The sequence below is a fragment of the Apodemus sylvaticus genome, chromosome 6 (genome assembly GCF_947179515.1).
Source record: "Apodemus sylvaticus chromosome 6, mApoSyl1.1, whole genome shotgun sequence".
Taxonomy (NCBI): Eukaryota; Metazoa; Chordata; class Mammalia; order Rodentia; family Muridae; genus Apodemus; species Apodemus sylvaticus.
This window is the reverse complement of record NC_067477.1, coordinates 40696511-40768599: the sequence shown is the minus strand read 5'-3', so window position 1 is coordinate 40768599 and position 72089 is coordinate 40696511. Positions and strand designations below refer to the sequence as shown.

Sequence of the window (72089 nt, the reverse complement as noted above, 5' to 3'; positions counted from 1 at the left end):
CTCTGGTGCCAGAAAAGGAGGAAATTCACTGAAGGCCAGGAACTTAAAGAGAGTTTAAGGAACTTCAAACATAGGAGACAAACTTTCCTTTCAAGCACACAGGCCACTAGGCAGAGAGCAAGCACCCAGGCTGCACACAGTCATAGGTACTTATGCAGAGAAGCACACAGGCTACATGGAGCCAGACACACTTGCTTACAGACAGACATATGTCTAACAGATGAAAAGACCCTTGCCTCCCACCTCAAGGCCTGGGTATGAGCTATTTTGTGCTCATTTGGAACCTCTTGAAGTCCAGCATGAGCAATCTTGGCCCATACCAAGTCATGTCAGTGTCATGTTTCTGAAACACAAACTGTTCCTTATAGCCCTTTTCTCCCATAAAGAAGGACGTGGAGTGTTTGGTAGTTGGCTTGTTCCCAAATGCAAGGTACTGTAGCAGTTTGGCTATGGATTGAGGAACTACCAAAGTAGGAGTTCAGTGTAGTGGCAGTGGGGCCTTAGAGATGAAGAAATACAGAGGCTCTGGCTTTTGTGGTAGGACATTGTCACACATTATTTTAAGATTTCTTTGACTACAATTGTTCTTATGAGACTGATGAGCAGTCACATGGGCTACACTGAGCAGAGACACGGGAAGAGGTTGCCCAAGCCCTTGGTAGTTCATGCCCGGAATGCTGTATGTGTAAAGCCAACATTTACTGTTTGATATGTTGGGTTTGGTTTAGCTTTGCTTCAGTCTGAACCTATGTCTCTGTGCCCACCAGTTAATCTGCCATGAGGCTGTTTACCCTGTGCCACTGTGTCTTGTACCATGCACCTTATTTATTCATTCATTTGTATGTTTGCTTACTTGTTTGTTTGAACAGAGGTTCAAAGGTGACATTGCTTTGAGTCTGAAGGAAGGCTTTGAATTTGGATTTTTCAGGAATATTGGAAGAGTTATATGAGTTCGTGGACTCTTGGAGACAAACTAAATGCAATTCGAATTCTGAAATTAAAATAACCCTTTGAGATCCAGGCACAAAATATTATGGTTTGGATCTTAAATATATCAGATGGCATATGCTAAAGGCTTGATTGCCAGCCTGTGGTGCTACAGAATCCTTGGAAAGTGAGACTACATGGAAAGAAGTTAATTTACTGAGGATGTACCCTTGAAGGCAATATTGGGAACTCAGCTGCTTTTCCGCTCACATTGCCCCAGCCACCATGAAGTACTTTTCTCTCTAAATTGTTAATAATTGCTAATAATTTATCCTTGATGATACAAATAGTCTTTTAAATGTTTCAGGTTATTTAATCTGTAATTATACCCATTCATTTTTCTGCAGAATTGGGGAGATGATAACGAAGAGAAACTTTCAGGAATTTGATGGAATTGATATTTTTCAATCAAATAATGAGTAACAACCAACATATAACATATTTTTCAACCATCTGATTAGTAACAACCAACATTCAATCAATTGATTAGTAACAACAATATATATGTAGGCACCTATATGTAATCCTAGAGCTTGGAAGATGGAGGCAGTATCATCAGGAGTTCAGAGTTTAAGTCATTCGTGGCTACTTGAGATCCTAACTCAGAGCAAAAGTAAAGACAGAACAAAGCAATACACAAATTAAAGAAGAAATATAAACAAAATGAGAACAACAAAAGAAACAACATAAACAGAAGATAAACTAGTCTGGAGCATAGACAAGCTGAAGTATTTTGGAAAAAAAAAAAACGACACTTTCATGTGGAAACTAAAAACTAGGACTGCTACTTACTGTTAAAAAGAAGGGCTGTTGTGCAAAGCTCTGAAGCACTCCTCCTGTTCTAACAATACTGTTTCTATGGAGACATTTTACCACCCAGCTGTGGGAGTGAACAAGAAGGCAAGTGTCTTTCATCACCACACCTTCTAGAGTACAATGACTTGTTAGAATGAAAGGGTGTGGTGAACACAACTCTTCCTTCTGATAGACAACAATGTTTGGGGAAATGGGGCAACCTGTGAATGGCAACATTTTGAAAAAAACTCCCTCTCCCTTACCCATCATTAATTGACAATAGTTTTAAGCTAGATGTTGGCCTTGCTACCCAGCACGCGCACACACATACACACACGTTATGCTGGAATACTGACTGGGTCTGTGCAAATCTGGTATAGGCAAACAGAGCTGCTGTGAGTTAGTGATTGCAAGAGTTCTGTCATGTTCAGAAGATGCTATTTCCCAAGAGTCCTCATCAGCCATTGTCTTCTCTCACTGTTGCTAGAGTCTTGGAAAGTAGAAATCTTGGCATCTGTGAAAAGCTTACCCATTTTGATTGGGACCTGACTTTCTGATACCCATTCTGCAGAATACCCATGATACAACTCACAGACCCATATGAAGTATAACAAGAAGGAAGGCCCAAGTAAGGGTGCTACAATCCCACTTAGAAAGAAGAACAAAATAATCGTAGGAGAGGGAAGAGGGAGGGGAAAGCAGGCAGGATTACATATAGAGGGAGACATGAGAGAATCCAAGAGAGTCAGGAGAATGAATGGAAATATGGGGCTAGGGTAGAGGATTGTGGGATAGTAGACCATGCCAGGAGATGTGGTGAGGTAGAGGGAGGGGGTCTGAGTCCTCATGTACCCACCTGAGATGGACAGTAGGTGCCTCCCTGCTCCCTATTAGATTCCTAGACCAGAACACCATGATTCCACACTCCCCACTTCAGTCATGAAGCCCAGACTGAGTTCTCCATGCTAATGAGGTACCTAGAGGCCCTGAGGATTTAGGTAATAAGCTTCCCTTCCCAGACATTCCTCCCTGCAAAAGGTATTTAATCTCTGGTCCACCCTGAGTACTTGGTATACATCTGTTTTCCACAATGAACAGTCAATAAACAGTATGGATAAACAACAACAACAAAACAATCTTTTCAAGTTGTTTTTCTCCTGTATCTTGTTACAGCCTCAGAAATCTGAATAACCCACTTATGAATCGAATAAACCAAGTTAGGTTCATCATACAGTGGGGGAATTACCACAAGATAACTAGCATAGAAGGTCCCAATAGAAACAACTGTGCTAAAGCAGAAGGGACCTCAGAGCCAGTGACCTTTAGCAGTGTATTTAAAGGCACTGGGCCATACCAAAAGCCAGCTGAGCATAACACAGATTCTTTGATTTAAAACTACACCTGCTTGCAAAATGTGAGTCTCTGGCTTCTACAGCCTCTGAGCTGCTAATTCTACTCTCTGCATATGCATTCTTTCCTCTTCTAGAGAGAATGAATGGCTTGTGTTTACACGAAAAGACTCTCAGCCTGATTAATGCCTGTATGTATTTGGGGCTTCAAATCATCTTTTAGGTTCTTTTTAAAACTGCTTCTTTTGGCCTAACATATTTTCCTTTGAAATTATGCCTTATTTGTTTCAGATGAGAACATTTTATTATGAATATCACATTATTTTAGTGACTTTCAGTGTTACATCACAGAAACAAGATTTCCTTGTTAGTTTTCTAGCCCCTGAGATAGAGTAGTGTTTTACATGCATATAAATATGTAAATACAGCTTGTTGAGTCCTCTTTGTTGTGATCATAAAAAAAGAAATAGGCAAGAGAAAATGTTCTACGGTGGTGTTGGGGGAAGGGAGTGCCTCAGTGGGCCCATACTGAGGCACCCCTTCCCCCTGAGGGACCAGACACACAATAGTATAGTATAGAATAGAGTTTATTCAGGCCATGGGGAAGGGAGTTAAGAGGGTAGTAGAGGCAGAGAGAAGGAGAGAGTAGAGAAGCAGAAGCCGGCCAAGACCACTTGGAGAGAGGGGAGGAGGAGAGATAAGAACCCAAGAGGGCAAGAGAGAAGCTGAGAGAGAGAGAGAGAGAGAGAGAGAGAGAGAGAGAGAGAGAGAGAGAGAGAATAAGAGAGAGAGGAGGAGCCTAGTATCCCCTTTTATAGTGGGCCAGGCCTACCTGACTGTTGCCAGGTAACGGTGGGGAGGGGCATACCTGGCTGATGCCAAGTAGCTGTGGGGTGGAGCTTAGAATCCTAACACTCCATTATACGGGTTTCTAGCTTATTCATGTTCCTCTGCATTTCTTTAAGAGATTCATTCATGTCCTTTTTGTGTTCTTCTAGCAGCATCATGAACAGTGATTTTAAATCCAAATCTTGTTTCTCTGGTGTGTTGGCATAACCAGGACTTGCTGATGTTGGAGAGTTTGGTTCAGATGCTGCCATATTGCCTAGATTTCTGTTAGTAGCGTTCCTGCGTTTGCCCTTTGCCATCTTGTTCTCTGGAGCTAATTGGTCTTGTCTCTGGCTGGTGTTTCAGCCTCCTGAGAGGCTCTAGGGCTATTTCTGCACCACTGGAGGGCAGGGGTACAGAGTTAAACAAAGAATTCTCACCTGAAGAACTTCGGATGGCGGAGAAGCATCTTAAAAAATGCTCAACTTCATTAGTCATTAGGGAAATGCAAATCAAAACAACCCTGAGATTTCACCTTACACCAGTCAGAATGGCTAAGATTAAAAATTCAGGAGACAGCAGGTGTTGGAGAGGATGTGGAGAAAGAGGAACACTCCTCCACTGCTGGTGGGGTTGCAAATTGGTACAACCACTCTGGAAATCAGTCTGGCAATTCCTCCGAAAACTGGGCACCTCACTCCCAGAAGATCCTGCTATACCACTCCTGGGCATATACCCAGAGGATTCCCCACCATGTAATAAGGATACATGCTCTACTATGTTCATAGCAGCCCTATTTATAATTGCCAGATGCTGGAAAGAACCCAGGTATCCCTCAACAGAAGAGTGGATGCAAAAAATGTGGTATATCTACACAATGGAGTACTATTCAGCCATTAGAAACAATGAATTCATGAAATTCTTAGGCAAATGGATGGAGCTAGAAAACATCATACTAAGTGAGGTAACCCAGACTCAAAATTTTGGTGACTCATGGTATGCACTCACTAATAAGTGGTATTAACCTAGAAAACTGGAATACCCCAAACATAATCCATACATCAAATGAGGTACAAGAAGAAAGGAGGAGTGGCCCCTTGTTCTAGAAAGACTCAGTGAAGAAGTATAGGGCAAAACCAGAACGTGGAAGTGGGAAGGGGTGGGTGGGAGGACAGGGGGAGAAAAGGGGGCTTATGTGACTTTCGGGGAGTGGGGGGCTAGAAAAGGGGAAATCATTTGAAATGTAAATAAAAAATATATCGAATAAAAAAAATATCAAAAAAAAAGAATCCTAACACTCTTAGTGTTACATGTATATACATGTTTTTAAAGGCTGACCCCTTGGTATTGAATATCCAACTAGTGGCCTCATCTCTGGGGAAAACTGATTTTCTCTCTTAGTAGTTACTAACTGTAGTTCTTCATCTAGAAACAGAGCCTTGTGAGATTTCCCCAAAAAACATTGGCATGTCAGCTGGCATTGCCATTGTTCAGATATTGTTTGGACAACTATGTTTTTGAGATTTCATGGATATAACTTCCCTCTCATGTCTAGAGGACACTATCTGGTCCTCTGGGTCTTACAATCTCTCTGCTCCTTCTTCCACAATGTTCCCTGAACCTTAGGTATCAGGCTTGTATTACGCTTGTAGACGTGTTAATTGGTATGGACACCTCATGGTTAGTTATTTTCTGCATTTTGACCAGTTGTAACTTTCCATCTGCTGTAAGAAACTTCTGTGATGATGGGGGAGAACTACACTTACCTGTGTGTCTAAAGATATGTGTTTAGAATGTAGTTGGAAATTATACTGGTTTAGAAAATTGGTCTCACCATCCATGGGTAGTTGGCTAGATTTATAATACCAGACTTGAATTCCCTCCAGTTAAGTGGATCTTAGGTCTAATCAGCCTGTCTTGCCGAGCAGATCACTGCTATTGAATAGCCAACTAGTGGCCTCATCTCTGGGGAAAACTGCTATGTCTCAGAGGCATCTCAGCTGGGCAGGATAACAGATTCCTTCCTTGGATTTGAAGGCAAGGCTCTGTTGCTGAAGATACCACATGCTTTGGACACAGAACATGAAGGAGTCAAACTGGAACTGACCTGGAAGCCTCATCCCTGCACTAAAACCCAAAGCACTGACTTGCCTGCCCTGGAACTCCCTCTGTAGACCAAGCTGGCCTCAAACTCAGAGAGATCCACCTGCCTCTGCCTCCCAAGTGCAGGGATTAAAGGAATGCATCACCACTGCTTGGCTCACTTTAATGTCTTATCAACCCTCTAACCATGGTCCCAAGAAAACTATGTTAATTCTGAGTAAGGGTAACACTATCAATGACTTAAGTAATTTTCTCTTAGCTCTACCTCTTAGTGGCTGGACCACCTCAGCAGTACTAGGAACACACCAAAGACCAAGCCTCCAACACACAAACCTTTGGAAATAAACCACATCCAAAGCATAAATGACTCACAGCTTGAAAGAAGACAGAATTCTTTGGCGTGACTCTTTTTTTAATTAGATATATTCTTTATTTACATTTCAAATGATTTCCCCGTTCCTGGTTCGCCCCTCCCTGAAAGTCCCATCAGCCCTCTCCCCTCCCCCTGTTCCCCAATCAACCCCTTCCCGCTTCCCTGTCCTGGTATTCTCCTACACTGCTGAATCGAGCCCTTCCAGGACCAGGGGCCTCTCTTTCCTTCTTCTTGGGCATCATTTGATATTACATGACTTTTGAGTGGTTATTAGAAATAGCATTGGTTTTAGTATCTTTAATCCATTTTCTCTTCAGCACTGGGTAAAGCAAGGTATGACAGTGTCAATACACAGTGTGGTGAGAAGAGATGTGAAATATGAATTCTACAATCTTTATGTTGAAAGAAGGTATCATGTTGTCCTATTTTAGTACATGTGTCATGCTCTGCACTTGTCCCCTAGCTGACAACTCACTAATGACTTTGGAGGAAGTGTCAAGGCACTCCAGCTTTTAGTCTGGAGGATATTGCCACCAACTTTCAGTCATGTTTCCACTGAAGGTTACGAGAGAGCAGAAAAGAAAGCATGGAAATATAAGAAAAATTCACAGGCTGAGGAAGACCCGATTTATGAAGAGAATAGCATCATTAAAAAGATGTCAAGTGCTTTGCACCTGGGGAAAAAAATTCCTTAAAGGCACCTCAGGAGCTGTGTGGACTTAACTCATCCTAAGTTCTGAATGGTATAAACCAATTAAAAGACTCTCTTTCCCTCCTCCCTCCCCGCTCCATTTTAGGTTATATTTCTTCTTTACTTTCCTCCTTCTAATGCCTCCCATATACCCTTCCCAACTAGTCTTCACCTAGCTGATATCATCATCTTTAAGAATTTTTCTTAAGACAGTTCTGGGAAACCCTACTCATACGGACCAAGGAAGTCATTTCCTCAGGGTCCATTCACTGTGATCACCTGCCTACTTAGAGGTCACCCCAACCATGGTTTTAGAAAGCTTAAAAGCTTAAGAAGCTACTCTTGAGTTGGCAACAGGTCACAGTGTCATCCTAAGATGCTAGTTTCTCATGCACACAGAATACTATAGTTGTAGATGTCATAGAGGCTTTGACCTAGATTTTTTTTTCTTTAATTTAAAAATTACATTAATAGTATGCACACAAGTAGCATATGTCTGCACACACATGGGCCGCGGCACTCATGTAGAAGTCTGAGGTCATGCCCATCCTCCTTTTTCCTTGTGTAGGTCCTGGGCCCTAAACAGGTTGTCAGACTTGGTGGTATGAGCTCAGTTATCTTGCTGGCCCACACTCAGATTTTACAGGCACATCTCAGAGACCAATGTGTAGCAGGGTCAAGTGACCCTCTGAGAATGGTGTGTGTAAATCTGTAAGAGTGAACTGAAACTGTGATGGAGATCCTAAGATTTTAGAGATGCTGGGGGTGTGAGACAGCCTGCTGAGGAAAGCCACAGGTATTGGACAAATCCATCCTAGGAGTGAGGCCATGACTACTACTTCCTTTGTGCTTCTCAAACAGACTGAGTCTACCTAACTTCACCAAGAATCCAGCAAACTAACTCTTTAAACTGACAGTTTCCATTTACCTGTAGAACAAAAAATAGTGCCTTTCTCTGTAGACCAGGCTGGCCTCAAACTCACAGAGATCTGCCCACTTCTGCCTCCTGAGTGCTGGGATCAAAGATGTGTGCCTTAAAATTGCTTTTTAAAATAAGTTATATGATGGCAAATGGCTACCATTTGAAAAAGTATATGACTGGATAACTATCTTATTCCTTATAGCAAGATAAACTCAGAATATTCAAAAGAGCAGAAGCCAGTATAATCTCAGGAACCACTCATTAATTCTTTTTCGTTTTTATGGGTTTCTATACTTTGCCCTTCCTTTTCCCAGTCCTTCACTGAACATTCACATCTCAGGGTTATATCTTGAATTCTTGGGGGGGTTTCTTGTTGTTGTTGTTTTTCATGACAGGGTTTCTCTGTATAGCCCTGGCTGTCCTGGAACTCACTCTGTAGACCAGACTGGCCTTGAACTCAGAAATTTGCCTGCCTCTGCCTCCCAGAGTGCTGGGATTACAGGCGTGCGCCACTACCGCCCAGCTTATATCTTGAATTCTTAACACTTGAATCATGTTTTGTGTTTTGGATTTTTTTTCTTTTTGTGTGATAAGCCCATGGTCAACTGAATCCATTGATTATTTCAAAGTACTATCAAGCATACAAACAAAAGTCAACAATTATAAAATAGCATTAGATTAATACATCTTAATTGATTTTAAATACTTATACAATAAATACTTTTTGGAAAATCAACAAATGAGAGTGTCCACCTTTGGTTTCCACATGAAATCATGCACTTGAAGCAACAAAGTCTTTGTCTCATGTATCATCAGTAGCCAAGGTTAACCAGATTATACTTTTGCTTCACTTTTCGGTTTCTGTGGTTTCAATAATACACCTTTCTGGATGGTACATGATCGGCCCTGGTCCTCATCTTCTACTGGGATGCAGAAAACTACTAAGACATCACCATAAAGTAATGAGGAAGCACACATGAAATATTGAGCACTTTGGCAATTATTTTCCAAAGACTGAATCACCTTGGAGAATAGAATGGAGTTTCCAAGGGTGAAGGCAAAGCATAAGCTACTAAATATTTTGGAGTGCCAGCTCCACATGTGGACAGCTGTGCAAGGATGGCACAGCCAAATGTACACTGAAAATAATAGTACCACAGTAGGAAGCCAGCATAGTGCATTGGACATCAGAAAGGTCAGGCGACTCAATGTTATTCAGATGCTATCTTGAGATATGATGGGTATCAGATAAGACCTTTGTTTTCAAGAGATGGGCTCTTTAAAATTCTAAGAATCGACTAAGGATGGGACAAGATGGGCGCAAAACACCAGCCAGGTACCTCTAGTATATGCTACAGCATTTTAAATGAATGTGCGTATTGACAATTGAAGTTTGAACAAAAACTCTAGTAGTAGTATTCGGAAAAGAGGGGAGAGTGACATCTCCAAGCTAAATAAATAGGCATCCTTTCTTTCCTGTTAGTATTTTATGCAATTAATGTACCGCTTCATTAAAATGTGTGTTTGAATTAGGCAGTGTGCCAGAAAAGATAATGAATAAAACATATAAAAACAATCCTGTTACATGGGATTTATATAGGCTCTCGAAAAGACTCCAAGAGCATTCCTAAACTGTCAGATAATGGCAAAGAAAATAGACAAAGTAGGCCATCAGACATGTGGGAAACATGGTCATCAGTGTTTAATTAAAGGAACAACAATAAACAGAAATCAGCTTCTCACTTTTGTTTACTAAATAAATTCAAGCAGTTGGGTGGCACAGATATCATTTCTCAGTTAAATTTTATTTTCTGCTTAAGAGAATAAGCAACAGCCAAGAACAGGTAATTAAAAATTACCTGTGCCTGATGACAATATTTCTGATACAGATGAAGGGGAGGTTACTTTCATCTTTCTATAAACTCTCATAAATTTGCCCAGATTCATACATACAATAATATTGTTGTTGTCAAACTTAATGCATGGGCTATTAAGCTATATGTCTTCTTAACCTGGTGAAGAAGTCTTAGTCTCTTTGGGTCCAGAAGGTATTTTACAATATATTCTATAAAGCCCAACTATGAACAGACAAGTTAGAACAGATAAAACAGTCGTGGTTATTGACAAGACAGAGACAGTGACTCTTCTCGTTGGAGGTGTTGGACCACTGTCAACACTACCTCCATCCCCTCTGTGCAGGCAGAAAGGAAGGGACCATCCATCGTCACAGTGACAGTGATGCTTGTTATTACAGATCCCCTTCCTATTACAAGTCTCAGGAAGGCAAGCATTTGAAAGGACAGACAGACTGACACACTTCTTGTGTATGCAGATCTTTCCTATTCCACAGGTGGTGCCATCTTTCACTTCACCAACATCAGGTACACCCATCCCCAAACAATGACCAGTACTCCAGCAGGTGATACCATTGGCATAAATGTTCTGCAAAACATAATGAGCCTGGGGGTGGTGAATGTCTTCCACATTTTCACACTGGACTTTACCACAAAACACATCTGGCATTCTACATTTTAGGAATACTGTGCCATTTGTGCCACAATGGCCAAACCTGTTTCCTTGTGAGTTGATTTCTTTATAGCAATTATGAGATGCGCTTCTTGCACCTTTGCCAAAAATCTCCCTGCACTGTTGGTCATGGTTATTACACTGCTTCTGATAGCAGTAGGCACTGGCACCACAGGGGACCCCATCCTGTACATATCCATCTTCTGGGCACTGGGGAGATGTTCCATTGCACCATTCTGGAAGGTCACATTCATTGATCTTTGGTCTACAGAGTTCCCCTGATAGCATGAATTTGCAGTCTTTGCAACAGAGCCCAAAAGCACAAGCAGCCCCAGGCCTCAGTGTACAGTTTAAAAAACAACAGGGATCTTGTTCACATTCCCGTACAGATCCACAGTCACACTCTTCTTCACTTTCAACTATTCCATTCCCACAGCGCTTCACCAGAAAGCCTGTCCCTGGTCTTGGATGATTGTACAAACAAGTTCCTTGGTTTAAAGTGGTATGCATAAAATTGCTATAGCTGCAATTGGTGAATCTCTCTGCTGGCACTCTGAAAGTACTCATGACACAACCCATTTCCCCACAAGAACAGGACTCTTCATCATGCTTCATTCCAAAAGTATGACCTAACTCATGGGCCACCGTATTGGCAAAAAGAGACCAGGAGTCCCCCTGGAAATTTTCAACTCCACAATCAAGAGGAGGACGACATATTCCTGCAACGTAGGCTATACCAAGTACATTTATAAGTGAGCTTCTAATGAAAATATGGGCTGCATCATGATGTACCTGAGAAAGACTGATTTGCTTCCAATTAGAAAAATCTTCTAAGACCTGTTCTATGTCTTCCATTGGGAGAACATTTCCTCGGTTCCAAATCTCAATGCCAACCAAAGTCACATAAGTATCCAGCTGCTTGTACATGGAATCTACCATGTTAACGACCAGAACCACTTCTCCTCGCACCTTTGACAAGTTTTGCTGAGAGTTAGTGAAGAAATCATAGTCTACCACTACAGCCAGCTCTAGATACCATGTGTGAGGCCACAGTTTTCCATAAGTTTGCTTCATAGCTGACTTCTCAGTCTCTTCAAGTCCAAAGGGTCGGTACGGTGGTCTCTTCTCTGTTAAACTACATATCACAGGTGGAAACTGTGTCTTGTTATTATTTAATGTATAGATTAGGTGTTCAAATGTGCTAGAGTGCTTGAGAGGTTCAATTTCATAAGAGAAGCCATTCATTTGTAACACTCCCTGAAAGCCCCCACTGCAGGCACTGAACGCAACTAAAGACTCAGGGGCTCCCTCTACATAACCATGATAGTAACAGTCACTAGGGACAAAGGGGTAATCACTGACAGGTGTGTGTTCCTCTGTGTAGGTGAGCACAGGGAAGTGAGGAGAAACCAACAGCTTCTTGACTTGCATATGGACAACATGTCTGCGGCCCCCAAACACAAGGCTGTAGGAAAGCCACTCTGAATTCTTTGCACCCCTGGCCATGCTGGTTACCTTCAGAGGGATGACCACTTCTGGAGAACTGAGGTATTGAGTGGACCCAGTCTGTGAGAGGTCAACAGGGGATGGAAGCACCTTAAGCCAGAGCAGCAAAAGAGTGATTTTCATGAGTGCTCCAGCATCTGCACCTAACATTATGAAGCCAGCCATCCAGAACTGGAAAAGACAGGGGATGAGACACTCCTGTTCTGCGTGACACTCCTCTTCCCCTGGAGCAAGCCAGGTAATAGTGCGGCCATGTCAATATTGCGTCCTGGCAGAGTTGGAGCATCAAAGTTGTGGTGCTAAAAGTGAAAAACAAGATAGAGCTCGGATAAGGTGAGGAAGTCAAGTGAGAAAATACAGACTGACTGACACATCAACGTGATGGTTTGGGATTTGGTTTCAATGAATGGGATGAAGAGTTCTGGGGTGAGGGTAGACAAGATAGTATTGGCCATATGTTGGGAACTGTCAAAGATAAGTACTTACACAAATAGCTTAATCCTTACTGGTGGTAATGAGAACATTCAGAATAAAGGGAATTAAAGGAAACTTAGGAGTAGAGTGTGACTATATCTTGATTTTTCTAGCATAATATTAATCTACATTTGAGTGTCTGCATAATTATTGATAGTGTCCCAATGACAGTTAAAATTGAAGACATGAAAAATAGTCACAACAATCTGTATATACATTTGTATCAGTCTTAGGATTTACATGGATTGTTCTTTATGTGCTGTCTCCTCCATTAATTCCCCTGGGAGAAATGGATGTATACATACATATGTATGTGTGTGTGTGTGTGTGTATATATATATATATATATATACACACATATAACATATATACATATATATATATATGAACATATATGTGTATAGCATTGCACAGTCCTTACCTACAGGGTTTCAAACTTTCATCTTAACGTCCCCTATAATACCTAGTATATTTCTATGGATTGTGGAAAAGTAGGGGGAACCACCACAGATTTGGTGGAACACCTTAGATTATAAATGAATGTTACTTAAAATGAATTAAACTTTAATAATAATTTCAGAAGAGGGAAAATTTATAAAACTCTAAGGGTATGGCAGGAACATGTTCTCATTAGTTACCTATAGAAAATAGCAATGTCAAAAGAAAATGTCTTCTGAAGAAATATAAGAAAATACACAGTTTAAATCCCCAAGCACTAGCTATATGGTATTTTAGGACTGCTATGGAAGAATCCCAATTTTTTCAAAAGATATGGTTTTGAAAATGGAAAACTTCTGCATCTGACATATGGTCTCACTGGCAACACATCCATTTCTTATTCATTAAAAAAGGATTTATATATTTAGAGAATCCAAAACACAGAATAAGATGCCAGATGTTAGGGGGAAACCAAAACATAGAGATTAATATATAGCATCAATTCAGTAACAAAGTTTATAATAAGAACACAAGCTTTGTAAGGTCTCTAGGATTATATGCAGGGTTTTATCTTGAATAAATTAAAGTGATTTTTTTTTTCTTCTTAGTCTGAGAAAAGAGTTTCAAGATTGCATCAGAGCTTCAACTAACACAACCGAGACTAACACAACCAAGACTAACACAACCAAGCCTATGTGAAAACAAGAGGAAACATGTTTATAATGTCCACTGATAAAAATCCAGACTTATCTGAGGCTAACAGAGTTCATGCTTCAGGGATTCTCCTTGCAGACCTCCAGAAGGACCCTCAAAGGGGAGCCAAAATGCACTTACGTCACCAAATACACCTCAGAAGCAAATAAAAGGGTTTTTTGAAATTTGACAATATATATGGATAATATATATGTATATATAATATATATATTATATATACTTTTATCTCAGCATCAATATGTTCCTGAGAAGAGTTTTTTCTAAACTATCAGGAACACAGAATAAATATTTACCATAGTAGAATGAGATAATGACTTTTAGCTCCCCCACTAGAAAGTACAATGAAGTAATTTTCATAAAGAAAGACTAGAGAATCAATAATTAAACCTATTAATAGTTCCAACACTTGTAGATGGAGCCTAAGGAGGGACATTTGTAAGTTGGAAGCCAGTCTAGGTGACACCGTGAGATCCTATCTAAAACAAGTAAATAGACATGAGAGAATACATATTGTAAAGGTGTGTCTGATCAATATAAACACTGAGGAGGATCAAACTCCCTGGTTCTTACAGTGCTGTTGACTTTTCAGATTTATAATCTGTACTAAATAAGTGTTCACTTTCATCCTTACTTTTGTATTTATAATTTTGTGTCTGCTTTCTTAAACTAGGCACTTCATCTTAAACATGATTCGAGATAAAAACTTTTATTTCACCTCTAGTTTTGATAAATGAACCAACAGAAGTTCCTTATAAGGATATAATTGTGTGTGTGTGTGTGTGTGCATACATGCCTGCCTGTCTGTGTTTTCATGTGTACAAGCAGATGCATATCATATCTATGTTAGGTATTGTGGTTTGAATATGCTTGTCCCATAGGGAGTGGCACTGTTAGGAGGTGTGGCCTTGTTGAAGAAGTGTGTTACTATGGGGGTGGACTTTGGAGGTCTCCTCCTATGCTCTGGCTCTGCCCAGTGCAGAAGAGAATCTCCTGGCTACCTGTAGAACGTTGACCCTTCCGCTGCCTTCAGATCAAGATGTAGAACGCTCAGCTCCTTCTCCAACACCATGATTCCTGTCATAATGATAATAGACTGAATCTCTGAAACTATAAGCCAGCCCCAATCAAATGGTGTCTTTTATAAGAGTTGCCTTGGTCATGGTGTCCATTTGCAGCAATGGGACCCCTAAGACAGATGTTTTCTTTTTTATTCTTTTTTTTTTTTTTTACACTGGGTAAAAAAGTTTTTATTGTTTCCTCATCAAAATTTTTTTATTGATATATTTTTATTTACATTTCAAATGATTTTCCCCTTTTCTGGGTCCCCACTCCCCGCAAGTCCCATAAGCCCTCTTCTGTCCCCCTGTTCCCCCATCCACCCCTTCCCATTTCCCTGTTCTGGAATTCCCCTATACTCTTGCACTGAGTCCAGGGGCCACTTCTCCATTCTTTTTGGACATCATTTAATTTGTGGATTATTTCTTGGATATTCAAAGTTTCTAGGCTAATATCCACTTAACAGTGAGTGCATACCATGATTGATATTTTGAGACTGGGTTACCTCAGTTAGTATGATGTTCTCCAGCTCCATCCATTTGTCTAAGGATTTCATGAATTCATTGTTTCTAATCGCCGAATAGTACTCCATTGTGTAAATATACCACATTTTTTGTATCCATTCCTCTGTTGAGGGACACCTGGGTTCTTTCCAGCTTCTGGCTACTACAAATAGGGCTGCTATGAACATAGTGGAACATGTGTCCTTATTGCATGCTGAAGAATCCTCTGGATATATGCCCAGGAATTTCTCTGATAGGGTTTTACTCTTTGAAAATCTGGAGCTCACTGATTCTTCTAGATTGGCTAATCAGCAAGTCCTTGCCTGTCTTTTCCTCCTTCGCACTGAAATTACATGTACATGCCACCATGCCTGGATTTCACATGGGTAGTGAGGGAATAATAAAGCTAGAAGACTATGCTTGAGTGGCAAGCACTTAACTGACCAAGCCATCTCCCCAGCCCCAGGATATAGTTCCTCATAGCATTTTGGTCTGGGGTTTTTGATACACATGCTTGTTACATAACCAAAGGTGGCCTCAAATTTTCTATGTAGCCCAGGTTAAATTCACCTAGCAGCCTCTACTAGCCTCCCGAGTGATGGGGTTACAGGTTTGCACTAGTATGCCCAGCTTTTTATTGTATTTTTAATCATGCTGATGTGATGAGCCTTGCCTAAGGAGATGTGGGAAATAAAAATGCCTAACCAAATAACAATCCCCTCCTGAATTCCAGATCCATCCTACTTAATGAAAGCATCCTGATTTAATTTTTCCTTGAACCCCCATACATTCTTTTATGTTTCCTTTTGATGACAGAGAAAGAAAATAAGGAAAGGAAAAAGGGAAGGAGAAAAGGAGGTAGGGAGGACTGAAGGGGGTTGGGGAGAAGGAGAGAGACAGAGAAACATATTCCGTTCTCACCTTTAAGGAAGCCCCTCCACCTGCATAATTCAACTTGAACTTTAAAAGACGTCACTGCTACATGAGTTCCTGTGCATCTGACTCTATCCTCAGAAGCTTCACAACCATATGGTTCTGAGTCAAGGCTCCCGGTTTCCAGTCCACAGTCAATACCAGAACATTCATTCTACATCTGACTGCACTAATTTTGACATTTCTCATCACTCTTGCACAAAGTTCAAAGACATGAGCTCCAGACAGATAAAGTTATTTCTCACCAAAAATTTTACCCTTATAATTTAGAGATTTATAGTTAACCTCATCAAAATATCCCCAAACCAAAAGAGCTTTCAATTACTCAAGTCATAGCTATAATCCCTCTGCCTGTGTCTGTGTGTCTGTGTGTCTGTCTCTCTCTCTCTCTCTCTCTCTCTCTCTCTCACACACACACACACACATACACACACACAGAGAGACACACACACTTCTCATATCCTAAAGAATTTGCATTTCAAATCCCTCCAACTCTCCCCTCCTCTGACTCTGATACCCACCCCTCACGCTCAGGACGACCCTGAGTTCTCCCTTCCCCTTTCGTTTAATGTGCTTTCTCTCAGTCTTTGGCTTTGTCCCCTGTTGCATTTGAGCCTAGGCTGCCATTTCCAGTACTCCGACTGCTACATATCAAAGTCTTTCATGTCCTACCTCTACAGTTTCTACATTGAACATGTCCATAAGTTTGGGTCTAAAGTCCTGATTATGTGGATGTGGCATTGGGAGACACTGTGAACCTCCTGAAGGGGGTACCAAGAGGGAGGTCTCTGGCTCATTGGAACCCTGGCTTGTCTTCTTCCTCTCAGCATCCACTCCCCTGCTTGTGATGACTATGGATTGGTTCTGCTTTTCATTTCTTATCATTCTCATCTGGGCTGACTGTCAGAGACTGCTCACCTGATCATGAACTAGAGCCTAGAAAACACTGACCTAAAATAACCCTTTTCTCCATGTAAGTTTTATTATTTGGGTATTATGTTATAGTGCCAGAAATGTAACTAATATACTCATTTTAAATACATAACATAGGGGGAGACTACATAGATCCTGTCAAATTCATTATTATTTCATTGGATCTATCATAAAAATAACCCCCAAACAACATGATTATCAAAAGTTTTAAAAAGAAATGTAAAATCTGAACTGTAATATCCTGGCTGCCCAAGAACAAGGAATAGAGACATTTATTCAACATATATCCAAATTCACTGATGCCTTGTTTAGTTTCATTTTCCTAGATACTATATTCACACCTCCTTAAAGTCCTAAGTCGTTTTCATGTAGTGCATATGGAGATAATCCGTTCTCATCTCATTGATATCACAGTAAAATTAAATCATTAACCAAGTACACTTTGTCTAAGTGCAAAATATTTCAGGTTTCGTCTGCTCTATGTTTGGTACATAAACACTGCTTCGTCTTGGCCTGAAAGTGCACTTACTATTGATGTTCCTAAAAGATGCTGCATTCATTTGACTAGGATCTTTGAAAGGTTGGAGAGTTACTCAACAAGACACACAAGCAGCACACAAGACAACTACAAATTTTTGTTGTTTTGAGACAGGGTTTCTCTGTCTAATTCTGGCTGTTCTCAGACTTATGCTATAGACCAGACTGGCCTCGAACTCAGGAATATGTCTCTGCCTCCTGAGTGCTGAAATTAAAGACATGCACACCAGCTCTGACATTAAAAAAACAAACAAAACCCCCCCCCAAATACCAAGACTTTATAAAACTCACAAGCTCAGAAGCTCTCTGGATTAACATCCAATCATCACTTCTGGATTCATTTTCTTTATTTCTCTTACCAGATACCCCCTTTTTATCGAGTGGGAGTTGTTGATGAGAGTGGGATGAGAACACGTAGAGTTGGAAGAGAAAACCAAAGACAAAATGCTATGGAAAAGTTGAGGAGCAACCTGAACCTACATCCCACCAATCCTTCTCCTGGAGCTTGGCTTTAGAACAGGCAGCAAGAAGAAAATAAGTTCAAATCCCACTACAGAAGACTCCCTGCAGTATAGCCTCGGATATCACTGTACTATGAAAGTTCAGTCACAGCTGTCTATATTTCTCAACATTGTTAGAAGCATCTTCCTTCACTTGTTGTGTAACTTTTCCACTATTCCAAATTCCTCGAGGCAGGTATATGCTTCGCCTTTCTCTAGCATCCCAGCCTGCCATGTTCTAGCTAACTTCAGATGGGCACCGGTAGGAAAGCCTGATGACATACCTGGGAGAGTTGTGACATTTTAATGGGTCATGATGTACATTTTTTTAAAAAAGAAAATAGAACTCCCAGAGGGCATCCCTGAAAGGTCCCTATTGATTTTCACACATCCTGTGTCAAATAGGCGTAGGCAAGCTGAGTGTGTGATTCTTAAGTTAAAAAAAAAAAATCAAGGAGAAATGGCTTTCAGGATGTTCATTTTATAAGCCTATTGGAACCCACATAGTACTCACCTCTTTCCTACCTCTCCATAGCAGTGTCAGGGGAGAAGTGAGTCACCCCTAGATTAATTTTTAACTTTATTATTATGGGAGTCTGTGAACCCAGCAGGAATATGGAGGTCAGAAGGCAGCTTCATGGAGTGGATTATCTCCGTCCCCCTTTCCATGTGATCTGGGAGCTATCTGTGGTTGTCAGGCTTGTGTCCAAGTGCCTTTGTCTGCTCAACCATCTCACTAGCCCTTCATCTCAATTCAGGTAGTAGCTGTTCCATGTTGCATTTCTGACCTACCTCAGGACTCGATCTATCAATTTTCATTACTTCTACTATATCTTCATCTTCTATGTTGCCTGCTCTTTAACTGGCAATTAGGATAGTCAACCAATTCACCTAGATTTGCTCAGAACTATCCTGGTTTTAAACCCTAGAGTCCTCCATTCCAGCTACGTTCTTAGTTCCAGGCAAACTACAATCATCCCACCCTCTACATCCTATCTATAATTAGGAAACTCATATTTAAAAGGAGAGAAAAGCAAAAATTAAGAATTTTCACATTACCCAATAGACCGTTCTAGATAAGAACTTACACAGAGAGTCAAACTGGATGAAGGACATAGCAGCAGAAAATAGTTGTCCTTTTGTCAGTTGGCCCCTTTTGTCAGGTTTGCATGGATCCTTATCCGTAAACAGAAGTTTGCAGTTGGAGATATACAGAACAAAGAAATCAAGCCCCTCCCTTACCCCCTTTGTCTAGCTCATGGCTAAATTCTAGATTTAGCTGCTTAGCAACAAGGATCTTTCGCTTCTATATAAATAGCAACTCTAGAGATTTAGCTCAATGGCAAAGTATTTGCCTAGCAAGACCAATGTTCTGGGTTTGGTCAACAGTGTCAGCAACAACAACAAAAAACCATAAAATTATTTTAAAAGTCAAGAGTATAAGGAACACCCAACTCTAGACCATCTTCTTCTGGCCTCACTCTTCCTGTACAACTCTGTTTCAGAACACTGTGACTGAAGTTGGGCTGCCCTCCCACTAACCGCATTTGCCTCTTAGACTTGTTTTAAGAAAAAGCATATTCAAAATAATTAGTCAAGAAATATTGACAGAATATTTGGTATGGTGTGTAATCTATAAGATTGGTTTAAATGTTTAATACCTCTAATTCTGGGATGGTTTTCTTTCATAAGAGATTCTTATTCGTGAAAACTTCCCACTGATAAGTAGCAGACCCATAACCCACGAGATAACCATAAATTAGAATCATTATAAATCAATTCTCTATTTCTTCTCAGGAAAAGACTCTAGTCCTCATTCTGGTTTCCTTGGAAACCTCTGGAACTGTTTCAGCCATCTAGACAGAACTAACACTTGGGTGGCTGAGACTGGAGGATCACAAACCTTAACCTAGGCCACATAGGACGTTCAAGGTTGGTCTTCACTATACATTGAGATCCTGTCTCAAGAAAGTTTTAAGATCAGGACTCCTTCCTAGTTTTAAAAGACATATAAAAGGCCTAGAGACAGGGCTCAGTTGGTAAAGGGCATATACACTCATGCCGTACAAGCATGAGGACCAGGGTTTGATACCCAATGCCCATGTAAAATCACAGGCTTGTTACCTCAGCACTGGAGGGGTGGGAGAGGGAGAAATGAGTGCTAGTTGGAGCTTACTGGCTAGCTAGTCCCTCTCAATTGGTGAGTTTTAGGTTTAGTGAGAGATTGCTTCCTAAAACTAGGTATATGGGCTAGAGTGGTGGCTCAGCTGTTAAAAACACTGGTTACTCTTCCAGAAGAGACAGGTTTGATTCCCGGCACCAACATGACAGCTCATAACTATAAGTAACTCCAGTTATAGAAGATTCAATGCCCTCTTTCGGTCTTCATGGGCATCATATATGCATGTGATGTACAGACATACATACAGGCAAAACACCCCTACATATAAAATAAGTGTTTAGAAATCAAAACAGAGTGTAATAGAAAATACCTGATATTGACCTCTAGGACCTGCATGTACACCAATACATACACACGTGAGCATGTATACTAATACATACACATACATATATATATACACATGTGTGAGGATGTACACCAATAAATACACACATATACGTGAGCATGTACACCAGTACATACATATACACACATGAGCATGTACACACAAAAATAAATTTAACAAGACATAAATAAAAAAGAACTTCCTTAAGATGATAAATGGGTTCCATAAAAATTGAACAGGGGCTGATTCTGCTGCCTGTCTTTGGATCCCTTACCCTAACAATCCTATTCCTCAGTAGACGATATACTGCAGTTTGATATGCCATGGAGTTTTAAATCCTCTTCTCGAGGAGAAAGGGAGGGTGGCATGAGGGGAGGGAAGGGAAGAGGGAGGAACTGGGAGGAGAAGGAGGAGGGGGAGCTTTGATTGGGATGTAAAGTAAATAAAGTAATAAAAATAGATATGCTGAAATAAATTTATTATACATGATAAAGATGTATACTAAATGTTCTCTGGTAATGTCCAAAGAACATAGCATTACCAGTGTAGGGGGAGGGCTGACAGCAGGAGTGCTAAAAGATCCAGTGTTGACCCCAAAAACCAGGGCTGAGGGCAGAAGAGGATGCTGGGAAACCTGTCTCACAAAAGCAGTGGTGATAATTTGAATCTGATGCATAGAGGCTAAAAAGCAACAAATGCTTAACCATCCCTGGGGTGGGGCATGAGAGCACAGCTATCACTAGACTGCCAAGGGCAGCTGCGAGTTAAAACCAGGTTAATAGAAGGACTTTGGAATCCTTAGGGGTGAAATAAATGGGGTGCCAAGGATCATTGTTTCATGTCTGTTCAATAGTCAAAAGAATAAATTACAGATGGCTGAGAAATAGAAGGTTTTCCTAAAAGGCTAATACATGTGCCCAATTTTAGAACTGAACTTGTTTGAGATATGAAATCTACTGTGTGAAGAAGTAATCAGAGCCCTAGGAAAAATGATCCTGCATCACCACGACAAATACAAACAGGCTCTTTACTTGAGCTACTTACCCTGATAACTATGCAGGGAAAAGGGGCTATTCACACATTCCTATTACATTTGGACACCAGATTAAGTTGATATTGCTGATCAAGAAGTCAAAGTGGCCTTTCTATTAGGATAGAAGCACATGAAGGCCAGGTGACAAATGTAGTCTCAGCTATAGTCTAGTATGTGTGGGCTACAGATCTCAGGGACCCAAAGTCCTGATGATTCCCCTACCCTTTGCCATAATATAGACTGTCTAGATATCCCATACACCTTTAATCTAGCAATTGATGAGATCATATTAATCAACACAGAAATGCAAGAGACAGTAATGACATTGGAAGTCTTGCTAAGACATAGGAACTCAGAGGGTGAGTGATGCTGAAGGTAGAAAAGGATGCTCAACAATTTGTGTTGAGGACCACAGTGTATATCTCTGCGGTTCTATAAGAGGTATATTCTTGATAGAAAAATTAAAGGCAAGATATAATACATCTTTTTAAAAAGCGGGTGTTATACAAATTGGCTATCTGATTATATAGACATCAAGTGACTACATTATCATACAAAGTACCCAAGTGGCATGAAGCCAGACTTGTCAACCACAAGCTAGATTTCATTAATTCCAAGCCCTCAGATTTGAGTCTGCAATAGTTGATAAGAAGTGGCAAATATAGGCTCAACTGTAAACAGGATCAATATCAAAACAAAGTATTTAAGCAAACACCCCAGTTCTATGGCATTGGGCATTCTCCCTCAGTTCATGTTTCTTGCTTTAGGAACAATCCTATTTACTAGTTGAAGTATTTTTTAAAATCTAACCTGGGATTATGTAAGGATCAGCATTTTATGTGTAAACACGTCAGAAATACCCTAAGGCTTGCTTACATTGCCTTTCTCAGTAGTGGACCTGGATAGAGAAGTAGAAATATAGAATAGAAATGTAAGAGAAAATACTCATAATGGGCTGAGCTTCATGCATATGAATGTCAGGCCATATGCATGGACAACCATTTTGTAGAGAAAGGAATATGGTCCAAGGACAATATGTACAGACTTGTGGGAAATAGTAAATGATCTGGCTAGTTGTAGAGGATCTACCAGAATAGGGACTGGCAGAAGGAAGAATAAGGTGGAGACAGATACATGGTGCTGACAGTTTTACTCCTTAGACAAGTGACAGAAGAAGGCCACCCCCTAGTCCCTGGTCAAACACCGGTATGAGAATGCCCCTTTCTCAGATGTCTCACTACCCTCAAGCAACCTTGATGCCAGACCCAAGTGGGGAGCATCCTGAGACCCATCCATCAAGGCTTTCAGTGGACCTTCTCCAGAGCCCCTAAGGTACCAGGGTTGTCTAAGAGGCCAATCAGCTCTACAATCCTAGCCTCAATTCCTAAACAATGAGAACCACCCAAACGATGCTCTGCCCTTCACAACTCCAGGTCCCAAAGCAAGACTTGTAAGAAAGGGGTCTAGCTTACCACAGCCCAACCACTCCCCTTTTCTGCAGCAGACAGCTCCTCTGGAAAATGCTACCACGATGTACTTCAGTGTTGTTTAGCTTCCACACCTTTTCAACTCCTTCCTTCAGTACTTTCTCTTGGTGTAATTTCTCTTTTATGAATGAATCTTGATGGATAGAAGACCTGGTTCCTTCCAGCAGTGATTCTAATACAAACATAATGCAAGTCTGAGTTGTTTTAAACATGTTGATGACCTTAAAACAGTCCCATCAGTTGTCAGAACAGATCAAGAACTTCTGGCCTTCTGGACTTGTTTTAGCCTCAGTGTCACCTTGACCTAGTTTGAAGCCAGTATGTGATACATGAGGCATTGTTTCAAAACCAAAACCAAAAGCTAACCCCCCCCCCCCAAAAAAAAAACCAAAAACCAAAAAACAAAACAAAACCCAACCAACCAATATGGAAAGAGAACAAAGTACTGCTTGAGGCAGGTACTAAAACTGAGAGCTATCAGTATGAACTGATGGGAGCTTTTATTTTGGTTTTGTTTTGGTTTTTTTTGGGGGGGGGGATTTTTTTTTTTGCTTGTTTGTTTTGTTTTGAGACACATTTCTCTGTATAGTCCTGGCTGTCCGGGAACTCACTCTGTAGACCAGGCCAGCCTCGAACTCAGAAATCCGCCTGCCTCTGCCTCCCAAGTGCTAGGATTAAAGGTGTGGGCCATCACCACCCAGCTTGATGAGAGCTTTTAATCTACACTGAATAGACAGATATATGTGGAAATGTGCATAAAGTGTTTCATATATGTGTATGTGTCATGTATGTCACCTGTCAATTGAGACCCAAAAGCAGTGACACCCCAATAGCAATAAACAAACATCATGGTTTCCAAATGTTATTTTCAAAATGGAACATTTATATACACACACACACACACACACACACACATACAGAGAGTATATATATATATATATATATATATATATATATATATATATATATATATATATATGTACATACACACACACATACACTTAGAGAGATGGCTGTTCTCAGGGTCAGGATAAATCTAAAATAAACATCTTACTGTGCTAAACAGCAAAGAATGAGTACGCAGAAAAACATTTCAGATATTGGCTGCCAGTGGCTAAACTGACTTCAACAGCAATGTAAATATGGGCTCCAAGAACTCCCCAATGATACAAACAGCATAGAGATGAAGAGGCTACTTATAGCAGAAAGCCAACTAAAAAAGAACAGAATTTAGTTTTGTTTTTGTTTTGTTTTGTTTTTTTCCGAGACAGGTTTTTTTTTTTTTCCTCTGTATAACCCTGGCTGTCCTGGAACTCACTCTGTAGACCAGGCTGGCCTTGAACTCAGAAATCCACCTGCCTCTGCCTAAATGGGGTACAGAGTTAAACAAAGAATTCTCACCTGAAGAACTTCGGATGGCGGAGAAACATCTTAAAAAATGCTCAACTTCATTAGTCATTAGGGAAATGCAAATCAAAACAACCCTGAGATTTCACCTTACACCAGTCAGAATGGCTAGGATTAAAAATTCAGGAGACAGCAGGTGTTGGCCAGGATGTGGAGAAAGAAGAACACTCCTCCACTGCTGGTGGGGTTGCAAATTGGTACAACCACTCTGGAAATCAGTCTGGCAATTCCTCCGAAAACTGGGCACCTCACTTCCAGAAGATCCTGCTATACCACTCCTGGGCATATATATACCCAAAAGATTCCCCAGCATGTAATAAGGATACATGTTCCACTATGTTCATAGCAGCCCTATTTATAATTGCCAGAAGTTGGAAAGAACCCAGGTATCCCTCAACAGAAGAGTGGATGCAAAAAATGTGGTATATCTACACAATGGAGTACTATTCAGCCATTAGAAACAATTCATGAAATTCTTAGGCAAATGGATGGAGCTGGAGAACATCATACTAAGTGAGGTAACCCAGACTCAAAAAATGAATCATGGTATGCACTCACTAATAAGTGGATATTAACCTAGAAAACTGGAATACCCAAAACATAATCCACACATCAAAAGAGGTACAAGAAGAACGGAGGAGTGGCCCCTTGTTCTGGAAAGACTCAGTGAAGCAGTATAGGGCAAAATCAGAACAGGGAAGTGGGAAGGAATGGGTGGGAAAACAGGGGGAGGGAAGGGGACTGATGGGACTTTCGGGGAGTGGGGGTCCAGAAAAGGGGAAATCATTTGAAATGTAAATAAATATATCAATAAATTAAAAAAAGAAAAACAAAACAAAAGAACAGAATTACAATATCACTTAGGTTACTATCCCAGCAACACATGTAAGAACTACCATTTGAGGCTCACTAATGGCTACATGTTTATGGAATAACAAGAATTCTTTACAAAATCTCCTAATATAACTTAAAAGGGCTAGAAGGATAGCTCTGTGAATAAGAGTACTTGCTTAGCAAGCATGAAGGCCTGAGTTCAAAGCCCCAGAATGCACTTAAATCAGGTAAGCTGGACATGCATGCCTGTAACACCAGCACTGTGGGAGAGGGGTAGTTCCCGGAGCTGAGGGTCAGCCAGTCTAGCCAAAACAGCCAGCAAGCTTCCAGTTCAGCAAGAGACCTTACCTCAAGGGAATGACGAAGAGCGATAGAGAAGACCACATGGGCGCACTTATGTACACAAATGTGCACACATGCATACACCAACATACAATACAGTATTTCTCATTGTACACTTATATGATGAATTTGAGTCAACACCATTGGAGAAAAACACTCTGATAATATGAGGATGCGGAGACTGAAGTGACTCAACCCTATGGACCATGCACATGGCACTATATACAAACACAGTCAATATAGCCCTGTCTAAAATATAGCAAATGGAGAAAATTCCAAAATAGCTCAGAAAGTAGTTAAGAACCTGAGCTAAAGATCTCAGGAATTATATTCCACACATGCAAACACTGACAAGTGCTCACAATAGACTAACAAGACAAGAATCTATAGCATGATAATTATATGAACAAGTGAATTTTCCTTTACCTTTCAATTATTCAATAAATGCATTATTGTAATATAGAGGAATAGCAAAATAGTACAAGACATGCTTAGTTATTCCATTAACATTTCTCAGAGACAAGGAAAAGGCATGATGAATAATATATACAAATAACTTTATTGTTTTAAAGATATACACTGGCATATCTGTGAGTTAGGTGCACTGCCCAAGTCCAGTAGAGGAAAGATTACAAAAGATACTTAAGAAATATTCACATAGAAAGCATGGTAGGGAGAATGTCCTTTTGTAAAGAACAAGTGCATTCCGTACAATGGTGGGCTGCGATAGTGTTTCCAGGCTCGGGAGCCTCTGACGGGCTGAGGTATAGTGACTGACAAGGAGCTGGCCAGCTTCTTTCTGTCCAGCACTCACTGAAGTCTCATTCGTTTCTCAGGGGGACCTTTAGTGCTCACAGTCTGCTGAACGGTCTTCGAGCTCTCCTTCTCCTCGGATTTTACAGTTTCTGGCAGAGGCTCTGCCTCTTTCTTTGCCTGATCCACTAGATGTCAAAAGAAGGTATTTTGTCATGACAAATGAAGGTAGAAGAAAGACAATTTTAAACACTGGTTAACATTAAAGGTTTATTCTTTCAAATTCATTTTTAATTGCTAATGAAGTTGTTTCCCCAGGCAAACATATTTTAAAATTCACTTATAAACCTAAAAAAAAAAAATCAAGGAAATTTATAATGCTAGGCAAACACATGCTTGTACTAAAACAAGACTTCATGTGTGGACAAGTCACGAAAACTGGCAACATCACAGGCAGCTCAACCAACACCTGTTCACAGTGGTGGCACCTAACATCATGTCACTTTGGCTTCCTTGTTCTTCCCAGACTCTCCACCCAAACTCCACCTATAAATGCTTTTATCACTACCATAAAACCACTAGCTGCTTGCAATTCTACAGAAGTCAAAGGTTAGGAGTGACAAACTATACTGAGACCGCCTAACAGGACGAAATGGCCGCAGCTCATCTCATCTCGTGCCATTGCTGTCAGGATATTACACCAGCTGCTTGATCTTACTTAAGTTTAATAAGAACAGCAGATGAAGCGTACCTGGGACAGGCTTTTCTCCAGACTTTTGCTAGGATTTGAAAAACAGGAAATGGGGAGAAGAGGGAAAAGTCAAGTTAATAAAGTTTCTTCTGGGCTTAATAGTCTTAAATAGCACACGTATGCAACTGCATTATAAATGACAATTACCTTTCAAGCACCATAAAAGTTTCTCAGTTTCTACTTCTTACACTTCATTTCAGAAAGATATGAATCTAAAACCAGAAGTCAGCCATAAAAACACTGTTTATCTAAAAACCTGTGTCACCCCCTACACATACACAGGCGACAATAAAAGTAGCCACATAGAATCTAAAGAGAAGAAATAACTGAGTGTCCAAACCTTCTGATACTTACCTGCTTAGAGGATATGAACTATAAGAAAGGAGAATGACCCCAGGATTGGTTTAATCATAGCACTTGGGAGGCAGAGGCAGAGGCCTCTGTGACTTTTGAGGCCAGCCTGGCCTGCTCAGCAAGTTCCATAGATAACCCCTTTGATTTTAAATATAGCAGGAACGGGAACTAAGAAAATAAAATGTTTTCCGCCTAAAGATTTATTTTTATCTGTATGGGTATTTTGTCTGCATGTACGGCTGTGTACCATGTGCATGCCTGGTGCCCATGGAAACCAGAAGAAGTCAAATCCCTTGAAACTAGAGTTCCAGAAGGCTGTGAGCTGGAAACAAAACCCAGATCCTCTAAAAAGCAGCAAGTGCTGCTTGTACTTGCTCTTACTTGCTGCACCACCTCTTCAGCCCAGCTGGTTCAGTGGATTAGGACCATGTACTGCTCTTGCAGAAGATGAATTTGGTTTGGGACACCCACACTGGGCAGCTTACAACCCCCTGGACCACCAGCTCCAGGATCAGGCGCCCGCTTTTGGCCCCTGAGGAGAGCACTGCATTCGCATGCACACACATATACACAGACACACCATAAACAATTAAAAATTAATTTTAAAAAAATGATAAGAGGTATAGTATTAAAAATAAAACTTCAGGGGCTGGAAGTTAGACCAGCAGATAAAGGCACTTGCCACCAAAGCCTGGCTACCGGCCCCCACCTACCTGAGTTTGATTCCCAGAAACTACAAGTTGACGCGCATGGTCCTTGTTTATTTGATAGACTTTATTTTTCTGTCCTAGTACTCATATTAAATCCTCCAAAACACCTTCTTCTCTCTTGAGGCTCACAGCCAACTTCTTACTCTCAACAGTGACACTGCATGCTAAAGTAAGACACACTGACAAAACGGGCACTAATACCACATCCACCATACTTTCTGACCTACCTTGACAGACGTCTGTAAACAAACATACAAGTATCCATGCACATCTGTTATCTCAGAAGAAAAGGTAATCTCTTTACCTTGCACTACAATTACATATTTATTTAAACTTTTTTATGTACACATAAAAATTTTATTCAATTTTTTATGTGCAGTGTTTTGTTGGCTTGTATGTCTGTTACAACACGCATGCATGCTGCCCAACAGAGCCAACAGAGGGGCTCATATCCCCTGGAACTAGAGTTACAGACTGTTCTGAACCACAGGGTGAGTGTGGGGATTGAACCAAGGTCCTCTGTAAAAGCAGCCAGTGGCTCTTAAGCACAGAGCCACCTTTCTCCCCACTGTCATGTGTTTTCTAAATGTCTTTCTGAACAGAGATGATCCCCTCAAGCCTTCTTACATACCCGCTTTATAAGAGACCACACATTTCTCTGGAATCACCTGCTCCACATTCATATTGTCAACTATCAACTTGCATCCTCGAACTGCAAGGACTGTGAACATTTACACTTAACCAGACCAAACAGGACTTATTATTCACCATGCAGAGAACGTTAACCATGGTAGGCCTGACATTGCCCCCCTTAGAAAAGCTTCTTGCAGTGGTTGTGGTGATGAGGAGCTGTGATCCCAGATACTCACAAGGCTGAGGAAGGAGGAGCACATGTTCTCATAACCTACTTATGCTACTTGAGCTTCAAGGCCAGCTCAGGCAACTTAGTGAGACCCTGTTACCAAAAGAGAGAGGGGGGGGGGGGGCGAGGAGAGAGGAGAGAAAAAAGAAAAGAGAGGAAAGAAGAAAAGAGAAAAAGAGGGCCTATAACTATAAGTTACCCTGTAACATCCATATGTCCTGTTCCCAGAGAACCACCCCACCAGTAAGTTACAATAAGTTAATGTTATCATGTTATTTATTTATTTGTTTATTTATTTATTTATTTATGGAATAAAAGGGGGTTGTTGAAGATATACCTCCTCCAAGGCCATGAGTTTAACCCCCAACACTGAAAAACATTAAAAACAATAAAAGGGCCTATTTCCAAGGCTGGCCCTTGGCTGGTATATACGAACTTGAATTATGGGGGTTCCCACCATTCTGGACCTGAGAACACTGGTTCACTGTCTCTATGCTGCACAAATAATATGGTTTATGCCAAAGATCTGCGTTCCTTCAGGGACTCCGGGCCTTTCTTAAGTATGTGAGAGAGGCATCAATATATGATAAAATAAAAAAACCTGGTTCTGAGTTTCTAACAAGTTTCCAAGGCAGAAATATTCACATATTGCTGTTTTTATTGTTGAGGTAAAAATGTATACTCTCTAGCCTGTATAAGAAAGAGAAAAGGACAAAGAAACCTGTACTGTATACAAACCACAGACTCCTCCAGTTCTATTGTTTTTTCCCCATACAGTCTGACTACACAGTCTTTTGGTTTTTATGTATAGGAGTGTTTTGCCTGTATATATGTCTATACTAGGTATGTATATGTATACATATGTATACATACACTGTATGTATATGCATACATACTCTATATGACCTACAGAGGCCAAAAGAGGTCATTGGAGTCCGTGAAACTAGAGTTACAGACAGCTGCAAGCTGCCATGTGGGTACTAGGAATCCAACCTGGGGACTCTGTGAGAACAGCTACTGCTCTTAACCATTGAGTTGTCTCTCCAGCATTTGGCTATATGTTACTATATCCCACAGAAATAAATCTCTATGGATAAAACAACTACATACAAATCTTTATAACAAATTACCAAATATGAGGGTGGTTACAGACAACCCACAACACAGCTGCATATCATGAACATATCAAGACTTAAATATATCTAAGATTGGAGGAGCAAATATTTAATAGAAGAAGAAACATACAGAGTAAAATTGAAAGGAATGAAAATTTTGAGATTTTTGTACTTGCAGCTCTGAACCAGTACCTGAACGGCCACCTTCCGAACCATCCCACACTGACTAGTCTTTCCCAGTGGACACTGCTGACCAACCGCAGAATGTGCTGGGAGATGTGCAAACAGAGCAGGAATGCCTTTAGTCAAGCTGAATCACACAGGTCAAGGGAAACCCGCCTGGAGTCACATCCTACAGTATCCCAGCAGTTTCCAGCTGAAAACCAAAGCCACTCAAAAGAACTTCTTCATAAAGACATAACTCAAGCCGGGCAGTGGTGGCGCACACCTGTAATCCCAGCACTTGGGAGGCAGAGGCAGGCGGATTGAGTTCGAGGCCAGTCTGGTCTACAGAGTGAGTTCCAGGACAGCCAGGGCTACACAGAGAAACCCTGTCTCAAAAAAACAAACCAAAAAACAAACAAACAAACAAACAAACAAACATAAAGACATAACTCCCCATTCTCACAGTAGTATCTATGTAATATCCAGCAGTAACAAGAAGTAAAACATGGAAGAGGCTTTAAAGATACAAGAAGACTTCTTAAATATTCTCCTGTGCATCACTAGAGAAGAAACATACTTAGGCACAGAAGCCCAACTGTTCAATACCATGTATAAGCAGGAGTATCCCCTGAGCTCCAACTGGCTAGGGAACTCTGGGTAGCATTTGCTTCTCTAAGCCTGAGAAGGAAAAATCCTGGCAGCTCCAGAAAAGTCATCTTTTCCTGCATCTATTACAGAGCTACATGTAATCTCTTCACTATTTCACTTTTGGCCCTTGAACAGCTAAAAACAAACACTGGGTTTAAAACCCAAATGTGTGTGTTGCTACCTTTCAAAGAAAACCCTCACAATGACATGAAGGGTAGAGTCGGCTTGATCACACAATGGGGAGGGAAGGTAGACGATACAAAAGATGAGCACTGGAGTCATGGGCTCTGCTTAAATGATTCCCTCTACTCTAGCTTTTTAATTGTCATAACTTTCTAAAAGGTAAAGCTTTCAGCCACATGGTGGCTCACTATGATCTGTAATGGGATCCGAATGAATGGGTGTGTCTGAAGACAGCAACAGTGTACTCACATAAAATAGACCTTAAAAAAAAAGTTTAGGCTGTCTTTAAGCTTCTACAGTTAGCCCCTCTCACTAGATGGCTCAGCAGCTCTGAGCCACCTGGTTTCATTCCCAGCCCCCACACAGTAGCTTACAATGGTCTGTTCCAAGACATCCAATGTCCTTTTCTGCCCTCCAAGGGCATCATGCATACATGCAGTACACAGACATATAAGCAGATAGAATCATACACAGTAAATAAATCTTTTTTTTTTTTTTTTTTTTTTTTTTTTTTTTTTTTAAGACAGGGTTTCTCTGTATAGCCCTGGTTATCCTGGAACCAACTCTGTAGACCAGGCTGGCCTTGAACTCAGAAATCTGCCTACCTCTGCCTCCCAAGTGCTGGGATTAAAGGCGTGCGCCACCACCGCCCAGCAAATATTTCATAAAAAAAAACTTATAATTAATATTTTAAAAATCATCTTACTTTTTTGGTATAAGGTTTTTTTTCTTAAATTTATGTGTATGTTTTGTTTACATGTATGTCTGTGCACCACATGCATGTATGCTACTTGCAGAAGCCAGAAGAGGGTACTGAATGTTTGTGAGCTCCCACGTGGTTGCTAGGAATCAATCCCAGGCGCTTTGTTAGAGCAACCAGTGCTCTTAACTGGTAAGTCATCTCTCTCGCCTTAATTAATGTTTTTGTTTTAAGATTTACTTTTATTTATGTATATGTGTACATGTTCAAACCACACATGTGGGTGGGTACTCATGGAGGCCACATGATAGCATCTGAACCCCTGGAACTGGAGCTGTAGGCAGTTATGAGCACTGGGAACCAAACTTGGGTAATGTGAAAGAGCAGCAGTGAGTCTTTAACAAGGGAGCATCACTTCAACCCCTGTGCAAATGTTAAGATCGAGTATGTATGGTACACTTAGGTCACAACTCAACCTGAATGAGCTACATTCACCATGCTCAAGAGTCACATGTCTAGTGGTTAAAGTGCCAGACAGCACAGAGCTAGACGTTATTCTCTTGGTCTACACAGCAGAGATGGTATACCCACTGAACGGCTGACCAAGCTCATCTCAAACAGCCCAGAGCAGTTCCCAAGCACACAGCTCTAACTCCTTTCCCCTTGCTCACCCCTCCAGGAACAGTTCATGACATTTCTCTACGCTGGCTTTCTGAGGCTATGTTCCAACCTGTGTCACATGCTTTCTTCACTACCACATGACCATTATAGTAACATCCCTTGCTATTTTACAGTCAGACAGGGGAGAGGCCTGTTCTAATGTCATTTAATGGTGTTAAAAAAAAAATTAGCTTAAAAGTACTTTAAAAATCCTCAGATCTCTCTTAACAATAATAAACATGCCTATGAGAGTGCACGTGTCTGTAAAGGGTTAAAATGACCACACTAACCAGAACACTAATGTGGCCACACGCTCCATCTCTCACCAGACTCACTTGGAAAGCCTATGTTGGCAGAATGGCAGGTAGGTCGACCGCTGCTGCTGGTCTCCTCCTAAACCACCAGGTGGCATTACAAACCTGTAACGCTTTTTATTTTTTATTATTTTAAATTCAACTCTTTTATTTGATGACTCTCTAGCATCCCCACAAAATGATACGCTGGCTTGCAAAAATTGTGACTAGTACCTCCCAAGTTCTAAGGTAGTGGTTTATCTTTGCACAGCTGTCATTTATGCAAAGCCATATACAACGTGGAGCCAGCCCTTGTTTTTGTTTTTTTTTTCCAGGAATATGGCCCCGTCTATTTGCCTACTCGCTGGGATGCTTTCTTTAATCCTGATTGCCTTATCAACTTTTGTATTAGCATTATTACCTTGAAGCAAGGCAAACTCTGACAAGATGGTCTCTTGTAATTACAGGAAACTGAATAGTTTTCTTTTACCCTTTCTTCTGATACCAAAGTTTAAACAAAGTAACCTTCAGTTTTCAATTCAGATTGTAATCTTTCCCCATCCAGCTTGGCTTCAGAAGTCTTGGGAAGATTCATGCTGCCACCTGCAGGTTTATTCAGTCTGTGTGTATCATTTTATTTACTTGTTAATTTCTTTTTCTTTTGTTGAAATGAAGGTTCTTTATTTTGTAGTGGAGATTTTCCACCCCTACCACTCCTACCTGAGCCACCTCGGTAATAACATTAGTGAATTGCAAGTACTTTGATGGTCCATAAGCAAACAATTTTGTGTCCTTTATTATTCATTGGATGCCTAAAGGGAACTTAGAATAGAATTGTTACAAGAGACTGCTATTTCTACCTCTGCTTCCTTTCTTGAGCAGGCCACGCCCTCTACCTCTTTCTATTCCTTTTGGTAAAGTCTTAACCCATTAGCCACTTAAGAACCTACATAACTTAAGTATCAGGTTTGGAATGCAGCAGGCAGAGTAGAAAGCATGAGCTTCATAGTCTAGGTTTCTAATAACCTAGTATGCTCTCAGCAACCTTATGATAAGAATGTTATCCTAACACAGACTTCAATGTTCACACAGATTCCATATGGGCATCAAACAATGCTGAATCCATTTCCTGTATTCATTACCTCCACTAAGTCTTTTAAGAACCTCTTTTCTCATTCAAAAGTAGATTTTTAGCTAATAAGGAAAAGTAGTATTTTTAAGTCATACCTAAAATTCTTTCCAATTAAAAATGTGTTAAAAAATTTCAAATGAAAATTCACAACACATTCTTGTTACCTGAACAAATCTGGGTGGAAATTTTTGTCTGAGGTCTATGAGTAAAGCATCCACACGCTGTCTTTGAAAAATAGAGCTTGGTTCTTCTTTCCTTTTGGCTTTAGGTTTGACTTTATCTATTAAAATAGAAAATGCAAATCAACAGCCTGGACATACTCAAATCATTATTTTTAATGTTAACTTTATTAGGACAACTCTTCAAATAAAACATAGTAAATGCATAAAAGAAGTTCCTAGCTCTCCTTTGCAAACATTTCAAAAGCTGATAGTTCAATTTCAGTGTGTAGCACTGATAAACAAACAGTTCTTAGACTAACATTTCTCATAATTACCTAAATCAATCCGTATTATTGGCTTGAAATTATTTTTGAGTATTTTAAGTACAATTCAATGGTCCTTTTCCACAGAATCTACTAAGCACACATAGAAAAGACAGGTTTTGCAAACTAGTCATTATTTTCAATTATAAAGACAGTAATTAAACCAGGCAAGAGAATCAGGAGATCAAGGTCATCCTTGGCCATATAGCAAGATCAGATTAACCTGCCTGGACCACACAAACTCTAAAGTCTGCAATTAGCCAGGAATGGTGTTGCATTTCTCTGTTCATTTAGCACATGGGAGGATGAGGGCAGGGCATTGTGGGATCAAGGCCAGCCTGAGCTCCACTAGAGACATTTTCTAAAGCACATTGATTTACTCATTCTCATTCTGAGAAAAAAGTTAACCACTCTATCAAGGGGGAAAATTGCAAAACAGATCATGAAGGAAAGATTTTAAAGGACCACAAAAAAAGAAATTCTGAAGTTGCTCACATATGTGATTTGCTCAGGAGGACAGGCATCACAAGGTGGAGTAACTGCCCTGGTCAGCATCACTCCGCTAAGGCCCACTTCCCTTTTTCTTTTTTTTTTTCTTTTTCAAAGATTTATTTTATTTTTATGAGTACACTGTAGCTGTCTTCAGACACACCAGAAGAAGCCATCAGATCCCATTACAGATGGTTGTGAGCCACCATGTGGTTGCTGGAATTGAACTCAGGACCTCTGGAAGAGCAGTCAGTGTTCTTAACCTCTGAGGCATCTCTCCAGCCCCCACTTTCCTACATTAAACCATTGCCTGCACTCAATAGTAAGAATCAAATAATCATATCTGAAAGGCCACTGAATGGCTCTGAATTCTACATAAAGGCCATCTTTCCCACACTTCATTATTCTCCAAAAAGAAAATACACTGATATAGACACATTTCTGGAGATAGGTTTTTGGTAAAACTAAAAGAACAGCCATAGATTACCAGCCATGGAAACTAAAGGACCCAGTATCATGACAGGTGGTAATATCAGAGAATCAGAAAGTGACCTGGTACAGTGGACAAAGATACTGGCTATGCAAGCCTCGATACCTGAGCTCAATCTCCAGAACACACATTTAAGGTAGATGGAAGAATCAACTGCAGTTATCCTCTGACATCCACAAATGTGCTGTGGCGTGCGCGCGCGCGCGCGCGCGCGCGCACACACACACACACACACACACACACACACAGGGCGGATGGGAGAGAGGAGAGGAAAGAGAGGGAGGGAGAGGGGAAAGATGGCCGGGTAATGTCACAAGCCCTTGAGCTTCATCCTCACAGAACCACACTGTTTTGGGAGGGCCTGGGCACTCTACTTACCTTGCTCTTCGTGATCTTTAAAGTGCCACCAATACCCTTTGGAAGGATGGTATCGACAGTATGACATAGCTTCATCAAAAGCTGACTGAATTCCATGCACTGCAGTAAGCTTGTAAAACAAAACAAAAACCAACACATTCAAAACCTCTCATGAGGTCAACTAAAGTGACCTCAGCAAATACAAAATATTACCTATGCAAATACCATAATTTCCTGTTTTCAGAATCTAGATTACCATTTGACAGTTGTAGTCACCCTTCAGTATCTGCAATGGATTAGTTTCATATTCGCATGCCTTATATAAAATAATTAGCATTTCAGTGTAACCTATAAATTCTATTAATTTTTAAATCATCTCTAGATTACATATAAGGCAAAACATAACATAATATAAATACTATATAAATAGCTATTACAATGTATTATTTAGGGAATAAAATGGACAACAAGATAGTACAGGTGCAGTTCTTTTTCTAAGTGTTTTATGCAAGTTACTAATGTAGACTATAGCTCTTCAGGCAGTCTCAATATATTAGCACTGACTTGATCAACAGAAACAATGCTCACAACCCTCCAACAGTCCGCATTTTATACCAGCTGACACAAAGTGGAAGACCTTCTACTTGATTCTCAGAACAGGGGATCTCAATTAGAAGCCTGCTTTAATGTTCAAAGATGAAAAATGTAAAAATGTGAAAAAAAGCTATGTATGCTAGCATGCATCTGCCATCTCAGCACTGAGAAGATGGAAGCAGGAGGATCAGGGGTTCAAGGCCAGCTTCTGACACGTGGTGAGTCCAAGGCTTCTATGTCAAAGACAGAAGGGAGGGAGGGAGGGAAAGAAAGCAGGCAGGCAGGCGAAGACACATACCACTCTGGAGTTTATAACTGATCCCAAGTCTGGTGCCTGATAGATGACTCCAGCGATGATATAGTAATCAGCCAGTGGAATAACTAAAGAAGCAAGGAAAATAATGCTTATGAGCACACCTTGAACACAAACTGCTAAAAAGATCATTTTTCAAAAGGCGAACAATCAAACTTTGACACTTCCCTGAATGCAACTTTAAGGGAAGATCTGGCAATTTCTCTCTTTATAAGCAAGCAATATAGGAAACCAGCCACACTGTTCATTTATAGTGTTACCTAGAGTTGTTAACACTTGAGTACCTAACACTTGAGTACTTCTCTGCCATTCTGTCTATATAGCCTGAAGAGTTCCTCAAGTCTTAACCTCTTGCAGTGCTTTTCAAACCACAGGCACATCTCAATCAAGTTTAATCAGCTCAATATGCACCTTAATCTTGTTAAAATGAGGTTCTACTAGGTACATGTGTAGGTACACATGGCACACTTCAGTGTTCTGTGTATGCTGTGTATCGCTGTCAGCCAACTAGAGTGATGATATCTGGAACACTATAGTTACCTCTGAGTCCCAGGCCTGAGCCCGAAGCCATCTCATGCCATTTCTATATCCTGAATATTCCCAAGTGACCCTGCTTATTACCTAAGGTTCTTTTTTCTCTGTAGAGACTCTAAACCTTTCATTCTGAAACAAGATTTGGATTCTAAACTGTAACTTCTTTGACAAGTTATTCTCTGATACCAAACCAGGCTAAAAGATGCCCCCAAGTATCTTGATGTAGACCATATACTTGGGAGATGTATCTTGGCAATACCATCCAGCGTTTCTACTTTGAATCATCTCTTCAGTGAGACTGCAAAGTCTTGGCTTGATCTCAAGGTGTTTTCAAGGCTGGTGTTCACTAAAATATAAGCTGTAGCTCTCTCATTCAAAACCAGATCTGGATTCATATATTCCTTATTATTGTTTCTTATGTTAATATTCATTTGGTAATAAACGAAGGTTTTACTGATTGGATGTGCCATTTGAGGATATTTAGTCTATCCTCTATGAATTTAATAAAACTATATAGGTCATGTATTTTATAAAGTTATCAACTCAGAGACTGAGGTTCTCAAGAGACTCAGGGTCCAAGGACTCAACAACTGTGCTCTAGTGCTACAAGAGTTTTTGATATACTTCTTCAGTGTAGCTATACCTGCCTGCCCAGCCAATGTAAAATAAGAATATGGTGGATGTACTCACATTAAAAAAAAAAAAAAATGTGAGTACAGGGCCAAAGTAATCTCTGTTTCCCAGCAACTGATGGTCGTGTCTGACTATACTCGATCAAGAGGACAATACTGTACTCCAGTGGAGCAGCTCCAATGTGTTTTCTTTGTAAAAATTACCCATAATAATAAATAGTAAATGTTAAAAAAAAAAAAAGAATATGGTGGATGCCCAATTTGCTACTGGGAATATGCGAATCTAGTGGGCAGAAAATGCCATGCCTATATGACCAGTGCTTTAAAAAACAAACAAACAAACAAACAAACAAAAACAAAACAAAACAAAGACAAAAAAACAAAAAGCAAATCTCAGGCTGAGAGTTTCAAATGACTTTCTGGAGAGAAATAAATAAATATGGTTTTGTGCGTGTGTGTCTGTGTCCGTGTATGTGTCTGTGTATGCATAGTTTTATCCTATGCTGAAGAGCTGAACAGAACGCATACTTGGTCTGTATGCTCAGAAGATGTAGATTCCTACAATGTCTTTTTGCATATATCCTTCCTGGGTAGCCTTAATGAATTCTGGTCATGAGCACAATGGATGCTGAGCCTGGTGAATACACTCCTAACAGGTATTAGACATGTATGTAGTTTATAGGACCTACATACACAGAACTCAATGCAAATGAAAAACAAAAACAAACAAAAATATAATATATAAGTCATTTGCAAAATGGTATACCAAAAATAAATCCCTTATTTAAAAACAAAATAAAGCACAGGTCAGAAAGTAAATAAATTATGGTGTTTTGTACATTTTACCTTGAGCAGGGGACTGCCGCTGTTGCTTTCGTATGATGAAAAGAATGGGCTCTTGAGCATGTAGAAGGATGTATTCAATTCCAACCATCTGACTGCAAGAAACATACAGAGATCTCAAATGATTCCAAACTCTCTGTAGGACACTTAAATTACCAGATAAATTGTAACAGTATTGTAAAAGGACGGCTAAAATTGCTAATGATCAATATTTAAAGTTAGCAATCAAATAAAACTACCCATTTTCCTATACAGGTGATATACAAATTAAAATGTGGCCTTAAAACAATATAAAACCACATAAATTTAGTTTCATGAGATTATAATTAAATCTATATTTATAGATTTAGTTTCATTAAGATTATATTTAAAACTACAGTAAGTTACCTTTATTGGCTACATTTACCTCATAGTAAAAGCTATTTAAAACATAGGAACTTTTTTTTCAGAATATGAAAATTATTAGTTTCCATTATCACATTTTATGATCTTGGTCTTTCCTTTTTGCCTTTGTAGAGAGCCAAAAGAGACACGCTGGCTCCTTTAACAACCTTAAAGCAGACTCCAGGAACATCACCTACAGCATGACCTTCTTTTTCCCTTTGCATGAGAGGCACTCCCAAACGGATTGGCCTTCAGGGCTGTGCCCAAGTGGGCTTTCTTGTACTGTGTATCATGCCACTTATGGTCCTGTCAGTGACTGCGGAGCTTCTGGGCAGTACGGAGACCATGGCCTATCTTGGCTGCTCCACAGGCCTGAGAGAAAGAGGAACTAAACTTTATAAACCCTTCCCCATGCCCAATATTTACATGATTTATTTCAGAAACTTGTGCAAATGGAACATCCTCTATCTAAAGGATCCTGTTCATGTTTGGATAAAAATTTTTCATTTGTCAAAGAAGGGCTTATGGTACAGTAGACTATATTAATAATATTAGATTTAAAGAGAGAATAATCATAATTGAAAACGGTCCCAGTGATTAACTTATTTATTGAGCAGCAGCTTCAGTCCTACCTTAGACAGACATTGTGAAGAAATTCAAGTTACAAATGTATGTCAAATTTGTACAAACCCAAACAAAATGTTTTATTATTTTAAATGATATATGTTTACATGTGTGTGTATGTGTGTGTAGGGTCAGAGGACAATCTTTTGTTGTTTATTTTTGAGACTGCAATTTAATGAAAACACTTCTCCTTCCCTTTCCTCCAAGTCTCCCACCTACACCTTCCCACTCTCCTTCAATTCACAGCCCCCTTTTCATCAACAGTTATTACGTACTTATATGTACTTCTATTTATACATATCATATACCTATATATATGTATTATAGTATATTATATACTTATATATACTACATATTATACACTTTTATATGACGTTACTTGTGTGTGTGTTTTCAGGGCTGACTGTTTGGCACTAGACAACCAGCTACTTTATGCTTTGCTGGGAGACCTCTTCCCAATCCAGCTATACTCAGCTGCCTATAATTCTTTGTGTAGGGTTGAGGCTACATGTATCCCCACCAAGTCTCCGAGAACACAACTTTCGAGAGCGAATTCTCTCCTCTCACCATCAGATTATCAAGCATGTGCACAGGAACTTTTACCCACCAAGTTATCTCCTCAGCCTAAAACTTTGTTTTCCTTCCAAAGGTTCTACTGTGCCTGTTACCAGGCACCATGCACAAGCCAAAATGACTATTCATTGCAAAATCTCTAAAACAACTTACTTCAAGTGCTCTAATGTCAGCCTCTGCATTTTGACCACTTCATTATTACATGTCCTGTCATAAAAAGGATTGCTTCTTTCTGAAAAGTAATCCAGGACACTACCACTGTTCAAAATGGGGATCCAAGAGCTGTCAACCCAAGAGATTCCCAGCAGATTATCTATAAGAAAAAATAAAAGAATTAGAAAAGATAATCTAATTTAACAAATACCTATTATGTGCTCTGAATTAAAGAATGACTTATTCTGCCCTATGTACTCTGACAGTCTAATAGAAGTCAGATATGAAAAAGAAAGTAAAGTTAGGGATAAATTTAAAGGCACAAAGGGGGGAAACAAAATACTTTAAAGGGGAAATGGAAATTATTTTTCCTGGGGCAAGTGGTGGATTTTGCACTGTGTTAAAGAAGAAAGACTCACCATGAAGAAAAGAAGTATAAACTACGTCCAGGGAGATACTCAGGGTGGCCCCTACCTTCTTAGAGAAGTGGCAGAGAATGGGGGAAGGGGTGTTGGTGGAGGGGGTAGTGAGTGAGATATAAAATGAATAAGTAAAAAAATTAAATTAAATTTAAAAATCAAATATTTCCTAGCATACAAAATTCATTTACAAAGGTATAAAAAGAGATAGGTGGTGGTGGTGCACACCTTTAGTCCCAGCACTGGGATACAGAGGTAGATGAATCACTGAATTCCAGGCCAGACTGGTCTACAAAGCAAGTTCTAGGACAGCTAGGGCTACAGAGAAAACCCTGTCTCAAAAAAAAAAAAAAAAAAAAAAAATCCTAGAAATCCTGACTTCTTCTGTTAAAAACTGACTCAAAAAAATTTCAAAGCTGGGCTGTGGTGGCGCACGCCTGTAATCCCAGCACTCTGGGAGGCAGAGGCAGGTGGATTTCTGAGTTCGAGGCCAGCCTGGTCTACAGAGTGAGTTCCAGGACAGCCAGGGCTATACAGAGAAACCTTGTCACAAAAAACCCAAATCCAAAAAACCAAAAAATAAAATAAAATAAAATAAAATAAAATAAAATAAAATTAAATTAAATTCAAACATAGCTACAACCACTTTACAGGTCCTTCCACTGGTGGGCTGGGACTATTAGGGAGCCTTTCATTACAGATGAGAAGTTGTAATGTAGTGCTGTAAAAGTTAAGGGGCGGATGGTAAAACACACTTATTACAGCCATACTGCTTCAGATTCTGAGGAGAATTAAACCTCAAATTTTAAAAAGATATGGTAGATCCAGGAACAGTGATGAAGATCTACAGGTCATAGTATTCTGGAAGGCTGGGACAGGAGGATAAAAAGATTGAGGCCAGCTTGGACTACATGTGATCCTGTCTTAAAAGATACGGTGAATTAGTTTCCTATGATGAGTTTAATTGAGCACTGGCTATGATGATGTTTCAAATCAGTGCATACTAAACATCATTACAGTTAAGTAATCAATATCCTAACATATAATGCTGGATGAAAAACTTCAGCTCTTCTATACAGCTACTTTTACCATTTCTGAAGAAGTCCCAGCTAGGTCAAGGTGACAAGCAATCCCATGAAAAACGAATCAAATGAAAAAAAGTTGTTACATGTAAAAAATGTTTTTAAAAAATCATGTTTTGCTGGGCAGTGGTAGCACACGCCTTTAATCCCAGTACTTGGGAGACAGAGGCAGATTTCTGAGTTCGAGGCCAGCCTGGTCTACAGAGTGAGTTCCAGGACAGCCAGGGCTACACAGAAAGGGAGCCTGTCTCGAAAAACCTAAATCCAAAAAAAAAAAAAAAAAATCATGTTTTGTGTGTTTTGAAAGAAGAAACAAATGAAGTTTATTAACAAAAATAATCTATACCAACCATTCATATATGCGTGTGTGTGTGTGTGTGTGTGTGTGTGTGTGTGTGTACACATATCCATAAATATATGAGAATTAAGTCACAATATACAAAACCAGGAAATAACATTCTTAGAAAACGACATCTTTACTAATGAAAAGTAACACAGGGAAAACCACAACTATGATTTTAAATTTCCTACTCCTACTAAGAATTTTATTTACCATAAAATGTACATTTCTTTTAGCTGCTTTAGGATACTAACTTTTTCCTTAGAAATGTTTTATCTTTCTATCATTACCAGGCATAATCATATCATGCCCATTAACTAACTATTGGTAGGTAGGTAAGATCTATAATTATACATATAATATTATGTAAAATGCTTGGCACACTGTAACTCAATAACTGTTAGAGTAGTAATGGTGGCATTTCCTCTGTTCTCATGGAAAATTTAATATTACTAATTTTTATACCATACCCAGAAACACAGATAATGTGCTCCCATTAAATTTCGAGTTTTTATTCATCAGGGATGGGCATAACAATCACTAAATACTTCCAATTCATGACTGAAAGTCAAGGCAAGTATGACTTACTCTATTATTCACAGATCTTAATCAATTTAAACAGCCTCCTATATCCAAGAACATTCATCTACAAAAACTGAAATGAAAAGTCTGAAAAACAAATTATTCGCCCCACTTCAAGGTGAGTTGTGATCACTTCATAAATAGAATACACCAAAACTCAAGCAGATTTAACCTTCTCACTAATGCTGTTATCACCCTTCCAAGTTACCTCAAATTTCTGTCCATTCCAGAAAAGTCCTGGTTTGGTTTGGTTTTCGTTTTGTTGTTGTTGTTTTTAATTCTACCCTTGTCTTTTACACTATTCTCAGCAGCTAAAATGATCTAATAAATAAATGCATAAACACACACAAACACAATCAAAACATGCCATCCCTGACGATCAAAACTCTGCAGTGGCTTTCTTGTCTTAGAGGAAATGAACCGTACCCTAGACTACAATTGTCTCATTTATCTTCCCAGATCTTCTCACTTCCACATTTCCTCCCTCCAGCTTCTCTGCCATTCCTCTAAACACCAGAAACATTACAATTACACTAGCAAATCTGAGTAATAAGCAATACATTATATACACGTATGAAATCGTCAAGAGGAAAAATGAAATATACACGAACAAACCAAACATGCTACTTGACCAAGAAGCAATTAAGAGTTGCGTCCGCATTTATTTATTTATTTTTACTCAATGAAAATACCTCTACTGCTCAGCCTGCCGAAGATAATCACTGAATGAATAAGTGAAAGGTATTATAGACTAAAAATTAAAACAGTAATATGAAGACGGAGGGATTTCCGTCAGTGAGATCAGTCCTTATTTCATCCCACTCCTCTCTTCCGAAAAACCATCCCTTCGCCCCGATATAACGCCCAGCACTGCGAGAGAAAACTCCAAACTGTTTCTAATTTTTCCGCTTCTACCCTTTCAAAGAGACTCGTCAGAACACGGAAAAGCCCGACCCCTTTTCGTTAAATTAGAGCCTTAGGCTGTCCAGGAGCCACTCAGAAGAACTTGAGAGACCTCACAAAAGAGTGTGACGTGCTTCGGCAACCCATAAACCCCCAGTAAACCACAATCGGGTCAAGGGAGCATAACATTAACTACCTCGGATATCCACCGCCGCCATAATTCCAAAAGCGCTCTAAGAGCCTCCTTCCGGCGCACAGTAAAGGTGATGACTACCGCGACGGAAGCGGCGGCTGACTGTCCTACGGTTAGCAAGGAGGTCAAAAGTAGTCACGCGAAGCGCAGCGGCAAGGGGGAAAAAAAAAATGTTTCAGGGCGGGGATGAAGCGAAAAGTGGGTGGAGCCGGGTTGAGTTTGTCGTTGGACCACGAGCAGAAAAGAAAAAGGCGTGTCACAGGGTGGCGGCAGGGAGGAAAGAGGATTGGGATCCGCTGCAGGTTGAAGCAGGGAGGGGCGGGGCGGGGAAGTAGACCTGTGGAGTGAGTAACTGAGGGAGGGCCGCTTCGCATGGATGCCAAGCTGCCATTGGCAGAGCTTGGAGGTACAGAGCCAGAACAAAACAAACAAAAATTAAGGAAAGCGTCAGGGCCAAACAGTGGGGAAAGTAATTTTATTTACAAGTAAAGAGGTTAAACAGAGCGCTGCCTCATGCTTACTACTGACTAAAATTCTCTAAACCAAGGCTCTCACTTGTAATCCCATCTCTCAGGAGGCAGAGCCAAGTGTATAACAAATTTGGGGCTAGCCTGGGCTACGTAGAGAGACCGTATTTTAAAAATAATAAAAACACCTCATGAGTGTAAAAACAAGCTGCTAGATTTAGGAGTTCTGTTTTTCACCTTGTCTCAAGCAGAGGAATCAAGAGACTTTGGCATTCCTGTTATTGAACCAATTAAAAACCTAAACCAGTTTAAAAAAAAAAAAACCTGTAGCAATTTATGACTAAATTGTGTGAAGTAGGAAGTACTTCTGGGGTGAATTATTAACAAGATTAAACAGAAAAGGAATTCCTTGAGTAGTGTCTAAACACCCGAGGGCAGGGAAGAATTCTGTGATGTGGGGAAGCCATAGAAGCCACAACAGAACTTTTGGTCTCTAGTGTGGCTTTCTAAAAGCAAAATGACAGAGATATCGACTAACAAGATACAGAAACTGAGAGGAGAACCCCAAAACCTGAGGGAAGGAGCCTAGACTCATAAAACTAAGGACTACCAAGGCTCCCCCAGCATTTAACCATAACACACACACACACACACACACACACACACACACACACACACACTGATTTTCAAGACAAGATTTCTCTGTGTAATAGCCATGGCTGTCCTACAACTTGCTTTGTTGATCAGGCTACCAGGATGGCCTTGAACTCGCAGAGATCTACCTGCCTCTGCCTCCCAAGTGCTGGAACTAAATGTGTGCACCACCACACCCAGAGAAAGCATATTTCTGGTTCACTTCAATTTTTGAAGTAGGGTTTTATACCTGAAATGACATGGGTAAAATTCACAAGGAAGTTCACAAGGAAGTGTGCACATGCTGGGCTGAAATTCTGTTTGTTGGTTGGCTTGGCTGGGTTGTTTCCTTGTTTTCATGAGGACAGTTTCAGCAGGAAACAAGTCTTTTGTTTTTCCTGTCTTTAGAAGATTAGGAAAGGTTGTGGCAACACACCACAAGTATGATAATCGAGACTGGAGAAGTTCACTGGATTTTGCAGGCTGGCGAGGGCCATGCTGGAGGGAGGACCGACAGCTTTAAGGGATGCAGCCCACGGGTTAGCACAGCCACGATGGGTGTGCCTGGGTGTGGCACTACTCTGGGGACCACGTGTCCTGAGGACTTCACAGTGTTAAGGAGTTCCACTCAGCCTGCTGCCTTCAGTTCCTTCTTAATCTAAGAGCACTCGGGGTGATATCTCAGGCACGATAATAGTGCTTGATCTTTATCAGACATTGCTGCTGGAGCAGATTAATGGTGTGGTAACCACCCTAAAAAACTTAGAGAAGTAGATTGTCAGCTATAATGACCGCCACCCTTAGAAAACATTTGGAAAAACAAAATTGTTAGTGAAGCTTGGTTAAGATGTTTTTGCTACTGGCTCTGATGTAGAAAATCTTAGTGAACAATTTGAAGTTCAGAAAGGGACATCTCATTAGTTAAGCGAGGGACATTTTATGGTCAGGGAACAAGAACAACGGCAGCACTGGCTGCTGCGACTCTCACTGAGGCTGGACTGGTGACCATTAGTGACTTACGCCCGTTTTTTTTTTTTTTTCTCTCGGCTTCCTGGTATGATTTAATAAGAATTGCTGATGAGTATATGTGCATTCTGAGGATTTAAAGTAAATGTGACTGATTTCTATATAAAAGTTTAGATTTGTGATTCTTATAAGATTACTTTTAAAAATAAATAAACAATCTTTTTTTTTTTTTTTTGGTAACTGCAAATTGTTGCCTGCCAGTAAGAGAAACTGGCTGAGAAAACTACTGTGCTTGCTCACAACTTGTTAATCTATAATAAGTTGCTTAGTTACAAATGTTTGTGAATTCTTGGGAATAATTTACTTTCTTTTTTTAGCTTTCTTTCTTTCTTTCTTTCTTTCTTTCTTTCTTTCTTTCTTTCTTTCTTTCTTTCTTTCTTGTAAGTACACTGTAGCTATTTTCAGACACACCAGAAGAGGGCATCTGATCCCATTACAGATGGTTGTGAGCCACCAGGTAGTTGCTGGAAATTGAACTCAGGTCCTCTGGAAGAGCGGTCAGTGCTCTTAACTGCTGAACCATCTCTCCAGCCCCATAATTTGTTTTCTTTACCTGTACTATGTAATGTTATTTCTTGTGAAGTTATTGGGGAACATACTGATTTTTCATAGTCATTCACTAGAAGAAAACTATAAAGTAATCACATTGTAATTTTATACTGCTTGAAAGAGTTCGCTGAGATATATAAGCCATGGGAGAAAGAATAAAGTTGTTGGAACCTTATTTCTTCTACCCACAAACTATGTGTATATATGCATGTATGTATATGTGTGTGTATATATATATATATGTATATATATATATGTATGTATATGTACGTATATATGTGTGTGAAGTTTGTGTGGGAATGTGTTGGAACTCTGTTCCATCCATCAAATCTGTATGTATGTATACACTTAAAGCTTGTGTGGATGTATGTTGGAGATTGCTCCATCCACCAACTGTGGTGTGTGTGTGTGTGTGTGTGTGTGTAAGTATTTGATTCTCCCTCCTTCTCTTTTCTAACTGCTAGCTGCCACAGGCAGCAGCCCGAGTACATATCTAGGCCAACCCCTGTCAGTGGCTATACCACTGACATCCATTGGCTGCCTACCATGATTTACCATATAGTGACAGAGTCTGTCTTTGACAACAGGCAGCAGGATAAATGTGATTGGATGCATTGAGCATCTAGAAAGATGCTTGCTTTAAGGAGGATGAGCTTGAAGTGGTCATAAGACTCAAGTCAGGGAATCTCTTTAGGAGGTCATTGGGAACTAAACGGTGTCTACGCTAATATAAGTGATTGAACTGAAATATTTAGGGGACAGTGTTAAAGTCCAATGGTGACTAATAGCCTGGTGAGGAAGACAGAGGCATTCTCTCAGAGTGATTTATAAAACCAGATGCGACTAATCAACTTATGAGTAGCAACAGCAAGTAGATGAAAATGAACTGTTTATTTTGTTTTTGTATATGTCTGTATTGCACATGATGGTATCTGTAAGGCATCCAATAGACCAGGGTTTCTTAAGCTTTTCACTGTTGAGATTAAGAGCCAGTAAGCTCTTCTGAGATAAGGGGGAGCTGTCCTATTAATTGCTAAGTACTCAACAGGCTCGCCTCTACACTAGGTGTTCAGCGACATTTGTTGATTGAGCTAATGCTTGTAAAAGTGAACAGACACTATGATGGCCTTTAGGACAATGATAAACTCCTAGAGTTCAACAGTAACTAAGATGAGAGATTGTTACGTGGATTGTTACGTTATATATATGTGTGTGTGTGTATGTGTATATATATATATATATATATATATATATATATATATATATATATATATGTGTGTGTGTGTGTGTGTGTGTGTGTGTGTGTGTGTGTGTGTATTATATACACACATATATATGCTATTTATATATCTTTTGAATTTATGTATTTTATATATATGAGTACACTGTAGCTGTCAGATGTGGGAAGCCATTAGAGACCCTCACTAGCAGCTCGGAGGGCTGACAGGGCAAAGGTCCTGAGTAAAACAAAGAAGAGCCTCTCCCTGTGATCAGAGGTGGAAGTCCTGAGATAACTGCGGGATGCTCCAGACAATGCAAACATCAGAAGTCTCCACTGGAGGACCCTTATCTCTCCCTGCTGAAACTGCCAAGATTACCCCTCCCTCCTTTGTTCTTGCCCTGAGAGGAGCTCTTCCTCTGAGAGCTTAAAACCTGTGTACCCTGGAACATTAAACGAAGCCTCGACAATTGAACCCCCCTTGCCTGGCTTCCTTCTTTCTCTCCCCCCTTTGACCCTTAGGTAGTGCCCCTTCGGAACCCTGAATAACTGGACCTACTGGACGGGCCAGTCAGACACACCAGAAGAGGGCAACCAATCCCATTACAGATTGTTGTGAGCCACCATGTGATTGCTGGGAATTGAACTCAGGACCTCTGGAAGAGCAGCCAGTACTCTTAACCACTGAGCCATCTCTCCAGCCCCCGTGGAAGTGGATCTTAAGAAAACGCCTAAGATCTCTCCTGACTAGAGAACAATGCAGACCACACAACAAAAGCATGATTTATGCTAAGGTTCTGAATAAAAAGAAGAACACATGACTATTACTCAAATGATACCCTTCAGAGAACATCTTCTAGCAAGCGTGACGTCTGTATGATATGTTTTCACCTCTTATGAGGAAGGAATTCAGTTATTTCATAATACAAATGAGAGTATAAAATAACCCCAGAATTTCCGAGACAGCACCACTGAAATGTCTTTCTGGAATCTCTGAGAGTAACTCCAGTGGTCCGGGGAGAGGTTAAGTACCGATACAGTTTGTGTGTTTAAGGGTTACAAGAAAATACATCACCCATATATGGCACGAAACACAGTACAGCTGTTCACTCCAGGAAGCAGCTGTAATTTTAAAGTAATCTAATCACGGAGAGCTACCCACCTCTGATCCCAATCACAGAACACAGATGAGCTCGGCCCAGAAGAAACAGAATCGTGGGCATTCAATGGCTATAGGCACTCTTCTCACTAGAGAGCATTCATCCAGGCTTTGTGAGGTTGTATGACACTACATGTGAAAGACCCCATGAAGCAGGCGAAAGCACCAACAATGGCAAACTAGATGGTCAGAATTCCATAGCAAGGTAGACGAGAAATAACCAGCGTAGTGTTCTTCAGGTTTAAGGTCCTCAAGTAGCTTAGCTGACTCTGGAATATTACAGAGAGGAGTATCCTATTAACCTGTCACGTAGGAGCCCAAAGTTAACTAGCTTTATGTCAAGTGACAATTGCAGAAGGTGATCGATGTAGAAAAACACACAAACCTGCTGATAAATCCCTCTTGTGGAGCTGTGAGTAAAGGAGTAGGCAGTTTCCTAAATAAGGCTACCTGGAAGGGGGCGTGGTTACATAGTATGTTCTTCCCTTGCATGGGCAGGGCTCTTGGCTACATCTCTAGCATGCAAAAGAAGTAGCCAGGGGTGGCAGCTCACATTTGTAATCCCAGCACTTGGGAGACAGAGGCAGGAATATCACTGCAAGTTTGAGGCCAGTCTGGTCTACAAAATGAATTCCAGGCCTGCCGGGGGTCTATATAGTGAGAGACTATCTCAAAAAACCCCTCCAAAATAATCCCTAGATTTTATTAATATGATCAGTTGGCCCCAGTATTCTCGCCCTTTTAATCTGGGCCTTACCGACACGTGGGTCTCATTGTAAGTCATGTTTATTCCATCATTTTTTATGATTCATATTAACCAAAGTTTTATCTAATTTGACTATATTTCTTTTAAAATCAACTTTGACCTCAATGAATTCTAGAGTGTCTTTTTCATTTATTTCCCTTCTTAATCCTATTCTTCCATTTCGTGTGGCTTCTCCCTTCATTTTAAAAAATAAACATTATCTTATTAATGCTCTTTTAATCATTTAATGTTCTAAAATTTCCTCAAGGAAACATTTTCCATTGTGTACCTTGAGACTCAGTGTGCAGTGGTTTCCTTTTCAGTCTGTTCTGGGTGCTTCTAACATCTTGACTCATTCTAACCCTTGGGTTGCTGTGTGCTTTCAGCTGTATCTTTTTGTTACTCTACTTGCCTCTCTCAGAGGGTCTTCTGTGTCTCCCACTGCTGTATGTATGGCAGTGAGTGAGGCCATACCCTGGGACATCTAAAACTAAACTAAAACTTCCGCAAGTGCCATTCTCTTCTGCCCTCATTCACACATGCAGCCCAGTACACGAGAGAGCAAATGTGTCTGAGGGTGAGTGGGCAGACATGTGCACACAGAAACACACACACACACACACACAGATGCACACAAGTGTGCACAAGCACAGGCACACACAGAGGCCCATGCACGTATACATACATACATACATACATACACACACATACACATACATGAGCACAGGCACACACATACCCCAAACATTGACCTAGAAAATTCTACTGAGATGTAAGCCAGATTAAAACAAAGGAAAAATTGAAACAAATAGTTTACAACTCTGAAGATGCTGACAATCAGTTATAAGTGATTTTAGTCAGAGGGGAATGTAGGCAGGAGAAAGCAAGAAACAACATCTGTGGACAGATGTTCCCCTTAGCCTTTCTTCACTGACACATAAGGAAATTATAATATTTTTGTACCCACCACTTCTTAGAAGTGGAGATGCCCAGACAGTTGATTCAGTGACTGGATAATTCTATCCCCCAGCACATTTTCAGGTTACTTTCTCTCCAGCATGGTTGTCAGGTAACTCTGATCCGATGCCTGCCTTCCCAGTAATGACATTTTTGTGTTCTCCAGTCATTGCGTCCTGTTGAGTTTTCCTGCAGTTCACATTTTTTCGAGCCTATGTAGACATAAGGAAATCGGTTTCTGTCCTCAGAACCATGCATAGACTATGCTGATATAAGAAAATTTACCAAGCATTTACAGATAGAAGGAAACCTCTGGATTCATACTCAATTTCCTGCTGACGAAGCAGCTCGTTTCCCCTACAGATGTCTGTCTCTGTGAATGTGGCTTTCTGTGAGCTTGACGAATAATGTAAACTCGTTTTGTATTTTCTTACAACTGTCAAGAGTAAGATGCAGTGTAATTTCACAGATGACCCTTAATGGCAGGAGTGGGGGATGTTGACACGATAGAGTCCATTTTCTCATTCATCCACACCACGTGATATTTTCCAGTTAGATGCAAAGAGTAACAATGCATATAATTTTCAGATAGATAACATACTCACGTAAAATATAAATGCACACTACGTATGTGCTATTGCAGGCTGAGAATGCCCATCTGATTCATGACCAAATCGCTGAAAGAAACAATTTTCCCTTCTTGCTCTCCCTTTATTCTCTAAGCTGCTAGTTGTAATCAAGTATAGAATGACCATGTACATAAACACCGTAATAAAAAGTAAAGGTGATTTCACAGATGTTGTATGGTTGCAGAGGACAAATCAGATATTAAACCCCTCAACACCGTAAACTGCAGAAGCTAGTCCGCGTCTGCCTTGGTGCCTTCACCATCTGACCTGTCCTGGCTAACCTCTCATCCATCCACTTGGAGCCAGGAAGGTTTATTCTGTATCAATGTATGTATATATAAAGTATATAACTTAAAAATTCTATAGGAGGCTCATGGTTAAGAGATTGCCTTGAACCTCATAAGAGAATTTGGGTTTGGGGCTTTTGAGCAGTGTGGTAACGTTTAAAGGATACAGGGACTGTTAGAGATGGGCTAAGTATCCTGTGCATTATCAAATGAATAGGGAGCATTAGTGACAAGAGAGCGTTCCACACGCTCTCATTTAATCTGATTTGCCTGGGTGGCAAGTTGACAAAGGATGTACTTGTCATCCTGTCTGGATTGAGAATCACTATGGACATACCTCAGGCATCTTTATAAGACTGTATCCAGAAAGTTTAACTGACGTAGAGAGACACACCCTGAATATGGCCTACACCACCCAACAGACTGGGGACCCACAGTTTGATCAAACAGAAAACAACTGAACACCAGTATTGCCCCCCCCCCTTTGGCTACCTGACTATACCACAGTGTGACCCTGTGCCTTGTACATCTGCTGCCATTATTTCCTTGCCATGGTGAATTACACTCTCAAACTGTCAGGCAACATAAACCCTTCCTTAAGTTGCTTTGGTGGGAAGGATTAGATATTTTGTCACATGAGCAAGAAAAGTAACCACAAGCATAGCCAATTTGAGTAGAAAGATTTTACAAAGGTAAAGTCTTTATTTGCTGACATTAATGTTGGTTATTATCAAAGCAGGCCACTAAAACTATCTGAATAAACCAGAATTCTCTACATAGAAAAGCTTAGTCCTGGGGGGGGGCAGGGGGGCTGGTAAGATGACTCAGTAGGTAAAACATTTGCTTCAAAACCTGATAACCTGTGTGTAATCCCTGGAAACCACAGAAAGATGGAAGGAGAGAGCTGACCCCAACAAACTTACTTCATGCATGGACCAACACATTCACAGCATGCACACAATAACAATAATAAATAATTTTTTGTGTTTTTTTTTGAGACAGGGTTTCTCTGTGCATCCCTGACTGTCCTGGAACTCACTCTATAGACCAGGCTGGCCTTGAACTCAGAAATTTGCCTGCCTCTGCCTCCCAAGTGCTGGGATTAAAGGTGTGTGCCACCACCGCCTGGCTAATAATAAATAATTTTTAATAAAAATTCTTGATCCTGACTTAGTAGTTTTTGATTGGTCCCTGTCACATGACTACACTGTGTCTTGCTCAGTCACACTCCATGAAATAAAGCTATGGTAAATACTTAGGGATAAACAGAATTAGAGTCAATAGTGATGTCTCAAGGTAATACACCTTTAGACCTAAGAGCCAGCTAGTATAAAATGTAACAATATTAAAATACAATTAAATTGGAAGTTATTATACTTATTATAGAATAAGAATTCAAACGCTGTCTTTTTGCCAAGATGGCACGGAAAGCGAAGAAGGAAGCTCCTGCCCCTAAAGTGAAGGCCTTGAAAGCTAAGAAGGCAGTGCTGAAAGGCGTCTACAGCCACAGAAAGAAGATCCAAACATCACCCACCTTCTGGCGGCCCAAGACCCTGCGGCTCCGGAGGCAGCCAAAATGTCCTCTAACGAGTGAGCCCAGGAAAAATAAGCTTGACCACATCAAACTCCCCCTCACCACCAAGTCAGCCATGAAGAAGACAGAGGACAACACACTTGTGTTCACCATGGATGACAAGGCCAACAAGCACCAGATCGAACAGGCCGTGAAGAAACTCTATGACATTGATGTGGCCAAAGTCAATACCCTGATAAGGCCTGATGGAGAGAAGAAGGCGTATGTTCACTTGGCTCCTCATTATGATGCTCTAGATGTTACCAAGATTGGGATCCTCTAAACTGAGTCCAGATGGCTAATTCTAAATAGACACTTTTTTTTTCACCATAAAAAAAAGAATTCAAATGTCAATATGGAAATACATTGGATGCATATTAACCAAGAGTTAATGGAGGTGAGAGGTGGTGGTTGATTAAATCAAGGCAGAGGCTATCAGTGTGATGGACATAAAACCTGTGTGGGATGGGATGGGACAGGATGGGATTCCTCCCTTCCTTGCTCAGGCCTGCAGGTGGCTGCTGGGTGTGTTCCAGAGTGGGAAAGGCTCAGCAAAGGAAAGCTCTCCTGTCTTTTTCACACATAAAATTTCCTGCCCTGGGTTATGCTTTACCAATCCAGATGGGGAAATCATCATTTCTGACTTCTGAGAAAAGATCACTGGCAAAATTCATTAGGCTTCCTGAGTAATAATAATAATAATAAAAAGTGTGATGTCTTCCAAGAAAATAATTAATCTACCACAGGGCAAAGAGTCTCATCGGTATAATTTAAATTTATGAAGTAGGTCATTACTTGATGTCCTGAGTCTAGAGTGTGCTTAGCTAGTTCATAATCAGACTCCATCTGTCCAAAATTAGTCAAATTATTCTGCACACCCAGAAAGAAAAAAAAAACTATTCATTTCATCTTATGGCTGTCAATGTATTGTCGAATGTAATTTTATGGGTCTTGATTATTCATTCTGGTTTTCCTAAAATGCCTGAATGAAAAGAGTAGATGGGTAATAAAAGCTCTCATTCATGAGCTCAGAGTTATAGAAAGAGGGAATTTGGAGAGTGCTGTGGTTTGAATCTGAAAACTGCCCCACAGGCTCTGGTGTTTGAACACACTGCTCCATCCAACAGCGCTACCCTAAAGGCTGTGGCAACCTTCAGAGGTGGGACCTAGAAAGAGTACATGGGTTCCTGTCTCATGCTGTGCCTCCAGGTCTGGCCACCAAAAGCGTCTGCCTGCCGCGTGCTCCGGTCACCACGAAGGTGCTCTGCCATACCCTCTCCATCATGATGAACTTGAATCCTGTGCCCAAATCAATCCTTCCTCCTTTTAGTTCTTCCCATTCAGGACAGCTTGTTTATCCCAACAAGCAGACAACTGACAAGTTCAAGTAGAATATTGTTATTCCTACTGATTAGAGGGGAAACCCAGACACGTGACAGGCAGGCTGCCAGGTGATGGAGAGGTCAATTAGGACAAGTCGAATGGAAAGTAACTGTCAAATCTCTTCAGTGTATTTTCTGCAACGGTGCAGGCAGGGGGCAGAAAAAGAAGATACCGGCTCCCCAGGGTTCTATTTCCAGAATGGCGGAGTCTAATGGAAGCCAGATGGGAGAACTTGTCTTACTGCCAAGGGGCCCTAAATAAAGGCTCCTAATGTGTCTATTGACTTATGGGGCAGCAGGAAGGAACAGAAAGGACGGCGAGAAATGGACAAACACTGAGTCAGAATAAATTAGCCTCCAGAAAACCCTCAGTGACAAGTGCTTGGCAAAGGTGCCTAGGAAGGGTCTCTTAAACAAGATCCCAGTAGAGATACCCCCACATGCTTGTTCCTACTCTGAAAATGCAGCTGTCCACATTCGCATCAGAGCCCCACCAGAGTCACTTAGACCAAGAGCTAAAAAGCCAGTGGGTTGGAATTCACTTCCCTCCCAGAGTCTTCCATCTGTCTGTGTTCTGGCTTCTGTCTATTGACTGTATCTGATGTCTGTCTGTCCCTAACAAAGGGCCTCGTGCTATATTTATTGAACAGCACAGAAAACATGTGATGGAAAATGAATGAGGAATTCTTTTTATTTATTTATTTTTTTTTTTGAGACAGGGCCTTTCTGTAGCCCTAGCTGTCCTGGAATTCCCTCCGTAGACCAGTCTGGCTTCAAACTCACAGAGAACCGCCTGCCTCTGCCTTCCAAGTGCTAGGATTAAAGGTGTGTTATTTATATATATATGTAGAAAATGTTAACAGTTTTATAGAAAATGTTAACAGTTTTACAAAGGAAGAAGTTTCTTTACAGAATAACACTCCAAACTGCAAACAGATGTTACCAATCTTTCTCCACATGCAGCTCTCAACATTTATTTGTTTTCTTCAACAAGTCATGGTTGATTGGTTGCTTTCGGCTTCACTGAGTTTCAGGTGTCTATGGAACATGCATGGATAGTGAGTTCCAGAAGGTTGCTGGAATAAGAGCTATATTTGAGGGAAGGCTTTGGCTGAGTGCTCCTGGGTAATGTCTGAAGCAATGGTAAACTACCTTCCTCTTTGTAGCCCTGCCAATGACATCACTGCTGACCTCATCATCTCTCTTTTGAACTGTGAAAATCATCTCCATATTGATCCTTAGACTCTCTCCTTTCCAGTTCATTCTTCATATTTCCATCAGGGTGATATTTCTAATTATAATATATATTATCGCACAAAGCATCTAGTCTGCAAAGAAAACCTATGCCTCTTGTTCTGACTCTCATAGCAGTTAAAGAATAGGACAGCTACATTGAAAACATGTTTTTTATATACTGCTTTATATGGCTATCATACTTTAGGATTATTCCAAGTAAAAGTTGGGGAAGTGGGACCCACTTTCTGAACATGGTGGGGCATGCTTTTAATCCCAGCACTCTAGAGCATGGGACAAGAGTTTAAGGACAACTTGGGCTGCATATGGAAAGGAAGACATGAACAGATGCTCTCCAAATTTTTGACAGGTTGTCTGATACTACTATAAAGTCCCAGCTATATTAGCTGTGGTTTTTGGCCTCAGATCCCAGTTAGACATCAAGGACAATACACTGGGGTTTGAAGGATCTGGATACGATACATCTAGGACAGGCAATTTTTGGAATTCTACATGCAGATAGAAAAGACTCTCTTGATCCCTCACTGAGATGTAATCTCTACCCATGACCTCAAATCCTTACCACTCGAATGCCAACACATAACTAAAATTACTCAAAGGAATAGTGGCTTTCCCTCCTCCCTACAACTCTAGGATGTGAGCCGGTTCAAACTGGCACCTGCTAGTTCAAATTCACCTTCCAAATATCTTTTGTAAGCCAACACAATTCCTTATGCAGCATTCGTTTTTAAAATCTTGATCCCTTCCTTGCTATTAAAATGTAAATACATACCTGCCTTAGGGGTGAGGTTGACATTTTGGCCGTTGTCAATCAAGTAGATGGAGCTAGAACAGTATTTCTCATAGGTAGGGTAATTGAGTTCCAGTTCACCACTCCTGACCTGGTTCAATCATGTGGACTCGGTCTGTGCTTCTGATCATTTAGCTCACGTGCCAATCACCAGCAGAATCTGGCTAAATTTTAGATTCTGCACCAGTTAGTCTAAGGAGAGATTCTAAAACACCCCAAGGTTGGATGTTGCTGGGCAAGGAATTGCCTTTCTGAACCAAGGGACTGGGCAGGTAGCATAGAGGTTAAGTGCATCCTCTGCACTGACCTCTCAGTTTTTGATCCCAGCTCTAGCTATAAGTGGATATATTCTCTTGGGACATTCCCTGTATTACCTGTAGCTCTGTGTTGTGGTTTGAATCTGAGATACCCATAAGATTGTGAGTTTGAACTCCTGGTCCCCAGTTGGTAGCACTGTTCAGAAGGTTATGGAGCCCTTAGGAGGTGGAGCCTTGGTATGGGGAGTACTCACTGTGATCAGGCTTTAAGGCTATTCAACCTCTGCTTCCTGTGTGTAGACGAAATGTTATCAGCTAGCCTGCCTCTTCTGCCACCATGTTTCCTGGCTGTGATGGCCTCTCGAACTGTAACCTAACTAAGCTGTTTCTTTTCATAGGTAGCTTTTCGTCAGAGCATTTCATCACAGCAACACAAAACAAACCCTAATGTTGTATTCCGTAGCTGCCTGCAGCTACTACCAACTGGGTTCCTGGAACAGAAGCTAAGGGATGTATGGGGAAGGGGCAAAAAGAAAGAGGCCAGGACGATGTATTTTACCAATCTAGGCCCCAACTTTAATGTCAGTCAGACCTTTTAACAGTTTGAGCAAGCCCTTCCTCACAGACTTTGGGCTGAGTTCCGGGGAAGTCATCAGGTGGTTCGCAGGCTCCACTGCTCAGGCAGGTCACCAGCTTAATTCAGGAATTCGTAGATCTGGAGGAACAATGAACTTCACCTTCACTCGAAGCCTTCCACCCTAGGTGGAGCTGGATCCTGCCTACTTCTCTATTATGCCCTAACATCAGATTCCTGCCCGAAGATCTTGTCCTTGGCCAATGTCAAATTCCTACCATGTGGCATGACTCCCCAGTATGGCTCTGTACACCCTAACCCTAACTCCAGTGCTAATAATTCTAAATAGTTCTAGAAAGGATGGGGAGTGTCTTATAAGGTTTCTAATTCTATGAAGAGATACCGTGACTACAGCAACTCTTAAAAAGCAAAGCATTTAACTGGCTAGCTTACCGTTTCGTTTAGAGTTTAGTTCTTCATCATCATGGAACAGCACGGCAACACATGTGCAAACAAGGTGCTGGAGAGGGAGCTGAGCGTTCTACATCTGGGTTGGCAGGCAGCAGAAAAAGAGACCCTGGGCCTGGCCTAAGCATCTGAAACCTTAAAGGCCACGCCCAGTGACAGGCTTCCTCCAACAAGACCACACCTTTTAATCATGCCATTTCCTGCCATGATCATCTGTAAGTCTATGGGGGACATTCTTATTCAAACCGTCACATTTCTCTTCCTGGCCCCATAGACTCATATATCATATGATATATCATAATGGGAAATTGCATTCAGTCCAGCTTCAAAAATCCCCATAATCTGTTATCGTCGCAATTCTGTTTAAAAATTGGGGCGTTATTGAAAGTTAGCTTCTCACAATGGAGGTGATCAGCAGGTAGGTGGCCTTCAAGATGTAAGAATAAGTCATAATCAAAGCAGACTTCTGTGGTTCTTCCTTGTTTTTAAGATGAACTTTGGTTGGTCAGCATACCTAGGTTCTTTGAGTTTGTAAGGCGGGTCTTTGCACACTCTTTTTGGCTTAGGGAAGCTTTACAAAGAAAAGACTTTCTCTACCAAATGCTGATGTAACAGTCCCCACAGATAAATAGGCACATTATTTTTGTTTTTGTATCAGAAAGAACTGTTATGAGCTGGGTGGTGGTGGCGCACACCTGTAATCCCAGCACTCTGGGAGGCAGAGGCAGGCAGATTTCTGAGTTCGAGGCCAGCCTGGTCTACAGCGTGAGTTCCAGGACAGCTAGGGCTATACAGAGAAACCCTGTCTTGAAAAAACCAAATCCAAAAAAACAAAAAAACAAAAAAGAAAGAAAGAAAGAAAGAACTGTTATTATTCATTTTTGAAGTTACATTGGGTCAAGTTACTCTTGCTTTCAGAATTATGAAATTACTTCCCTCTCTCCTTGGTATGCAGTGCAAACTCCTCCTGGCTTGCAATGCCCTACATTTTAAAAGTCCGATTTTCCTCATCTCTAAACCTCTGCTTTGACCCTAGAAATGCATTTTAATCCCTTTCCTCTTGGTCCCTCTGTCCATGGACTTCCTACCCACCATGCCCCTCCTTTCCTTTATCTGGTCAATTCCTAGAAATCCTTCCTAGTTGAGGAACTTTGTTGATGAAACAAGTTTGTTGAATTAGAATTCTCCCAGACCTCATCATCACCGTGCGTTAGATAGCTCTCTTACATGCTCTTATAGCATCCTGTGTATAGTCTAGAAAAATTGTTAAATCATTTCTCTTCTTGAGTATATAAGTGCATTTCTAAAAGTAGAAATTTTTCTTTATCCTCAGCAAACTCCCAAATGAATGAGACAGAGACCACGAGACTTATTTAATTAGCTTTACAACACAATAACTGGGTAATCATGCCTACGCTAATCCTCCAAGTCAATCTGGCTACCTGCCAGCCAAAATCCCTGAGATACATGCACGTTTAGTATTATCTGCCTCTCTCTGCTTCAGGTTTGTTCTCCCATGGTGTCTCTGGGACCCTCTTCCTCTCAGCAAATCCATTTTTCCTCTCAGCAAATCCATTTTTCCTCTCTCTCTCTCCCCTTGCCCTGATTGGTAGAAGCCTTGACCTAATTTTCCTTCTGCCCAGCCATTGGCTGATCAGCTTTTATTGGCAAGTCAGAAAATTAATGGGGAGCAATGTTTATATAAACTTGAGGCAGGAGATTCTTAGAATAAGCACTACAATGCCATGTCCGGATTGTAACAAGCTATGGAGCAGAGAAATCAGAATTTGAATAAGGATAATCTTATACAGTGCACAAAAACATTAGGCTTACAGTGTACCTTCTAGAATAAGGGTTAAATCTTTTCTCTTCTTGAGGAAGCCCCTGTGGTAGGTGAGCTGTCAGTAAACTCTGACCATGGAATAAACGAGTACACAAGGAAATGAGAGGAGTCATCCGTGCTACTTCCAACCTCTAGTGCTCTCAATCTTTTGATGACACCCACCTGTCTCGGTTTTTGTTTCATTGTTGTTTCTGTTGTTGAGACAGTGTCTTAGTGTGAAGCTTAGCCTAGCCTCAAAATTGTTATCCCCCTGCCTTTACCTCCAAAGTGCTGGGATAAGGGGCCTGTGCCACCATGCCTGACTGGTAGACTTAGATTATAGGTCCTGGACATTTCATCCGCTAAGTTCCTTACCTGTTTCCTGATCTCCAGAACCCATGTAAGACCTGACACACTAACACAGGTCTGTAAGTTCAGTGATCTCCTATCAAGAGATAGAAAGTGGAGGCAAGAGAATTGCCAGAAGACCACAGGTCAGCTAGTCTAGTATATAAAGCAATGAACAAAAGACCCTGCCTTGGTCAAAGCAGAATCAAGAACCATTACCCAAGATTAACTTCTGACCTCTACGCAAATCCTGTGGCATACAGCATGCACATACTCATGTGCACATGGAAATACACACACACACACATACATACATACACACACATACACATACATACATACACACATACATACACACATACACACACAATACATATATACACACACATACATACATACATACACAAATACACATACACATACACACATCCACATACATGCATACACACACACACACACACACACACACACACCATGCATCCACACATACATGCATGCACACACGCAGCCTTCAAGCATAGGAAGGTATCAGTGGATATACATTGAATTGCTGAATGTTACTGAAGTTAACACTTTCTGGGAGGTGTCGGTTCAGCTGTTTTCTTCTCTAATTATCAGTCCAGGGAAGAATGACTATACAGATCCTAACTTGTCAGATAGAGGCAATTCTGCTTGTAGGCCCGAATCAAGTAATCTCATAGATGGGGATGTGAGGTGATCTTCACAGTCACTTTCCTAACAATCTGACATGGTCCAGGGTTCGTAGAAAGCAGAATGCTATGGGCTAGAAAATCACCTACCAAAGACTCCCTATTATTTTCATATTTATATAAATAAAGGACAGAGACCTTTTAATGCTTCAGTTTTATTTATTTCAGAATGGCACCCTGCATATGACAGTCTGCTATCTACTTCTTCTCATCTTGCCATCCCAACTATTTTCAGAGTCCAGACCTAATCTCCTGTAGCTTCACCAGGTGCCCTGCTAAGAGAGCAGCAAGGCACGTGGAGTTCCTCAGTAGATCCATTTGAAGGCAGATCCAGACTTCTCAGTCAAAAGACCACGTTTTCCCTTTATAAAGCTGCACTGGTCAGGGAATTGCATTGCTACTATTTAAGTTGGTGCAGGAGTCACTTGTAGCCTGTTTCTGGGGGTGGCAGTAGCAATTAAAACCAATCACACAAAGACCTAATTTTGATAATCTTGTATTGTCAACAAATGACTCACAGTTTGGGCATCTGCAGCTGGGTAGTAACAGTCTATGGAGAGACTGTCTCCTTGGACCATGCAATCTCATTGAAAGCAACAGAAATTGGCTCTCATGGACGTGTGAAGGTGTACAAAAAATTGTGTGAATTGTTGTTTGAACCACAGATGTCATGCACTGTACACAAAAACAAGTAGTATACAGATAATATTAAGGTTTCATGAAAATCATGTTATGTGATTCTTTTTATATAAAATGTCCAAACCAGACACATCTACAGAGGTAGAGAGGAGTCTGGTTATCGTCCTGTTGGTGGAGACTGTATGAGCTGTTGGGGATTATCTGCTAATTGCTATGGTATTTATTTGGGGGAGCAGTAGAGATGTCTTAAACTTCTCTTTAAGTTTATACATAGTTCCCTTGCAATCAGTTTCTGGGAGTTTGGAAAAGTCTACACTCTGTGACTATGCCAAAAGCCATTGATTTACACTCTGTAGAGAGAGACAGAACTACCTAGACACAAGTACAAATAGAAGGAGACAGAATGAGAAGGAGCCAGAAGATTAGAACAGATTGCTAGAGTTAGCTTGGGGTCAAGAAGAGCAATTCAGGAGAGGCAGGGAGAGAGGAGCCAGCTTGAATCAGTCAGCTTGGGGAGGAGTGTGAGCCAGAAGAGCTGAGCTGACCCAACCAGCCAGAGCTCAGAAAGAGCAAGAAAGGATGAGCTTATTCATCAATAAGGCTCAGAGGCTGAAAACATTCTAGGCCAAGATAAGATTGTACAGAGGCTAGATGCTTCCAGGGCTAGGCCTAGGTTAGCAGATGGAGGCAATAAGCCTCTAAGACAACAGTTGCATCAGATGAACAGAAGTTGTTTTTACAAGGATTTGCTATATTAGAAACTACCTCCAAGTACTGGCAGTATAGCTGAGCAGCCCTGGAACTGTTCTGTCACCACATATTCATTTATATATATTTCTTCTTTCTCCCTTCTCTCTTACTCCCCCATTAGAAACTATCTCTTAATAGCTGGATGATTGAGGCCACAGGAGGTCCCCTAAGTGCAAACTCACCAGCTCAGTCATGTGGGCTAAACTCAGGAAGACACCCTTTGGTGTGGAGCATGCATAGCATTCATTATTAGAGTTAGGGAAACAGTCTGGGGATTCACATAAACAGATAGACAGGACTGACAATGCGCCCAACCATCCTCAAGAAAGGACCTAGGGGTGAGATGGCCCTGTGAATTGTACCAATGAAGGGAAAACGTCAGCTGGGCTGTGGTGGCGCATGCCTTTAATCCCAGCACCTGGGAGGTAGAGGCAAGTGGATTTCTGAGTTCGAGCCCAATCTGGTCTACAGAGTGAGTTCCAGGACAGTCAGGGCTACACAGAGAAACCCTGTCTCAAAAAACAAACAAACAAACAAACAAACAAACAAAACCAAAACCCCAATCCCAGCACTTGGGAGGCAGAGGCAGGCAGATTTCTGAGTTCGAGGCCAGCCTGGCCTACAGAGTGAATTCCAGGACAGCCAGGGCTATACAAAGAAACCCTGTTTTGGAAAAGAAGAAGAAGGAGGAGGAGGAGGAGGAGGAGGAAGAAGAAGGAGGAGGAGGAGGAGGAGGAAGAAGAAGAGGAAGAAGAAGAGGAAGAGCAAGAGGAAGAGGAAGAAGGAAGAAGGAAAAAGGAGGAGGAGGAGGAGGAAGAAGAAGAAGGAAGAAGGAGGAGGAGGAGGAGGAGGAGGAGGAGGAAGAAGAAGAAGAAGAAGAAGAAGAAGAAGAAGAAGAAGAAGAACAAGAAGAAGAAGAACAAGAAGAAGAAGAACAAGAAGAAGAACAAGAAGAAGAACAAGAAGAAGAAGAAGAAGAAGGGAAAATGTTCTCTATTCTTTTAGGGGTGTCCTCGATTCTTTTATGGATCCTAGCTCCATCCTGAACAACATTTGAGAGATCAGACTGATGCTTTGAAAGACAGACAGAGGCTCATGGTACACTTGGATTGCTATAACTGAACTGCATAAATCAATGTTCCAGATGGATTCCCCTCTTTTAATCTCTGAGCAACAGTGTACTGGCTGGCTTTATGTCAACTTGATACAAGCTAGAGTTATTACAGAGAAAGGAGCCTCCCTTGAGAAAATGCCTCCATGAGATCCAGCTGTAAGGCATTTTCTCAGTTAGTGATCAAGGGTGGGAGGGTCCATTGTGGGTGGTGCCCTCCCTGGGCTGGAAGTCTTGGGTTCTATAAGAAAGCAAGCTGAACAAGCCAGGAGAAGCAAGCCAGTAAGAAACATCCCTCCATGGCCTCTGCATTAGTTCCTGCATTAGCTCAGAATCTTCTTGAGTTCCAGTCCTACCTTCCTTTGGTGATAAATAGCAGTGTGGAAGTGTAAGCTGAATAAACTCTTTCCTCCCCAACTTACTTCTTGGTCATGATGTTTTGTGCAGGAATAGAAGCCCTGACTAAGACACACAGAGAATGAGTTTCTACAGAATTATATTGCCTTTGCCACTAGCACTAATATCAAAAATTTTCATTAATGTTATAAAGCAAAAAACATTATCTAGCCATCACTATATAAGACATATTCATCAAAGTAAAGGTATTTAGCTAAGGTTCCCATTGTTGTGCTTCTCAATATCACGTGACTGTGTTATGGGTAGGAGGTCTAAATGACTAAAGTGGGGAGTAGGGGTGGGACCTGGGGGAATCGGGCAGTGGCCTGCAAAGATCACCAAAACGACCAGAATAGGCAACCTTTGGCAGTACTTCCATGATTGGTCCTAATTCTCATCTTATTTGCATGCCCAATGGAGAGATAGCTCAGCAGTTAAGAGCGTTTGCTGCTCTTCTAGAGGAGCCAGGTGGTTTCAAGCACCCGTATCAGTCAGCTCACACCTGTCTGTAACAGCTGCAGGGGACCCAACACCCTCTCCTGACCTGCATGGGCACCTGCACATACATACACAGACACGAGTAAAACACAAAATAAGCCTTTACGAATTCAGCTCTCTAACCCAATTGCAGTTGTTAATTCCAACCTAATGATGAGGCATCTTGTGTGGAAACAGTCCTCACTGTCTACCCTGCTCCATTCTTGGAGGGAGGATGGAGAGGAACCCAATTGGAAACAGGAGACGGTCTCCACAGACCAGTTCACTGGTGTGAAGGTCATGTTATTTGACCTGAAACTTGCTCATGATTTGACCTTGGAATTCTTAGCCTCAAGAATCATGAGGAATACCTCTCTGGTCTTCATCAATCACACAGCTCTTTGTTACGTCTACAGGAATGGACTACGACAGAGATAGGCATCAAGAAGTGGGATGTTGCTGTAACAGGTACCTCAAAACGTGATTACAGCATTGGAACTAGGTAGTGGATGGGTTAAAGGAACATAATGGAAAAGGCCCAGATGCCGCACAACTGTGTGCCTGATCCTGCTTTGGGGCTCAAAGCACAAAGAGGAAACCTGGAGCTTCTCAAATAATGAGCTAATAAGTGCTAATTAACACTGATCGTGTTGGTCGGACCATGAGCCATCCTTCTGAAATCTCAGAAAGAAGTGAGGAATAAGGCATTGGAAACTAAGAAGAGGCTGCTCTGTAACAAAGCGGCGAGGGGCTCAGCTCAGCTGTACCGGAGTAATGCATGGAAGGTAGAACCTGGGAGTGACGAGCAGGCTATTCAGCAGAAGAAATCCTAAGTAAAATGTTCAGGATGGTGCCTGTTTCTTCTGATTACATAAAATGCAGGGGAGAGAGAGAAAGAGAGAGATAGAGAGACAGAGACAGAGACAGAGACACACACACACACACACAGAGAGAGAGAGAGAGAGAGAGAGAGAGAGAGAGAGAGAGAGAGAAAGAGAGAGAGAGAGATTATTAACAACAGAATTTATAATCAAAGGGGAGATAAGATGTAAAGATCCAGAAAATTCATCCCAGCAGGAGAATTAAAAACAAAACGTTTGGAAGAAAACCCCCAAGGTTGTGCTGGTGTCTTTCTGGGGACTATTGTGTTTGTCTCAATCATCATAGTCCCCAAGTCAGTACTTTAAGGACTGGATCAGTTTCAAATGACAGGACCTGGGTACTCCTAGGACCTCACTGTTTACTGCCCAAGGCCTAGGACAAAATGGCTACACACCACCTCAAGTTTCTGCCCCAAGCTTTCAGGGACAATTCTCTTCTATCCCTCCAGCTTCACCTCACACACGATTAGATGCATCTCTGACACCTCTCCGGAAGACACAAGAATAAGCTCTACATCCGTGCAGTGCCATGCACAGGACCCATGCACAGCACAAGAACTCTAGACATGGATGCCTCCACCTAGGGGTCAAAGAATTCCCTGGACTGCAGCGTCATCTTCATGCAGCATCAGTGTGGGAGAGGTACAAGCATAAGACTCTAATCCTTGAATGTACCGTGTAGTCCGTGCTCAGAGAAATGGGCTGAGTCAGCTAGGGCCTTGGGAGCTCAGTCCCCACACTAGTGTATCTGGAAGGCAAGAACATAGTCAAAGAGTATATTAGAGTCTTAGCATTAAATGTCGTTTACCTTGTTGGGTTTGAGACCTGCTTGGGATCCATTAGTCTGTCTTCCTTTCTTTCTCCCTCTTGGATTGCAAAGATTTACCCTGTCCTGTCACACTGTCACATACTGGAAGTAGATAACTTGTTTGCTTTCACACATTCAGAGCTGGAGTGTAGTCTTGCTCAGAATAAATCCCACCTTGGGGTCTCCTAGAGCCAATTTAGATGAGGCTCTAGGCTTTGGATTTCTGAGCTGGTGCTGTTGCAGGTTGGTAGCTGATGGGATGGGCCGAATGCATTCTGCTTGTGTAAAGGGCTTGAAAGGTTACACAATGCTCTAGTCTTAAGATGCCTTCAAAAATCTTCTGTCAAATTTAATCAACAGCAGGACAGTATTAAGAGGTGGAGTCTTGAGGTGGTGTGTAGCCATTTTGTCCTAATAGAAACATTCCCTTCACAAGATTCAGGAAGTACATGAAGCTTAACAAGTCTCAGAAACCTGAAACTTAGAAAGTTCATTAGCCCATCCTCTTAAGATCTTGAGAACCCCATCTTTCTACGTACCCAGGCCCTAGGCAGAGCAGAGCAGGAACACATCCATCCCCTCACTGCCAATGGGTTATACATTAACCAAGGTTCACTCCCCTACGCAGAGAGTGTGACTCTTGTCAAACAGGCACAAAGCATAGATCACAGATTAACTAAGACCACTTCCTTGCAGTGCTGGGATGCAAGGCCCTCAGAAGCCTTTAAGATTAGACCCTTGTTTTGTGTGGCAGGAGTGAAAATGCCTACTTCCATTCCACTAGCTGCAGTGTTAATAAATCTGTTGCCTGGAGGGTGGTTTGACTTAGCACCCCCACTTTCCTGCCCTCTCTGTCCCTCTGTCCATCTCTCCTTCCATCCTTCAAATAGGTTACATAAGCAGTGAACAATTGCTGAGAAAAGAGACTCACCTCCCAGCTGAGCTGCCTGCAGTAGACTCTGACTGGCTGTGCTGCCTGCAAACTGGGGAAGGAACTCCAGAGATTCAGCTTTCCTGAGTCATCACCCTTACGGAGGCAGGCTTTTCAGTGGTGCAGCTGCTTCCTGTAAGTAATCTCAACAAACTCACTGGTTCACTAAGCTTGGCTTGTATGGAATCCTCCCTTGGTCTGTCTTGGGGCGCTAGATGTTTGTAGATGTTTATTTGGGTCTCCACAGGAAAAGGTGCACAACAAGAGGTGATTAAGTCATGGGCAGAGCCTTCACTAAAATGATGGTGACAAGGATTCAGAGTGCCACTCAGCCATTTTTGTCCCTTGGCAAATTTTTGTCACTCGGAGATGCTCAAGCAAGGCACCATGTTAGCTACAGGGAGCCTTCACCCCCACATACTACACCTCTAGGTGTCTTGATCTTAGACTTCCAGTCTCTATGACAGTGAAAATTTGGAATTTGTACGTTATTCTATTGGTGATAGCAACAGATAACCTACGGTATAAGGGAGCATCTGAAAGAATGGAGACAAAGGAGCAAAGTGCTCGAGCGGTCACTGGCCATTCAGCAAAGCGCCAGGACCGTGATAAAAACACGCGGAAAAATAGTTTGGATGGGCATTTGCTTTTGTTTTTTTGTTTTGTTTTGGTTTGGTTTTTTGTTTTTTTTTTTATTGTGCTACAATGGATGTGAGCTGATTGTATCGTTCTGGCTTCCCACCTTATTGCTGCAGATCTCCTCAACTCGCGTTTGCTCTGGAGCAAATCCCGTCTTCTAATTCTAACCCACGCTGGTTCTTCTCGTCCTAGGCAGCTCACAGATCACAAAGCGTCCTCAGTATGATCGCTGCACAGGCTGCGTGTGTGAGAGCTGACTCCCTAAGGTTGATATTAAAAAGGTATCTGGACCACCGTGGCACATAAGAAATTCCTTTCCAGACTCAGTGAAGCAGTATTCGGCAAAACCAGAATGGGGAAGTGGGAAGGGGTGGGTGGGAGGACAGGGGGAGAGAAGGGGGCTTACGGGACTTTCGGGGAGTGGGGGGCTAGAAAAGGGGAAATCATTTGAAATGTAAATAAAAAATATATCGAATAAAAAAAAAAGAAATTCCTTTCCAGCTGCCCCAGTCACAGTCCCCTGAATTCCCTCCTCACCACTGTGAATATGCAGGCACCCCTCTCCACCACATACACAGGGCAGGTGACTTGAATGGTGGTAATCCTTTGTCTAAACATGTGTTAGACACTTAAATTCAGGCTTTAGTGGGCTTGCTTCAAATTTAACCACAATGGAACAACCCACCCCCCTTTAGAGAGTACTAAGGGATCCTTCTAGCTTGGCAACAAACATCTTCATAGAACAATTATGACTAAGTTACAGCTATTCGCCTGACAGATATAAGTTCAGATACTGTTGTTCACTTGGGCCTCATAACAATCCTGCCTGAGGCCTGTGGAGCTCAGAGCTTTGGTACAAACTTTTATTCAGTAGTTACTATGCCCCAGAAAGTCAATAAAATTCACTATTAAGTTATTCAACAAAATTCAATAGCAAGGATTTTGGCATTTAATATTCCCAACAGTTTTATGAATTAAAAACTATTAGTGAATGTGCACGTGCATATATGTGTATGTGAGTGTGCACTCACGTGTGCCATCCATACACACACACACACACACACACACATCCCATCCATACACACAATTTTAAATGTTTATGTAGCTTTGTCATTAGGATATTTAATTTTGGAAATTTTTAACATCTAACGAGTTTCTTATTTAGTCTCAAGATCCGAAGCAGGTGGAAAAAGAAGGAAAAGGCAGCAGCTGTGTGTTAGTATTCGGCCTAAGCTCCGCCCCACACTTACCTGGCAGGTATGCCCTGCCCCATAGACCTGGCCCACTGTAAAAGGGGCTATTAGCCCCTCCTCTCTCTCTCTCATCGCTTTTTCTCATCGCTCTTGGCACTCTCACCTCTCTCCCCCCTCTCTCCACGTGGTCATGGCCAGCCTCCACTCCTCCACTCATCTACTTTCTTCTCTCTCTCTCTCTCTCTCTCTCTCTCTCTCTCTCTCTCTGCCTTTCTCTACCTCCACTATACCATTAACACCCATCCTCTGGCCTGAATAAACTCTATTCTATACCATGTCTGTGTGCCTGTGGTCCCTCAAGGGGAAGAGGAGCCTGGGCATGGGCCCCGCCTAGGCACCCCCTTCCCCCACACCGCAGTGCCACATTCCCTAAATCCCTCCTCTCTCTTTTTAAGCCCCCTTGACTGTGGGCCGGGGCCAGGCCATGCTCAGGCAGACAAGCTTGTTTTCCACCCTGGGGCTGCAGGGGAAGGGATGAGTCTTGGCTCCCTGAACAATCTAATGAGACTCTGAGTACCGAGATGTTTTTCTCAGAGGCTTCAGTGCTTCAGGCAATATCTTATTTGTCCTTTCTTTTGGCTCTTAGAAACAAGATGATAACTGGGCCTCCATCTCAGAGAAGAGAAGACATTTTAATCTATCCTAAGCGCTCAGCCCACTCAGGGGGTCTCCATGCTAGGAGGAGACTCTCCCTGCCTTGTAGGCCTCAATTTTGACAACTTTGAACTGAGGACTTAACTTATCCATTCAGAGCAGAGGTTCTCAACTGGGACTTCCTTGGAGTCTTGAATGGCCTAAGATTCGCAGGAGTCTTTTCCTTGGAAAAGCACAGATAATTCGTAACAGTATCAAAACTGCACCCATAGAGTAGCAATGAAAATAGTTTTAGGGTTGGAGGTCAACACAACATGAGGAACTGGATTGAAGGGTCGCAGCCTTAGGAAGGACTGAGAACCACTGATTCAGCAGAGTCCAACCTCTGCTCTGGGCCTCCCCTCCCCCCCCCTCTTCTCCACACTAAGCTGGGCAGAATAACACTATACTTTAAATAACAGCCAGTTCCAAAGAGAGCAGGACCTTTACCTCAATACACTGGCGGTGCTCAGTGAAGGTTGGACAAACGTATCAGCTCTCATGGGAATTACTTACTGGAAAATAGGAAGCAAAGGAAGACGGGAAGGAGAGGACAAGGAAAGGGGTGAAGGAAGAAGGGAAGCAATGAGTGAATTCTACTTAAGACCATGAGGTATGAAACAGTGTGGCCAGAGACCAGGTGGCAGAATGTTCTTTCGCGGTCTTCCTTTCTTAACGTTAGCCTTAGGAGCCTTTTCGGAGAGCCTGGGTGTTGCTTTATTGGGAAAGGTCAGAGAATCCTAGAGTCCTGGTCTTAACAAATCAAATAGTTTACATTCCCAAGAGTGTCTGGTTCATGTGTATTCATCCAGGTTCCTTGTCTCTGTCCTTCCCACCCTCAAGCCCAAACTTCTCCCTCTCAGGTATGCTCTGCAGTGTTGACCTTACAGACAAAACCTCAGCAGTCTAAACTAGGCTGGGCTGCAGCTGAATACAGGAGAAGGAACTAAATAATGGATGATGAGCTTGGCGGGCAATGGTGTAGCAGCCGTGGCAGAGTCTGTGGGAGTCCAGATGTGCTCTGGCAGATCTAAAGAGATACTGGATTTAAGAGTAGGAAAATAAAATCCATCCTTCCAGAGCACTGGGATTCGGAGACTACACCCCACTGTCATCTCAGGACAACAAAAATGATTCACATGACCCTAACATTTGTAATCACAGTTGGATTTGAGGTGGAGTCTCTCTTATCGAGCCTGAAATGCATCATCACTGCCTGGGCTTGCCAGCTCCAGTCTCTTGTCACCAAAGGAAGCACATTGTATCTGTCAGACCTTCAAATCCAAAGGGACTGACTACTGGACTTTAGGAAGTACAGTGACGTCAGCAAATAATATGTGGGCACGCTGCATGTTTTTCTTTCCTCAGAGAGACACTGAATAAAACCCCAGCCAGGACACTAGAGGCAAGTTGAGGAGCTACACTCCCTCTGCCCCAGTCACCATAAAACCAAGAAGGGATTCCACCAAAGAGGTGGTAGTTTGGAAGTTAGTTACATCCTGCCTGTACATCTGTTCTTCTCTGTGGTGCAGTGCTAAACAATTGGGAAGAATTCTTCCCATCAAGGCTCTGCAACATGGAATCAAGAAGACAGCCCATGCACTCAGTGTCCTAGTTTATCTGGAGGCTATCCAAGAACCTGGATAAGGTCTCATCTGCCACCAAGTGCCTTGTGCATTGCATGACCACCAGAACCTAGCCACTGAAAACAAAGGTCTCAGATCAAAGCTGCAGTTCTCCTTACCAACACCAGAGGGAGCAAAAGAACAGAAAAGGTCTGAGAAGTCCTTCCACCTTCACAGCTAACTGAAAACCTTCTGGTACATAAAACTAAAGAAAAGACACCACTGTTTGCCAAATGTCCAAATACAGGCCAAAATGTATAAGACATGCATAGTTATAGGGAAATACAGCTAAATCAAGAGTTTTTTAAAACCCTTCAGAAACCAATTCCACAAAAATATTTATGAATTACCTGATAAGGAAAGTAAAATATCTTGTCATAAAGATGTATAATGAAGCTGGGCAGTGGTGGCACATGCCTTTAATCCCAGAACTTAGAAGGCAGAGGCAGGCAGATTTCTGAGTTCAAGGCTAGCCTGGTCTACAGAGTGAGTTCCAGGATAGCCAGGGCTACACAGAGAAACCCTGTCTCCAAAAACCAAAAACCAAAAAGAAAAAAAAAAAAAAGAAAAAAAGATAAGATGTATAATGAACTAAAATACTGTGATCCAAGCACTCTGATGGTGAGTCGGGTAGACTTCAAGTTCAAGACCAGCCTGGGCTTTGTGACAAATTCAAGACCTGCTTGAGCTTCATGGCAAGACATTTTCTAACAAACTAACTAACTAAAACAAAGCAGAAAGAGAAAATAAACAAATGAATGAAATTTTAAAAATTAACTTTAAATAAGTTAAATGAAAATAACAACAAAGAGATGTAAACTATCAAAAGGGAAGTTGAACAGATTTTCTAGAAATAACTGGAAAGTGGAAAGATAGATCATCCAAAGTGATCAAGTTACTGGAACACAAAGAAAAAACCAAAGAGTTGGAGGATGGGGTGCACACCTTTAATCCCAGCATTCAGGAGACAGAGGCAGGTGGATCTCTATGAATTTGAGGCCAGT

General features: G+C 41.2%; 3 protein-coding genes and 1 pseudogene across 4 annotated transcripts; 1 reads left to right on the top strand and 3 right to left on the bottom strand.

Moving 5' to 3' along the window:
• Window positions 1-9931: 9931 nt before the first annotated feature.
• LOC127688036 (disintegrin and metalloproteinase domain-containing protein 21) lies at window positions 9932-12430 on the bottom strand. The gene has a single exon (XM_052186776.1). It carries the CDS (start codon window positions 12243-12245, stop codon window positions 10056-10058), a length of 2190 nt encoding a protein of 729 aa, XP_052042736.1. The 5' UTR covers window positions 12246-12430; the 3' UTR covers window positions 9932-10055.
• Window positions 12431-26318: 13888 nt separating this feature from the next.
• On the bottom strand, window positions 26319-44175 carry Med6 (mediator complex subunit 6). Of its 2 annotated transcripts, XM_052185532.1 has the most exons (8): window positions 44097-44175; window positions 40575-40734; window positions 38844-38935; window positions 36817-36899; window positions 35946-36054; window positions 34269-34384; window positions 27283-27310; window positions 26319-26719 (listed from the first exon to the last, which is right to left on the bottom strand). In XM_052185532.1, the coding sequence occupies exons 1-8, from the start codon at window positions 44116-44118 to the stop codon at window positions 26589-26591; spliced, it is 741 nt and encodes a 246-aa protein (XP_052041492.1). In that variant the 5' UTR covers window positions 44119-44175; the 3' UTR covers window positions 26319-26588. The 2 variants fall into 2 exon arrangements, with proteins under 2 accessions (XP_052041492.1, XP_052041493.1); XM_052185533.1 differs by lacking the exon at window positions 34269-34384.
• Window positions 39260-40433, bottom strand: LOC127687728 (40S ribosomal protein S23-like; annotated as a pseudogene).
• Window positions 44176-53182: 9007 nt separating the features above from the next.
• LOC127688035 (60S ribosomal protein L23a-like) lies at window positions 53183-53670 on the top strand. The gene has a single exon (XM_052186775.1). The coding sequence runs from the start codon at window positions 53183-53185 to the stop codon at window positions 53618-53620; it is 438 nt and encodes a 145-aa protein (XP_052042735.1). The 3' UTR covers window positions 53621-53670.
• Window positions 53671-72089: the final 18419 nt, after the last annotated feature.

Bases quoted from the DNA above. Each gene is read 5' to 3' on its own strand.
- LOC127688036 (XM_052186776.1), bottom strand. From the start codon at position 12,245: ATGGCTGGCTTCATAATGTTAGGTGCAGATGCTGGAGCACTCATGAAA.
- Med6 (XM_052185532.1), bottom strand. From the start codon at position 44,118: ATGGCGGCGGTGGATATCCGAG. The intron at 40,735-44,096 runs GTAGTTAATGTT...TTTTTCTTATAG, and splicing joins GGCGGCGGTGGATATCCGAG to ATAATCTGCTGGGAATCTCT. The intron at 36,055-36,816 runs GTATGTGTCTTC...TTGTTTTACAAG, and splicing joins CAGTTATAAACTCCAGAGTG to CTTACTGCAGTGCATGGAAT.
- LOC127688035 (XM_052186775.1), top strand. From the start codon at position 53,183: ATGGCACGGAAAGCGAAGAAGGAAGCTCCTGCCCCTAAAGTGAAGGCC.